The sequence below is a fragment of the Talaromyces atroroseus genome (genome assembly GCF_001907595.1).
Source record: "Talaromyces atroroseus strain IBT 11181 chromosome Unknown scaffold_6, whole genome shotgun sequence".
NCBI lineage: Eukaryota > Fungi > Ascomycota > Eurotiomycetes > Eurotiales > Trichocomaceae > Talaromyces > Talaromyces atroroseus.
This window is the reverse complement of record NW_017971438.1, coordinates 123,415-194,173: the sequence shown is the minus strand read 5'-3', so window position 1 is coordinate 194,173 and position 70,759 is coordinate 123,415. Positions and strand designations below refer to the sequence as shown.

The following is a 70,759-nucleotide window of genomic DNA, read 5'->3' as shown; positions in this document are numbered from 1 at the left end:
TCTTTATCTTCTATTAATATATTTATTTATGGCTATTATATTTTAATTATATAATTTATTTTTCTACTTAATATATTAATAATAACATTTTCTTTTTCTTTAATATATTTAATTTAAAATTTAAACCTTAATAAATACTCTAATTATCTAATTTATCTGCTAGTAAATTCTTTAGTTATTATAAAGTACTTTAGATTATAATAATTACTTTTTATAATTATTTCTTCTTTAACTTCTTATAAGTAGTATCTTTATTATTTAAATACTTTAATTATTGTAAGTAATTCTTTATTATAAATATTATAATTCCTTTTTATAATAGTAAATTGTCTAGAGTAGAAGGTAATAAATCACAATTATTTATTATCTTCTAATTATTCTAAAATAATCTCTAATATATATCCTAATATATCTAATCAAATTATATTTAATTTCTCTAAATTATAAAATATAAGAATTAATACTTCTCTAACTAATTCTTTAACTTTCTTAAATACTTATTATTATTATTCTATTTAATTAAAGTCTTAATCTTTTCATAGTAGTTCTATAATAAATTATATTATTTCTATATAGTTCTTTAAGTATCTTCTAATATATCTTATTACACCTAAGAATTACTATATTTTATTAATATTTATTAAAATAAGCCAGTTAAATATTATATTTTTTTTTTTTAGATTAAATCTTTAATTCTTTTAGCATATAAACTATTCCTAGATAATTAATAGTTATAATATTAAATTTATACTTTTTAATCTTAAGTATTAATCCTTTATTTATAAGTACTATTATAATTAGTTATATATACTCTTTATATTTTTCCAGGTTTTATAAATATATAATAATATCATTAAAATAGATTATAATAAACTTATTCAAGTATTTCTATAGAATATGTATTATATAATATATAAATTATATTAGTAGATTCTTTAAATTTATTAATATAATTACCTATTTAAACAATTCTTTATTTATAAAAAAAGCTGTTTTTTAAATATCATTTTTAGCCATTTATAGATTATAATAACCCTATTAAATATTAAAAACTATTATAATCTTTACTTCTTACAAAAGATCTCTTTTTTACTCTTAATAAAATACCTTATTTATATTATCTATTATTTTATTATTTAGTACTCTATAATTAATAATTATCTATTTAATCATATCTTTTTTATTAATAAACATTAATTGTGCTGATGCTTTTCCATATCTTAATTATATATATATTATTTTATAAAATTTATTAATAAACTTATTCTCAAGTTCTAATTCATCTCTTGATTTATAATATTACTTAATTAAAAATAGTATAAATCCTTTCTTTAGTTCAATTCATATTTCAAATTCTTTATTATATATTGATAATTATTATTCCTTTTTTATAAATAGTTTAATAAACTTGTGATATTTTTTTAATAACTTTACTAAAACTTCTATAAGTTCCTTTTTATATAATTCTTTAAACTTTGGCTTTATTTTCTATATTTTTTTAATAATTCTTATCTTATTAATTATTTATACTTATTAGATCATCTTAACTTCTTTTATATTATTATTTTTTATTCTTTTCTCTTTTTTATTACTTAAATTTCTCTGACTATTTTATAATTTTTTTATATTTTATACTTTATTTTTCTTATTATTATATTTAATATTTTTAGTGAATATTATCTTCTATTTTTATTTTTTTACCTTCTATACTATTTTTTTAGCTTTTGATAATATACTAAGGATTTTTCTTAATTTTTTATATAACTATATAATTTCTTTAATATTCTTTTTAATTATTTATATTTTTAGTACTATTTTATCAATAATCACTACTTCTTTAATCTAGTTAATTATTAGATTTTAGATTTATAACTATGCCATTCTAAATATAATATTATAGTACTCTCTTGATATTAATGTAATATTAAATATAATTATTATAATATATTGTCCTAATTTTATAATAACATTTAATGTCTATTTTTTATAGCCTTAACTAATTATTTCTCTATTAATAAAAATAATTATTGCCTATTTATTAGTCTAGATTATAAATAATCTTATTTTTTTTATAAATTCTTCTTTAATATAGTTATAGACTGTTTCTAAATCTAATAAGATTCTTGCATTTTTTCCATTAATTTTCACTAGTATTACTACTATTTAACTAACTATTTTTAATTCTATAGTTATTGCAATAAATTCTATTATAATTATATGCCTTTCTTAATACTTTTATCAATATTTAAAGTATTCCTTAATACTATAATAATATTATTTATGTGGTCCTTCTACTTCGCATTTAGTAATTATAATATTATTATAATAGGGGTGTGTGGGTTCTTAATAAATATACTAGTATTCTATTTATTCTTATAGATATTTAAATCTTAATTCTTTAATCACTTCTAAGATTCTTAAAAATCATTCTTTTTATTCTTTTTCTGCAAGATGCATTTCATATAATAAGTTATAATATATTATCTAATATATTTCCTAATATAAATTTCCTCCTAATACTAGATAGTAATAATAAGAGCAATTCCTTATATATCTAGTTATTCTATTGCAAAAGTGTCATTCTTACTCATATGATATATATTTGTACATATTTACTAGAAATATATATATTTATCTATATCATTAATATATATAATATATCCATTCCTTATAGTGTTTATATTCTTTAATATAATCTTTCTATTTCTATTAAGATCTCTCTTAATAAATTATATTTACTAATATATAACTACACTAATTATTTTTTTAAGGCTAAATAACATCTTTCTACATTTTATTTAATTCTTTCTTAATAGAATTTTTATTTAATTCTTAATATAGATTCTTATAAGTTATTATTATTAGCTTATTATCCTATAATATTAATTAAATATAAAGTAATTCTTCTAATAAAGATTTTACTTAAATATCTTTTATACTAAAATCTTCTATATTAATTTCTTCTAAATCAGCATGTGACGGGGGTTGCAAGAACGTAGCTGGGATTCGGCTTCGGCCTAGGAATAGATTCGAATATAGAACGTATATACATGTATGCTCAGCAGCTAATCGCTGCTTCATGAAGGCCTGAGGCCACCCGCTGTTATAAGGCGGTGTGTGCCAAGCCGCTAGTCTAATTAGCGGCGGGAAGCCGGGCAAGGTCACGTGCCCGCTGTACTTTGAAGCTATTCCTAACTTTATCTAGGATTCCGCCTTACAGCTATCCTTCTCTTTATAAGGGCGCGTCCCTGAGCTCAAAATTTTGCAGGCTTGTAGGGTTTGGTGCGTAGAATCAGTAGTTTAAGTTTTGTAATGAAATCCTTGTTCTTGGTGGAGAAATTGAAGGTGGATAATAGGTATTAGATAGAGGATTGAATATGTAGGAAGTAGTTAAGATTGGCGCTAGTAGTGAGCGCGCATAAATCCTTATCTTCTTTATTCTGATTTCTTTTTTCTTTCTCTTCTCTTCCTTGGCCTCATCTTCTTCCTTGATGGTAAGTGTTATCTTAACACCACGCTTTTTCATCAAAATTTTATTGAATATGGATTTAGTGCATCCTATATTATTGATTTCTTGCTTTTCCTGCATCGATTTGATGCTTGGGGTGATAGTGAGGTGGTTTTGACTATCTTATGATTGAGTGTGATAGTCAACTTGGAGTGCTTAACTCTAACAATTCAAATCTGCTCTAGCTATTTTTTTTTTTGGGAGTAGCGTTCTGATGCTTGAGAAAATATTAATGTAGTAGTAGTTCGCTGTCGTCAATCCCGATTTGTTCTTATATTTAGAGTACCTCGCAAAAATGTCGTCCACGTAGGTAAGTTGGCTATATGAGATGAGTTATAAAGTCAGGCAAATATTGATGTGGATAAATGGGTAGCCTGAACCTCCACGCATTTCTGAGGGTCCTTTGGTTGAGTCTTTTAGTGTAGTTTTTACTCCTGGTGCTGTGTCTGATAACTCCTAGCCTTCTGCGTCTCTGAAGGGTAAGGTGAGTAATGATATTCCACGTGTAGGGTTTTGATACTAATAGGGTATAGGAATGTGCGGTTGAGTTTTTATGTGAGCTTCTGTGCTTAGCCTGCTTTTGATCCTGGGCCATTTCGAATCCTTATGACTGTATTGAGTAGTGGCATGCTTGTTATGATACTGTGACTCGGTTGTGTATGTATTGTTGAATGCTTAAGTGCAAGTGTGTCCCCGTAAGTACATATTTATAACTTTAGTTTGAGCATCTATGCTATTGAATATTTCTTATTTTATAACTAATACTGATGGTTTGTAGTGTCTTGAGTCCCTGTTGGACTGCCTAAAGGCTTTAGCTGATGAGTTCTGTCAGGGTTCGGTGGCAGGGGATTTCGGTGATTGATGCTGTGTGTTAGATAAAGCACTTAAGGCTTTGAATTGTGTATCCAGAAAATGTGCCGTTGAGATAGACTCTGGTGCTGAAACTGATGATGAAAGTATAGCTTTGACTTGGCCTAGTCTGTTTAAAAAGCATTCGATTATGGCAATTTGTGCTGCCTTGTCAGAGGAGCTTTGTCCTCGCTGTTTCTGTTCCTAGTCGATATATTTGGCTGGTGACCCTGCCGACTTTGGCAGGGAAAGAGGGTCTTTTTTGCTTCCTCTTGTTGAGCCTATTTGTGGGTGGGCACCTGTGCCTGGGCCTTTGGGCTCTCAATCTCGTGATCTGTTCTCTTGGCTTTTGTAATTAATTGGCCAAGCCTTCATTGATTACATGGTGTAAGTTCCCTTTGAATCCTATAACTGACGACTCTCATTAATAGTTTATAGTATGAAATAGGTCCTGTATTTATTCTTAGCTATTATGAATTAAGTTTTTTTTTGTCTCTTCCTTCCTTGCTTCGAGTCATGAATAGTCTTGCGATTTTGAAGGTAGGTTTTGAATGTAGCATAATTATTGACATTCTCCTCAGGTTTTCATGTGCAATCTTCTTTGGGGTAGCCTGCCCACTTAATAAGGTATGTTTTATTCTTTTCGGAGCCTTTTTCCATATGAATTTCTTCAACCTCGTATTCTCTGATGTTGTTTATAACGAGATTATTAGGTGGGGTTTCGTTTCTGGCTGTGTCCTTGAATGGTTCTAGTAGCGAGATATGGAATACTGGGTGCAACTGTCGGTATCGTGGGGGCATTTTTAGCTTATATGCATTTGTTCCCTATGTGTCTAGTACTTGGAAGGGTCTGATAAACTTGGAATTGAACTTTAATTTCTTCCTGTCTGGGGGGTAGATGTTTGTGGTTTGTAATATCACCCTATTGCTGATTCGAAACTGTATTGTTATGCGTTTCTCATTGAAATATTTAGACTGATTCTCTGATGTTTTCTCTAGTAGCTTTCGAAGTTCTTCGCGTTTGACCTGTAGTTGGGTTGCTTGTTTGGTTGCCAGTATTTGATCCTTCTTTGTCTCTGAGGTTTCCTTATTGGAATCTGTATCTGGGGGGTCCTGATTAATGTTGATGCGAATATCCCTCTGAAAGCTCATTAGTGCTTTGGTAGGTGACATCCTGGTGGTGTTATGTACACTATTATTATATGTGTGTTGAGTTAGCGCTAACCACTGTGCCCAGTTGTCTTGTGATGAATTGATATATGACTGAAGGTAATGTTCTAATGTCTGATTCTGTCGTTCTGTTTGACCATTGGTTTGAGGGTGATAGGCTGTGCTAATTCTCCTTCTTGTACCGAGGTGCCAACAGAGCGTTTTCTAGAATGTGGCTGTGAATATTGTTGCCTGATTGCTTATGATATTTTTAGGTATGGTGAAGTACTTGACCACCGATTCGTATATGGTCTCCGCCAGTTCTTTTGTTGATGTAGTGGTAGACATGGGTTCATATATGACATATTTTGTCAATGGTTCCACGATGACCATGATGGTATTGTATGTTTTTCCCCTCTAATTTGAAGGTGGAAGCTCTACTATGAAATCTAAGGTGACTAACTTCTAAGGTTTTGTGGATTTTGGCAATGGCTTTATCAGCCTGTATTCTTTATGCTGTGGCACGTGATTGTGTTGGCACTTTATACATGTTGAATAATAGTATCGAACCGCGTCATAAAGCCCTTGCCAGAAATATTTCGATGATATTGTTTTGTATGTCCTTTTGACGCTGAAATGACCTCCTTGTGGGTTGTTATGATTGATTTGTAGGACTTCTTGTCTGAGTGCGTAGTTATGTGGCATATATACTGCGCCTTTGAATCTGAGTAGGTTATTGGCTCTGATGTACCAACGGGAACGATCTATTTTTGAATTTGGATCTGCTATCTGTTTTTATATGTTTCTGGTTTGTATGTCTACTTGCTGGCAATGATAAATAATAGTGGTAAGCTCTTTAGGCATGTCCGAATAGGCTGTCTTGGTTGTGGTGGTTGTTATCACTTTGGACTTTGGCACCAAGAGTTCTAGATCTTTTGTAATGCCGGCGACTGTTCCTTTTTGACTGCTGGGTGCGTTTTGATGCCTAGAGTTTGAATTATTGTTGACTTGAAGAGTTTTTGTTGCCTTTTCTGGATGCGTGAGTTCCATACTGTCGGAACTATATTTATATTTGGAGGGTTCTATTCTTGTTGAGTAAAGTCCTCGGCTCAGCTTTTCCTTTAGTGTTGGTAGTAGGGTCTGTTGGTTATCTTTGACTTTGACATAGTCTGGCCTTTGACTTGGTGTATTTGTGGGATTTCTATGCCCTGGCTGATGCTTGATGTTAAAATTGAATGCTGCGAGCTTCTTGGCCTATTGAGCCTGCCTTCGGTTCAGTTCCTTTGTGGTCATGAAATACTGAAGGTTATTGTGATCTGAAAGGACGGTCACAGGCCTGTTATTATCTTCTAGGTAGTGCCTCCAGTGTTTGAAGGCTTTGATGATGGCTAATAGCTCTCCATTGTGCGTTTTGTAGTTGAGTTTAGCTGGGGTTATCTTTTGAGAGTAGAATGCTATTGGATGCCATAATTTATTGGCTTTTAACTGACTTAGGATTGCTGCTATAGTGAAGTTTGATGCATTGGTTTCTACTCTAAGTGGGATTTCTGGTTTGAAATGCTTGAGTATAGGTGCTTGTGTGAAGTGCTTCTTAAGGGTTTCGAAGGCGTTTCGTGTCTCTTTGGTGAAAACGAACTTTGTATTAGCTTCTCGTTCTGCTTTCGACCCTTTTCGCGTCCATTTGTGACCCTTGGTCATATTCGATAATGGCGTGGTAATTGCGGAGTATCTCTCGATAAACCTGTGGTAGAAGTTGGTGAAGCCTAAGAATTGGGCCACATCCCGTATATTCTTGGGTTCGGGCCATTCCTGAATGGTGGCGACGCGTTCAGGTTCCATTTGAATGCCTTTTGTTCCGACTATGAAACCTAGGAAACGTACTTCATCGACTTCGAAAGCATATTTTGATAGCTTGGCGTACAACTTGTACTGCCGCAAGCGGTCTAACACCTTACGAACATCCTTTTTGTGGGTGGCTTTATCCTTTGAATATATGATGATATCGTCCAGATATGCCACACAGCTCACGTCTAGAAGGTCGCTCAGCGCTCGGTTCACATATGATTGAAAGGTTGCCGGGGCATTCGCCAGCCCAAATGGCATGACAGTATATTCATAATGCCCGTATCGGGTACGAAAAGCGGTTTTCCACTCATCTCCCTTCTTGATTCGGATGCGATGATACGCATCCCGGAGATCTAGCTGTGTGAATATCGATGCTCCAGAGAGCTGACTCAGGGTCTCTCCGATCAACGGCAAGGGGTATTGGTTCTTGACCGTAATGGCATTTACCCCCCGGTAGTCGATATATAGCCGTAGGCTACTGTCCTTCTTAGGTACGAATAAGATAGGTGCTCCAGCAGGACTCTTCGACTCGCGAATCTAGTCTTTGGCTAGGTTCTCTGCTAGGTACTTTCGAAGCATTTCTTGTTCTTTCGGACTTAGCTGATAAATTGAATGGTATGGTGGCTCTTTGTTAGGCTCTAAATTGATAGTATGATTGTGGGCTATATGTTTGGGTAGTACTGCTGCCTGCTCCTCTGAGAAGATGTTAAGGTATGATTCTAAGTATGCTGGCAGTTCCGAAACATTGGTAGCTGTTAGCCATGGGGGACCCTTGGTCTCCTCCTTGTCTGGGTTGGCTTTTTTCGTTATGACTCTTCTTGGGTCTGCAATGTAAGTGGTCTCTCTATTCTCTATGGCTTGGTAGAGTTCTTGGGCCGTGATCTGCTCTATGTGTGGTTTTGGCATGCGCTCTGTGGGTATGTTATTCCTGTTTTTTGTAGGGTCCCACCGCTGTATGGCCCTATGACTTGTATGGTAGAGCGCGAGCTCAGCCTTCTGTTCAATAGGCTGGTGGTAATATTACTGCCTTGTGATATAGTGGATATTAGGATTTGTGGCCAAGTGCTATGGTAATCTAAGTATGATATTGTACCTTTTTGTGTTAATGATGCTGTAGGTCTGCTGGGTGCTTCCTAGTCTGTCTTCTGAATTGGGAGCAATGACATTTAGCAAAGTCTTTCTATATGTTGGTATTAAATGCCTGTTGATCGCCTTTGTGGCTGTGGCTGGATCTACTAAGGAATACGCATTCTTTCGTGCCCATTCTCGGTCCATGAAGTTACCTTCGGCAGCTCTGTTAATTAAGGCAAGCGCTCTTATGCGGTCTTTTGGGGTTTGTATATAGATATATGTACTAACACATAATCCTTGATTCAATTGTATAGTGTGCAGCCCTAACGCTGTGGTAGTGTACTAGACTTTATTGGGGAGTCATTTCGAATCTCTCTTGGGTCTCTTACTAGGGTCCTTGGAGTAATAGTTCTCCTTTGTGTATCCTTTTTTGCCGCAGTGGGTGCATATTAGCAACTTCTGGGCCTTTGACCTGTCCCTGGAATCTTTGGTTTTAGACTTCTTCTGGGAATGGTGACTGTCATGGTGGTTGCCTCCTTGGTCGGATTTATTACTTTGGTCCAAGTTTTGATCTAAAGCCTTATTTTTTGAACCTGAATTTGGCTCTGTAGCCTACTTCTGAGTGGTTTGGAGTTTCTTCTTTCATTCTGGTATGGAATCTTCTATCTTTTGAAGGTGTACTACATAGTCATTATACTCCTCGGGTTTGTTGCCCCATTGTATGGCCTTGATGCGTACAGATTTTATGATTTGACTTTCAAGGTAATGTTTCTGATTCTTATTTGTATATGTTTGTTCCAAGAGGCGTTCTAATTCCTGGATGTAGACATTGAATTCGGATATGGTTTGGCCTTTTCGTTGCTGTGCCTGTTGGTATTGCTTGTTTGTATCCTGGTGCAATAGTTCTGGGGTGCGTATAATATCTGCCAGGAAGGATTCGAAGTCTCTTCACGTCATATGGTTGATCTTTGTCTTATCCTTCGTAAACGTATCCTATTGGTTGAATACTTTCTGGCTTAGCCCTTTGACTGCGGTCAGTATTTTCTGTTGGTTGGTACCTTCGAAGTCATAATAGTAATTATGCTTCATGAAATGGTGTTTAAGTTGGAGCTTGAAGGATTCTAGTTTTTTTGTGCTGGTGCTATTGTACTTCCTTTCGAGTACCAGCTTTGGCTGTTTTGGGGGAATGACTTCTGTGGGTGCTTGTGGTCTCTTTTGACTCAGTGGCTCTTCCTTAGTTGTTATTTTGATATTGATTACTCCTTGCTCTCTTCTTTCCTCCCTTGGATTGGGGTGGTTCGAACCTTCCTGCACATCGAAGCCCTGTATTGGTAAGCTTGTTGATGGTGAATGTAGTGGTTGTTGCTCCAGCTCCTTGAGTTTTTGAAGCATGGTTTGTACTGCAATCCTTTGGTGCTGTGCCTTTGTGGCTTTGGCCACTCTGGCTTCGAACTCGATGAGTTTATTTGTTGTCATTGCTAGGAGGTCTTCCTCTGAATACTCTGTTAATGACTTTGATGGAATTGTGGGTGCTGGGGCCTTATCCTGAGTTTCTGTGACTGCCGGTTCTGTGGCTGTGGCCTTGGTGTTTGCCTCGCCAGCCACCACTGAAGGTGCGTTGGCCTTGTTTTCCCCTTTGTTGTCTGACTTTAACTCCACGACTCTTGCTTCTCCTTTCTCTGTTAGGATCTCTTCGATGTCTGAAAGATGTTCGACCAGAGGTAATAGATCCTTAGGGGCTTGTCCCTGGGTATGTGGAGAGACGCGTTTCAGAGCTATTCTGGACAACGATTGCTGGGCCCTTGCGAAGTGAGTGATTAGACTGTGACGGGGGTTGCAAGAACGTAGCTGGGATTCGGCTTCGGCCTAGGAATAGATTCGAATATAGAATGTATATACACGTATGCTCAGCAGCTAATCGCTGCTTTATGAAGGCCTGAGGCCACCCGCTGTTATAAGGCGGTGTGTGCCAAGCCGCTAGTCTAATTAGCGGCGGGAAGCCGGGCGAGGTCATGTGCCCGCTGTACTTTGAAGCTATTCCTAACTCCATCCAGGATTCCGCCTTACACAGCATCTTTACTACATCCTTTTAATAAGTCTTTAATATTTTCAAGATAATATATAAGAAATATCTAATTAATTAATTCTTTCTCTAAATTATAAAATTAGCATCTCTTTCTTATATTAATACTAACTTATTTTACTTATTCAATACTCTTTCTAAGACTAAATCTTTTTTATTTTTATTTTTCATCTTTATTACTTAGATTATTAAATATTTTTTTTAATTATTCTAAAGCTTCCTATTCTTTAATTTATTATATCTATTCTACTTAAATTTATTTATAATTCATTATCTATTCTAATCATTATTCTTTATCTTTAATTAATTACTTTAAATCTTTATTAAAATTAATCTTATTATCAACTATTCTATTAGCTTCACTATTATTAATTATAACTAATAGAATTATTATTGTAACTTACTTTTTTAAATCTAAAATAGCTAATTTCTAGTTCTTTCTTAACTTTTAATATTAATTTATAAAATAATCTAATTTTTCATAATTAAAATAAGTTTTATTTTTTCTTAATTTATCTTTTTCTTCTCTAGATAAAGTTGTATTTAGTTATATTATTATATCTCTATTTTTATTTTTAATTTGTTTCTAGTATAAGTTTGCTTTATTTCTTTTAAATTCTTTTTTTTCTATTTATTAAGTATATATAGTTAAATCAATCTAAAATACTACTTTCATTATTATTTAAAATATTTTTAATCATAGCATTATTATTAAGATTCAATCTTTAATATTATCCTTCAGTTCTTTATAGAACTAGTCTCTAAATTCTTAATCATTCTATAAAAGTCTTCCTAATATCTATAAGAATTTCAAAATATATTCTCTAACTAAGATCTATTATTTAATATATTAGATCTTATTAACAGCTTCAATTTCCTTATTAATAGTTCCCTATAATTAATTAAATTTTTCTTTATAGTACCAGTAACTAGAAAATATTATAATTATCTTAGGATTCTTTTATTCTTTATTACTATATATATAATACTAGTTAATAATATATAAAGCAAACCACTTTATAGCTTCTTTATTAAGAAAACTTAATACTACTAATACTTTATTAAACTTATTTATAATTTATTCACTATTATATATAAAATAGAGTCATATTTAAGTAAGATACATCTTAAAAATTCTATATTTTCTCTTAAATAGAGTTACTATTCTAATCTTAATTTCTTAAGATACTTAATTTAGTCTTCCTTCATTATTAACTATAGTTCATTCTAATTTTTTAATATATTACAATAGCACTACTATATCTCTATTATTAATAGTTATAATATTCCCACTACTAATATTAATAATTTATAAGTTAAGACTTAGAATTATCAGAATTAAGATTTAAAATATTATTATTATTTATTTTTAAAACTTCTCTTTCAACTAAGAGTCTTAAATTATTAAAAACTTTAGTTTAATTACCATCAAATATAACTAAGATAGTTATTAATAGGTAAAATTAATAAGCTTTTAAAATCAAAAAGTCTCAATAGATAAAAGAAATAAAAATAAGGCTATAAATATCCTAATTAATAGAAAATTATATACTTAAGTTATCACAATTAATTTAAGACAATAGAAGAAAACTAAATATATAGTAAATAAGCATCCTTATATAGCTTTCCTCCATTATAACTTCTATATCTATGATCTAATAACTATAAGTAGGCCTTTATACCTTTAGTAATTCTAGTATATCTCCCATCATATCTATATCCTAATAAGTATAATAGTAACCTTATCCTATCTTATTCTAGCGTCTGCGGCATAGTGCATATTCCGTTCCGTGAGTATTGCCTTATCGATTGGCTGTGACGTTCTGATTCTCTGACAATAATATAGGATCTAAGAATCTTATTAACAATCCCTTTAAATTATCAAAAAATAATCTTAAAATTTTAGATCTATCCTTAGATAGTGAATTATCTAGTATATTACTAAGTAATAAGTCAGATAATAAGATAAATCTTAAGAAGAAGCCTACAGAAAAAGTAGTAATAATTTAGAAAAATATTATTTATAAGTTTTTATTATCTCTAGATTTAACTTTCTACTAATATAAAAAATAATAAAAAAAATTCTTAAGAATTTAAATAAGAACATTTTAATCCTATAATAATATCTTAAGCTTATATCTAATAAAGAGTAAAAAATCTAATTATAAAGTCTAAATTTTCTTCCTTATTAGAAAGAATTATGAAATTGCTAGCTCTCTAAGTAAAAAAAGTAATATTATAATTTTAATATTAAGTAGATTCTTTTAGTTATGTATATTAAAATAAAAGATTTTAATAAAAAATATATTAACAAAGATAGCTAGAATGATATTTATTATTACATGTATTTTATGTATTAAATCCTATAAAGGAATTTTAATTATATAGATAAGCTTTTTAGATTTTATCTTATAGATTTTAATAAGATTAAATACTATCTTTAGACTATTATAAAATATATTTAATATAAGTTTATACTATCCTAGTAATATAAATTTTTAAGTAGCTATGTATTATTATATAGAGAAATTTATAAAAGAAAAAGTTATTTTATTAAATCTACTCCTTATAAGTTAAAGAAGTAGTTTAAAAAAGATTTTATATAAAATCTTATTTTAGACAACCTTGCTTTTAATCTCTCTAATCTAAATATTATTTTTATTAATAGTATAAACTTTTCTTTAGGGCTTAGTATAAATACTAGCTCTAATAATAACAAAATTAATTTACTTTTTATAGATATTAAAGAAATTATAGCTTTAATTAATATTATTTTGACTAATTCTTAGAAAAAAATAATCTAATCTTATACTTAAAAGAAGTATCTAGTAAAATAATTTAAAGAGTTTAATCATAATAACTTATATTAGCATTTAATATTCACTTAGATAGCTCTATATTGTGTAGAACTAAATAATAGAGATAAAATCTAAATTTTATTATCTTTTAAAATTAAAAATAATAATATTAATCAATTAAATAATAAATCTACTAGATTAGACCTAAGTAAAGTTATATAGTATGATATAATAATAAATACTTTAATTTTTAAACTTATAAATCTAAATTCTAAAAAGAATTATAGTAAAATTATTTATATCTTTAATTCTTTTAATTATCTAAAGTTTGAGGATATAGTCATAAAATAAAAAGACTATAGAAAGGAAGATATTTTTTTAAATTATCTTCTTAATATTTTAAAGTAATCTTTTGCTAATTATTAAAAGGAGTTTATATAATTAAATAATTCTAGTTTTTAGTCTCTTAATTTTAATAAAGTATATAGAGCCCTTTATTTTATAGTAGTTGAGAAGAATAATAATATTTTTATTTAGACTTATTATAAATATATATATTTTAATCTAAATTTAGAGATTTAGTAAATGCTTAGTATAATTTATTTAATTAAGATAATAGAAAAGATTTATTCTAATAGGTTTTTATTATTCTATAGTAGGTTCTTTAATAATGTTATAAAACTTAAGAAGATTTTTTAAGTAATAATCTTTATATTAGAGATAAGCTTTATATTTGTTAAAAAAGGGTTTTAAAACTTTTTTTTAGTTCTCTTTTATAATAATTTTATAAATTTTAAAATCCTTTTCTAAGTGATTCCCTCTAATTTCTTATTAGCTATTATATTGATTGAAAGTTCAGCAAATTGTGTAAGAATCTCTAAAAAAAATAAACTTGGGTGAATATGGTCTTAAGTTAATTTATTGATTATTTTTTCTTATTATTTCTTCTATTATTCTTACCTAGTGGATTAGTAAGATAGATATTATTATGAAGTATCTCTAGGTATATATATTGTATAGAAATCTTAAAGCTATTAAGATTAGGACTTTTAAAAATATAAAGCTTATTAAGGATTTATTGACTTCTTTTTATAAATTTTTTAATAATTTATTTTCTTGATTAAATCATGTTATTATAATAAGTTATGATATATTCTAAAGCTATTATGATCCTTCAGTTTATAAGAAATAGAAAAACCAGAAGAAAGTATATTATAAGAAGAAAAGTGATTTATTTATTGCAAGGCTATAGCCAGGCAATCTCAATAGGCTTTTTTATTATATTATTCTTGATAAGACTCACATATTGTACAATACTGATAGTGGCTTATCTATAGCTATCTAATAGCTTAAAACTGGTTTTTATCTTTTCTTATTAGCTATTATTTTCTATAATGATATCCTAGACTTCTAGGGCTACATATTTCTTATTATACCTAAATAATCTAATATAATTTAGAAAGATATATAAACTTTATAGAGCCTTAATATTATAAATATTACTAATCCTTTCTTATTACCTAAGAAGCATCCAGTGAGTTTTTTAAGATTTATAATATATACACTTAAGAAATATATTTTTATAGATAATATTATTATCTAGATTATAAGTATTTATCTAAAAGATATTTTAAAGTATTTGAATATTAGATAAATCTTTTCTTTATCTATCTAAATTAGATTTAATTATTTAATTATTAGCTTTTATATTCCTTTATCCTAGACATATATAATTTATATTAAGTTTTTATATAATAAGAAGGTAATATATAATTAGGTAGTTATTCTTTATTATAAAAACTTAATAATGAAAAAGAATAGTAAAGTTATAGTAAATATAGTAAAATATTAAATATTAATACTACTAATTTTCTAGCTTAGTATAGAGTTTGCTAAGAAGCTTCTTATAATAAGAATATTTAAGAATATTCTATATTTATTTTATCTTAAAACTGTATATTAGAACCTTACTTAGATAGTTTATTCTAAAAAACTCTCTATATCTTCTTCAAAATGGTTTCAGAGAACTTGTTGTCTAAAAAAAGTCATTTAATTATTAGTTAATATACTTAAAACTCTTTTATAAGGCTTTCTAAAAATAAGGGTTATACTGCCTATTATTATACATAATTTCCTTATTTATTAGGAGAAATAAATTATTTGATGTTTCTTTCTAGCCATTTAAATATATATTGTAGTTGTCTTGAAAGAGTATAGTATTAATATAAGAATATTCTATTTTAAACTTGATTAGTTATAGTGCCAGGTATTAATTATAGAATTTATTATTATAGATAAATACTCTATTTTAGTTATGTCCTTAGCTATTAATATCTTAGGATTAAACTTGCACTCTTAATATAGTATTATATACTTTTTTAATTTATCTCTTATTAAATTTATTATAAATCAAGCTATTAAGCGCCTTTAATATTTTAATCAGAATTATATGATTATTGCCTATATTTACTTAATAATTAATAATTAGAATAATATTTAGCAGTCTAAATCTAACAAGAAAATAGTTATAAATATATTCTATAACTTAAATCTAGTAATATTTAAACTTATAATTAAAAGTTCTAATAAAATTTCTATTAGTAATCTTATTATATAAAATAACACTTTTTACCAGCTAAGATCTAATAAAACTCCTTTATTTTCTAATAATACTAATAATAAAGATATTATTACTATTATTTAGAAATTATTTATTAAGGAGATAAATATAATAAATATCTCTAAAACTTGAACTATACTTTAATATTTTCTATTTTTTATTTATATTACTTAATTTATTGCTTAATTTATTACTTAGTTTAACTAAAATAGATATTTTTTAATATATTATAACTTTCTCTAGATAAAAAGTAATAATTTCTATATTTTTAATAAATATTTTTATAAAAAATATCAAGAAATAAGATTTATATATTTAGAACTTTTTTTCTAATTATCCTATTATTAATATATACTCTTATATCTAGTAATAAATTTAACAACTATAAGCTTCTAATTATAAGATATTATAGTATCTATAAGAGAATTTATATAATTATTAAAATAAATAGTAAAGATTATCTATATATAATTAAGTAGTTAACTTATTATAATAGTTATATATAATTGTCTAATTAATATTAAGCTATTTATAGCTAAGTGGAATGATCTAGTTATATTTCTAACTAGCTTAATATCTTTTTATCAATTTTTTCCTTTATAACCCTATGTATTCTAGCATTATGTTAGATTATCTAGAGATTAATCTTCTTCCTTATAAGGAATAAATCATTAATCTATATAAAGATAGCTACTTTATAAAATTAATATTAAAATTTCTTACAAGTCATTATAAGATCTCTATTAAGAATTGCACTCTTTATTACTAATTATAAAAATAAAGTATTTATTATTTAAAATATATATATAAAGATTCTCTTTACTTATATATTTAGATTGCTATTTTATTTTTCTAAGCATATTTAATAAATAAGAAAATAATTATTATATTAAAGAATAAAGACTTTTAAGTAAATTAATAAGTAATATAGTAAATTTATCTTAGAATAAGTATACATTATTTATTTAATGTATATATATATATATAGAGATAGATAATAAACTATATCTTATTATATAAACTAAACTTAATAGTAGAAATATTAATAGATTTAGCTATAAAATATTATATATATATTTTTACTCTAAGATATATATTATCTCTAAATATTATTTCTTTAAGCTCTTTAATATCTTATAATTAATTTAGTATACAGAGATTATTTATTTTCTTTTATTAGAAAGATTAATCCTATTAATGTTTAGAGAAAATAAAATAATCTATAATAAATTTATTAAATATTTGTTATACTAGATCTAAACTATATTTAATTAATTAATAGTTATAATAAATTATAATTATAAGATATTAAGATCTATACTATAATTAATGCTTATTTATATTATATTATTTAGATATATATTAGTATCAGTAATTATATAGTTATTAGTATTTTTTACTAATTCTTTAATATAATTAAAGATATAGGTATTTAACCTATAAAGATTAAATTAGATTAGAAGATAAAGACTTTACTTTTTATAAATATATATTTTATCTTATAAAAGTAATAAGACTATAATCTTTCTTTTAATAACTATTATTAATTTAGGATAAGTATATTAAATTAACATATTAAAAGTTGGTAGAGATAGCTATTAAAAGGTCTTTTATTTTTATAGTAAATAAGTAATTAGATTTTTAGATTATATAATAGCACTAATACTTATTTAAAATAGGAATTTTTTGCTGAAATTTAGGAATAAGGCTTATATATTAAAAGTTAGATTATAGACTATATTATGCTTTTTACTATTTATATTTCTATACTTAGATAGGAAGTTTATTATTTTATTTAAAAGTAGAATATTTATAAAATATATTTATAGAAAGATTAAGAATATCTATTAATAGAAAAGCCTTATATAATATATTATTATTATTTATATGCTATAAATGATTTTAGAATAATACTAAATCTAGACCTCTTAAAGGAGTTATAGTAGAGAATAAATAATTAAAATATAATAATTTTTAAAGATTATTTAACATAAGCTAATCTTAATTATAGATATTAATAAATATTTACTAACTAAGATTATTAATCTTTATAATTTAATATTATAAAGTAATAAATACTCTTTAAATATATTATAAAAAGATTATCTATTAGATAGTAGTTATATATATTATTAAGTATACGTTGTGCCGGTTAGCGGGGCGCAGCTTTCGGCCCCCGACCAACCAGCGGGCGGAACGGAAAATGTGATTGCCCGATCCAGTATTTTGCGGGGCCGTGGCAGTAACAGGATTACCAATTTCAGTCTAGTTGCCTCTCTCGCCGCTTTAACGGGAGGCGCCCCACAGCAGGAGGCCTATATAAACTACAAGTGCGTCCTCGAAGGATGACCGTCACTTCCACGTCCGCTTTTTCCTTCGACCGGTGCAGCAATCTGGCAACGCCCTTGCCCTTGTGTTTGCCTGGTGAGACATGAGCGATCGCCGATCTCAGACCACTCCTCCCCCCCTTTCTTTTTCCAACAGATCCACTTTGTGCCTGAAGCGCCAGCCGTTTCTGACACGATGGAATGATTTGATTACCTGCTGTTCAGGTGAAGATGGATTACGGACTTGGAAAGTACTATCACGACGGCATTATCCATGATATCTCACTGAAAGTTATCTCCAGAGCCAGGTTCTTGTGACTGTCGATTCCAATCTTGAGACTTGGTCATGCTTTTTTCCTTCCTTTTTCCGGCTTCATTAGGCGGAACATTTTGCCCGCAGCTGCTGCATTAGCTGAAGTTGATAGAATGATGGAGCCTGTTGATCTGGACTCGACTATTACGGTAGCGTGACTCCCCAATCCGAGTCGTGTCAAACCTGGTTCCCTTTCGATGCGTCGTCACGCTGTCCACCCGTGTGATAGCACATGGTCCACTGTTACAATTGACGCTCATGCGGAGTAGAGGCCAATGGCAAAAATACCGCATGGTCTATTTCCAAGGTCAGTAACAACCCAATTGAGAAAATTTTCGCGATTCTATGCGTTATTGGCCTGCCTGGCTCTCTATCTCCAAGGCGACGGCTTGATTCATGCGTCACAGTGGGTGATTTGAAGGATAGTCCATCCACAAATGGGGCCAATATTGCCTCGATTGTGGAACAAAAAGGGCTCTGCTGGAAAGTGGATCAAACCTTCGTGGACCATAGAGAAATACGAGGATATTCAGCCACTCTGACTCTCACAGTCTATGGATCTCCAATGGGACGACTAGATATCATGTCCGGCAACAGCTGAAAGCTGAATCATAGATAATCCATGCCTAGATGCGGATAGCACTGCCTCAATCGTGGGATACATGTCACGCCGAGCACGGAGATGGACGGTGTTGGGCGTGCTGCGGAGCAAGGTCTCATTTTTGAGCTGCGGTGTGCATTCGTTGATTGGAGGGCAATCGACTATTGATGACGACGACTCCATTCACAGTGCTACGGTCTCATTTTGACGGAGTACGACAAATAAAGCGGCAAGGGCGGTTCGTCGAAATCGAGAAGAATTCGCAATGATCATTGCCAAGCCAACCGTTGCGCCGCCAGATGGATATATAAACGGTCACAGCACGCAGTCTGAAGCACAAAATCGATCAAGAAGCTGATCTGTTCTGCTACAAACCCCTTATGAAATACAACCATGGCTGTCACTTTGAAAAATATCAAATTCTACAATCCCCATTCTCTCCCTACACGGCCTTCAAAACGCACGTCTCCCAATCACAATCACACTTCAATCCCTCGTCCTACATCAAAGAGCACTGATCCTACTCCGAACCATTCAACAGTCCCCTTCTCTCCGTTCTCACAACCAGCATTACCTCACCCCTTACCTCCCCGACCACCAGCAATCTTTCCCCCCAGTCATCACACAGCATCTGCGACTCCCTATGTACCCTCTAGCATATCGCATACACCTGATCCTCACCCAGTGTACAAGAATGATTTCGATCAAGCGTTGGATGAGTTCTTGTGTGCTAAAAATGGCGAGAAAGAGGATGGGAATTCCTCCAGTCTTCTTCCTACACAAGGTAAATCTTACAGTCAGGAGGATGAAATGTTCTTAACTTACGTGAGATAGATCATGGAAATGGGAATCATTCTCATACCGCTTTGCCTGATCCAGAGATCTTGGCCCAAACTACAGCCAGCTTGCAATCATCCAGCTGGTCTCTGCCAAAACCCGTGGAATCGCCAGCAGAAGCGAAGCCTACGCATCCAAAGCCACGTGATGAGTCGCAGCCACGGGAACAGCCCAACGATCTCACTTGCACAATCTCTATAGAGACATCGCCAACATTCTGTATCTCTGAACCGCATACATCGGCGCCTCACGAACCCAACCATGATTTGATGCATACGACTATACAAGCCTCCGCACGGGATTCATTCGTACCCAATCACGAACACTCGGAGACTTCTGGAACAAGTTCAGTCCTAATTCATAGCCCCGAATTTGGCGGAGCCACCTTAGGAAATGAAAGTATGGACTCTTAGGAAAGCTCTGGAGAATCAGAGTGTGCTAGTTCGTGCCCATTAGGAGATTTTACAAAATGAAAGAGAAGTCTATCAGCATACTTGTCTTGTCCGCCCACTCTTGTAGTTGTCATCCCAGATCTATCTTGTTCTGCTTTATTGTGCAAAACGTCTAGTCGGCAGAAGCCCAGCCGTTCGTAGTACTTAGAACAGATGGTCGAAGACCCTCACAATTCGGAATCAGCTCCTTCTGACGACGAGAACGACGTAGACTACGTCGATCACTCCGAGACGGAAACCGCCAGCGAAAGCTTGCACCCATCTAAGCGTCGTCGTAGAAGTGCAAGCGATGCTTCATCAGCTTCTTGAGGAGAACTTAAAAAATCATCCTTGGAGTCCCTGCTCGCGGATCAAACTGATTCACTACCAGAAAATTTGAGTCCAGAAAGTGAATCAATTCCTATCTAGGGTTTTCTCTGATTACGAACTAAGAGAACCGAGGTCGTCTACTCTCTGGAGTTCTCACAGACACATCTTTCCTCATTATTCATAGGCGAGCAGATGGAATCTCCTCGATCACATCCATGGATAGTCTATTCCAGGACGAAGACCCCATATTCGCCTGAGGAAGATGCATTTATTATTGACTTGAAGGCCTAAAAGCTGAGTTAGGATGAGATTGAAGATCAATTTGCAGAATAATTCTTATATTGGAAAAAGTCATCGCTACAGGTGCGTTATTGTAATAAACTGAAGCACTTGACGAAAGAAGGGAGAAAAAGATGAGTTAAGAGCTATAAGCAGCCATAGTTCCACCTAAATCTAGAAATATTATGATATGATCAATTAGACTAGAAGCATCAAATCAATACTTCTATCTGTATCTCTGTCTGACAAAAGAACGCCTTGGTTTCTAGGAGTTTTTTAATAAGATAAAGCTCATTCTGCTGATATGTATTATTTACTCTAATAAGTCTGCTTATAACTAATTAAGATGCAATTCTTTAGGTAGAAGATTGGTTGTTTTTATTGTCTATTACTTTTAAACTTTGAAGATTGTTCTTAACTTCAAACATATAGGAATAAGTCCCGTCTCAGCATTTTGTGATAATATTGTGGAATAGAAGATTTTTCATATTAGGATATTCTCTAATAGCAAAGCGTTGTTCAGCTGCTCTTAATGCTTTGAATATCTTCATTGTTTTATGGAACTGATAGAAAGGTATGTTGCTGGACTTAATCTTAAATAATATTAATCCAAATGCAAATATATCTGTTTTCTTAGTGGTTGTAGAGTCACCGTGAGAGGTATATCATTTATAATAAACTAATAGAGGCTTGCCATCCATACTAGAGCTAGTAAAGTCAATGAACCTTATATAACCAAACTGATCTAAGATAAGGTTATGACAATCAATGTCTGCATATATAATGTGGTTTTTATGGATGTAGAACAGACCTTCTGAAGCCTTCTGGGCCCAATGGAGTCTAGTACGCATTGTGATTTTTTCTAATTCTAACCTGTGGATTATTTTGTAAAGGCATTCATTATGTTCTAGAATAATGCCTTCATTTATCACATGACTAAGCACAGTGATTCAATAATAGTTACCTAACCGCTTGTATGTGCTGACTTTAATGTTGAATGCCTGCTGAGCAAATTTATCTGATGAAGGGCGCTTAATAATATAATCACTACTGAAAGTGTGGATTAAGCTGAATGATCCTGCGGCGACAAATTGAGGAGGCACGATTTCTGATATTGATGACATAGAGTAAGTAGGTCATAAGAAGGTCATAAGATGAGAGGGTTATTTACTGTAGATTTGTTTCAGACGATTGACCTATATATGTACCTTACTACAAGGCGACAACAGACAGAATTGGCTTAGCGCAAACAGTGAGAAAATTTGCGGTCCCTTACTTTAACCGCGAAATAACCCGACAGCGACTAAATGAGCCACGAAAAATTAGAGCCAACCATCTTATCCAACCCACAAACACAAGGCCCACTTGGGCGTGCGCCACACTTGGACAGTATTCCCAGCTACCTCAAATGTAAACCTTATTCTATTAGTAAGATAGAATCTAAATAGAATAAGAAAGTAGACTACCCTTTTGTATACTGTGCTTAGCGATACACTAGAGTCATGGCAGCACGGGTATTAGCCTGCTTGGGTGGTAATATCAAAAATACTAAGAGCTAGGTCAGGTGTGGTGGGATTATAATTAGTGCCCAAACTGATTGCTTTATTATATTTCTTAATGTACTGCTTTACCAGCGTGTAATTCTTGGGATAATTGCGCTAAATTATTGCAGTGTCAGCATGTTTATATATGCTAGGAAGAGTGAAATGGGGAAAGACTAATGTCTTGTGATGATAATATAGTAGATAGTGAAGCTTATATTAAAATTCTCTATAAAGTGTTTCTGGTAGTTAGAGATATAGTAATAGTAAATACTTGATGGGTTTAAGCTATATTTATGGATAACTTAAAAGGCTTGAGCGTTGTAGTGTTTTTTATTTAAAGTTGAAAAGAATTCAGAAAGTTAAAGAAAGAGGCTGTGGTATAACTTGGATCCTATTTAAGCTATAGTTTTTTAGTCGCTGCTGAACTAATCCTAGATGCTTTGAATATGTTATAACTTTATAGGACTAAGCTAAATGATTAGTTTTATTATATAATATAATCTCTCATGCCTGAGTGGCATCAAATGCTGATTTATTAAATTTTATATCTGTTGGCCAATCAGCGTTACTTAGTAGTTATGGGTATTGTGCTATCTGGCTGGTTCCTTACTGTGATGGGGCTAATATAAATCTGTAAGTTAATGAGATTGAGAGGCTGCTATTCTTGTGAAATGATTAATCCTATTTAATCTTCCTGATTTCTCTGATCTCTCAAATTTCCTTGATGTCCTTTAGGATTATTAATCTATTAATTATCTGAATCTTCCTAATTTCTTTTTTCTTTTAATCTGAGTCTGGAATGTCTATTCTATCCTGGTTTGATAAAATCTTTGGGGAATTAATTTGACTTTATATAATCCTTATTAATGATAGACTAAAGCTTGAAGAATGCTTAGTTATTATCTGTAAAACTTTTGATTGTTTATTATTTAGTGGTACTTTTTACTCTAAAAATGAAATTAATTGTTGTCACTTGTAGAAGAAAGCTTAGAGGATCTACTCTGAAATCTTGATTAATGAACTATACTTTTACATTCTATTCATTCTTACTATCTTGCCTAAAGCTTACTTATTTATAGATGTTAGAAAGATTTATTAATATTTTTGTACTTTAAATCGACTTACTTGGAATCCTGATATAAAATTGATATTTAAAGATATAGCTGTGAAGCATGGCATTGATCAGAATGATTTCTATAAGAGAGTTATTTTGGTACTTTTTGGAGGTTTGTTTTTGAGTTTCAATGTTCTGTTTTGAAGATTTTGTAATTATTGTGTTTTGTTTTATCTAATATAAACAGTATTAATGACTTATATAGCTGGCATTAATTTCTGGTCCTTCTATATAACCAAGTCATCCTCCCTATAGATATTTGGATGCATATCCACATCCACTAATATCATTTCTTTTTTGGTTGAAGATATCAAGAAACAAATCGATATGTGGGTTTTAAAAATTGGTACTAAAGATGCTATCATCTTCTTAAAAATTGAATTTGACCCAAGTTTGATCTGCACCCTTTTCCCACTAGCATATAATCTGTTGAATGAATGGATAAGAAGACCTTCTTAAGAATCAAGAATAGTACTGTCTAAGATCTGTAAGTAGGTATTATCTAAGTAGGATTATGTCTGCTGATTGGATAAATAGATGACAATGAATGGCGAATTTTACAAGGAGTGCCTCTCTTAGCCCTCTTATTGATTTTTGCGCCCTAGGTTTGTTAGGCTGTTGCGAATAGTGAACTAGGGATTTAGGAGAAGAGTCTTTCCCTTTTAGTAACTGATTGTATTGTATTGGAAATTTGTTGAAGATAATCTTATTAGTATATTTTCTGTCTGCGTATTGCTTTTTATATATGTACTTGGCTTGTAAATATTATTTAATCTTAAATAACCTTTGATTTGCCCTTAAAAATCAATGTACTGATATCTTTTGGGAGTTTCTTTATTTATTTATTTCTAGTTGTTGACCAGACTGTTATTCCTTGTTCATCCTTGAACTTAATCTGGTTGTAATTAAAATAGTATAGCATTCTCTCTGATTTCTTGGGTAGAAAGTATTGTATTTTGTGGTGGTTACAATTATTGAAGAAGGTTGTAGGTATAGTGAGGGGTTTTTAATGACTTTTCTGTCTACTATTAGGGTATACTTAATCAGTCTGAAAATCTTGCTTACTAAAAGTTTTGTAATGTCTTTAGTTATATTGATTAAAATGAGCTGTTATTGGGTGTGATGATCTAAGGATATATACTATATGCCTTTTTGTGTGAATCAATATGTTCTGGAACTTTTGTCCAAGGTCTTGAATTTTTTTTTTCCTTAGGAGGGGTAAGAGTGGCAAGATTCTGAGGGATAAGAAACTCTGCCTAATTCTTACCCAACGAACTAAGCCATTTTCCATTTGATTCTTACCCAATCCACCATTCAGCCTAATCTCCCTAATCTCCCTAATCTCCCTAATCTCCCTAGTCTCCCTAATCTACTTAATCTACTTAATCTACTTAATCTACTTAATCTACTTAATCTACTTAATTTACTTAATCTACTTAATTTACTTAATCTCCTTAATCTCTACTTAGCCCCTACTTGATCTCCTCAATCTTCTTAATCTCCTTGATTTACTAAATCCTTCTAATTTATATAATCTACTTGATCTATTAGTTATATCAGATCCATTAATGGTAATGTGTAATAGGACTTTTGAGACTCTCTTTATATGCAGAGTAGCTGGTAGAATGGTGTATCTGCTAGTCTGTCAAGATATAATAATTCTCTCTTGATCCTTGCCACTGCTGTCTGAGAGATTCATGAACCTTTTTTAACTCTATAAAGATGCCAGCCCTGTCCTAGATTCACTGCAATTTGATATAGACCGCCTCAAGTCACTGGTTTTATGCGCTGTTGACAGGATGAGCTCTGACTCTAAGCCTGTACGCAATAGAGGAGCATATGATACTATTGGTGTTAAGAAGCCTGGCCAGCCGAAGCCCCTGAGATAGTGTATTTATATTGACCTTGCAACATTTCAAACTGGACCGCATAGGCAGCTTTAGACCCTGGACTCGTTTCAATATGGACCACCAATATGTGCTGCTTTCCATGGTTATCAGCCTTATTTGATTGTCTAGGATGGCGTCTATCCGACGTCTCTTCTCTACCTCTGTCGCAGGAACTACAGGTGAGATGACTAGCCCTGTGTCTGGGATTCGACTGCTGACAGATGAGGACTAGGGCGGAAATCTTACTGGCGACGACAAGGGGTACCAAGCAATCGAATTGATGCCAGAGCGACCCGCAGTTGCTATAATACGAAACAATAATGGTTCGACTGGATGGAAATCTTATCTAGTTCCAATCAAGCGCCCATCCAAGCTCACGTATCAACAATTACAATCAGTGCAGAGCTTGCCGCAGGTATTGTAGTATTTACTCACCTGACAAAAATTCTATTCTAATCGGAATGTCTAGTCCACACATGAATGAGGAAAGCACTGAGTCTATGTGACCCTCTTCAGACGTCAAGGTGGAGATCCATCTTTTGCTTGCGCAACAGCGGTGATGGAAGTCTGGCAGAATGGAGAGCGCGTGGTTTGGAAAAATGTATCTGTTGAGCAGTTGTTCCTTATCCCAGAAGGGAAAGAAGCACTGGAGTCGTGTCTTGGTAGAGAACTGGATGAAGGCAAGATTAAGCAGGTCTATAAAAGCATACTGGTGCAAGCACAGCCAGACTAGATATCTTGAGGCGATAAGTCGTTGAATGACCTATGAAGGTCAATCAGTATATAGCAGAGCCAAGGTAAACTAGATGGATTGATTAATAGAGTAGTCTAAATATAGACATGATAATAGAATTCAGTTTTTTGTTGATGAGTAAATGTAGCTGTGTTAGATTGGCCTCAGAGAATCCAAACTTCATCAATAGAAATTGAGTTCAGTCTCCTGCAGGTTTCATCTTCTAATATGAAATTTAGCATAATCAGCGTTAGTTATATGTGTTATTGCGTCTGATTAGTGCTACTAATCGATTTAACAATCTTAAGTGCATTATAAAAAGTAATCTTATCTAAGTAATACCATTTTAGCGTTATCAAGCTAGATAATAGATGGAATTGCATCTTCTCATCACTTTATACTCTTGCAGATTTGAGTTTAGCCTTGGCTTGCATCTAGGTCTGCAGCAGATGATGAGTCAATGACTTTAGATAGCCCCTTGAGCTGAGCATAATAGATCAACATAAATGACTAACTACTTACTGTAACAGGGATCTTGATAGTTGGCACATACACTCATCTTCCTTGGTTCAGTTAGGTTGGCAATAGGCCCTGAAGCTAGACAAGAACGCATGATCAATGAGTTGTTCTGAACTATTCTCTGTATATAATTGCAATGGGCAAGTCTAAAGTGCGCATGAATGTGATCACGACTTGTATTAATGCTTGAAAAAGTAAAGTATTAAAGGTGCTCTTTCCTGTAGCTGTATAGTGGGTACTTTAATTATTAGTATTGTCCTTGTACATGAATATTAAGCCTAGCTAGTCTTTAAAAATATAAATAGATATCCATCATAGGTAGCTGATGATATTAAATAACTTATTCCAATTTATCTCACATCAGTCGCTTAACTATATCACAATATTCAGCACTAATATTTTCACAACATTAATCAAAGCCTCTTCTAAAAAATGCCTATTGAAATCTTAGGACAGCTTAAGTATTACCTAATTAAATGGGCAGATTAGTTCTCAGTTGATTTGCAAGAATACCAGCTGATCCCTCTAAATATCTAATGATCTTCTGTGATGGTATTTGACTGAGCTAAATCTTATGCCATCGCTTGCTGATTCCCTGCCTCTAGATATGTGGCTTTGATGGGCTCCTCTAGACCCAATCATATCCAACCAAGGAGGTGCAAAATGTTGCAGGTCACTTCCTGTATGGTGGTCAGGTACATAAATGGATCATGCTGGGTCATAGTTTGACACCAAGTGTTGGAAACATGCCGGCAGACCAGAGCGTACCAGGAGGAAGAAAAATATCTGGGGAGATCTAAGAATATGGCTGGTTGTTGTCGGCTTTAATGGAAATCTAGCAGGAAGTTCTTAATCAAATGAGTTCTGAAATTTAGAGCCCTACTGTGCAATACCCTGTCGCTATTACCGTCTAGCAGATAGTGTGTTGTATTCTTCATTGTTTATCACGAGCTTAGCCTATATGATAAGTAGTATGCTTCAAATTACAGTCTTTATTGTTGCTTACTGCAATTATGATATAGACACATGGCTAGAATAAGAACGCGATGTAGCCCCTAATGTGGATGAATGTATCTGTCTTAGAATTTGACACTAATGCAAAGCTATTACATCTGATGATACTGAAGTGACGATTAAACCAAGTTCATCTGGTCCTCTGTAAGCAATAATAATATAAATTTGAACTAGACAACCCATCAAATATATAGATAGTGGGCTATTTATCTTCTCATCTTCTATTAAATATTGGTTGATATACCACTCTCATTATGCAATTAACTCAGTTCAGTATTTTTGACGGCCCTTTCCTGTTGAAATACCTTATTGCTCCTCGAGACCCTCAGATTCAAGAGCAAATCGAATATAATGAAATGGAGTACATTGGATATGTTATTATAGGGTGGCAATTGGGTATCAAACATAAAGAAGTCATGATCGATATTATAGATTTTCTCTAGCTTTGGCTGCCATATTCCTTGGTTTTTACTGCCAATATCCTATATCTAGAGAATCTAAGAACTCAATGGTTTGTTTTCTATCATAAAAATCATGATAACAATGTGGTGGATTTCTTTTGATGGAAACTTAGAGGTTACAGGTATTTAATTGAATTGGACCTTGGAAATGTATTTTTCTAGGGTGAAAATACTAAATAAATGATACGAATTATTTGCAGTAGGGCGTATGCTAGGAGTATTTGTTATAAGAAGTATTAGCCATTATATCCGCGACTTGTCTACCTCCTGTATCTGATGAGCAAAAGGATCAACCAAGGAGATGCTGATAGTACCAGCGGCGAAAGTGGCGATGATGAATCCTGACAGTTGTTGATCGGTCCAAATTGGGACATGGAAGCACTAGAAATACCATGTGAAATTAGTGACGTATGAAAGATTTTCATCGTAACTGCTGATGCGGTTACTCTCCATCTTCAATATATCGCAACTGCAGCATACCTATATTGTAGAATCAACCAAACATTCTAAGCCTAGCCATTGTCGAAACGCTATTTGCGCACTACTGCGGTATGCATATGCAGCCCAATTTTAGCGTTAGATGGAATTGCTCGCTTAGGCCTCTCCCTATACTTAGTTACTAGTGAATACAAGTAACCTATGCATGTACACCTTCATCCATCATTCTAGGCGAGCTTAAAACATACCTACAATGATACATGAACATGCATGTTTGCAAAGCAACCCACCTTGAATGATCTGAAATCTATGTTTGATTGGACAGAAGTTAAGGTCGCAAAGCAGTAAGATTGTCAGAATCAGGAGGTAGAATAAGCAAAAGGGAAAAGTTATCAAGTGGACCTAGCTTCCATCTCATATTATGCCTTAGGTGGGCCCGAGTCCGCGGCCTTTTCTGACTCGCATTTGTCAATGCATCTGGCAATGACTTGTATTTCATTCATTAGCATCTGAAGATTACAGGAGATGGGTGTCTTACGGTCAAGAATCTCCTCTTCCCAAACACCCATCTCATAATCCACTAGCCCGCGAGGTTCTATATCATCACAGACCTTAATGAGGAACTGTCCCATTGCCTCCATTTCGGCTACATTCAGTCGAGGATCGTTTCGAGTAGATTCTATTTGTCGTTGGAATACCGCCAGCCAACATATGTTCAGAAGACACCATAAGATGCGGTTTTCTTGCTGTATGTGTTCTGACATGTCAAAGAAAAGACCTGCTAGGTAAGAGACTGACCACCATATATATCTCCGCACAACTTACTTAACGGTTTCGAGTTCTCGACCAGGAAGGTTGTCATTTCTTCTAATGCGCGAATGGCGTCGTGTAATTCAGGTTTTGGGGTCTTCAACAAATTGATCGCGCGTATTTTGAATGCTTCCGTTGCCTCTTCGCGGCTAACGTTCTCATTCTCTGGCACGTTTGTTGCATAGTTAATTTGCTGATGTGCGGTGACGAAGTTGCTCACAAGCATTGATTGCTCTGGAATCTGCGAGGAGCCAGGTACAAAGGCTTGCTGAACGATGGCATAATTGGAATCAAGGAGAAACAAACTCCTCTCATCATAGAAAGTCTCCCAATTCATACCTCAAAAGTAAACAAATAAGTCCAGTCTGATATTTCAATTGTTGATTCAACGAAATGTTTGACCTCAGCGGTCAGACGGGCATGGCGAAAGTTAAATTATAAAGGGCTATGGCCTGTTCTCATGCTATGTACAAAATTAGAACTCGAAGATCTATGATATTCGAATCGGCTTCACTGATGCATGAGACACTACTGCCTCAACCGTACTACTGGTATATATGAACTACCCGGGCACCACCTATGGATGATTGGACAACAGGATGCTGGAAGATGAACCTAGATTTTTAGCCGAGTCATCTTCGACAGTCTCACTCAGCTAGGGTGGAATCTAATATGTTGTTGGTTAGAGAAATCAAAAGACAAAAGTTTGAGAATTTTTGGGGCTCACTAGTAAGATGCAACCTTTGATTAGTGCAACTGTTTGTATTAAAACATTCCAAAATTGCTTTTTTTCAGAATAAAATAAAAAGGCCGCAGTGCAGTTCTATTCGAGCATCAATCAGATCGCGTCTGTGTAGCAACTACCTGACCCACCCTTTTAGCAGAATGGCATGATTATTTTGGAAAGTCTGGTTCTTGTATGCATGAGCCTGGCCCATTGTCCGAATTGCTTACTTGATAGCGTGGGTCAAGGAGCATGCAGGGTGGGCGTCGTCTCTGCTGTAGTTGCTTGTTGTCGGATGGGATCCCACTTGATTGAGAGTGTGAGTCGGGTTGAGTACTACTTCATTGAACGCCATCTCAGCCTGGACTCATCAAGCTGCAGCTAGGAATGTCTCTGATAGATGATCTGCACACCGGTGAACTCGATCGAGGTTTCCAGTTGAGGGTGAAAAGGTAATAGTGTGGGCTGCTTGGTATCAAAACCACAGCTTGAATAAGCCCATCAAATTGTACCACTACTCCTCCTGTTCGTGATTGCAGAGCAGCTTGAATGACTGGGTACTACCTTCAGGATTGTTTCTTTGCCACGTACCTCCCCGTTGACAGAACTGACATTGAGAAGCGATGATGCAGGATGTTTTTTGGGATCGTTTTGAAAAATCAGATCTCCTGGGCCAGAGTTTAACACTGTTCGTAAGCCCACCGCACCAGGCTTAGTCTGTACTAAAGGATTGCAGTAAGATATGTGTCAGGGAAATCATAATGACAAGTGCTTGATACCTTTGGTGGTCTTCCTTGGAACCTTGATTCGTGCGAGAATATGTTGATTGCTTTTTTTAACGTGCACTTCTCTGCTTCGTCATTCAGCTGAGTAACACACCAAACAGGTCCACATTTTTGATTCACTATTACGAGCCGGGAAAAGCAGAACCTCATATCCGTAAGCCTTGCCTGTCACCCAACGCTCAGACGGTGAAGTGGATCGTAATAGCCTGCTCGAAAAGCGAGACTTCTGCTGTAATCGTTGCTTGCCATATTAGGATCCCCACTTGATTCGAAGATTGACGTATCGTGAGACAGGGCACTTGCTCATCTGCCCGCTAGCTCCAATGATAGAGCCCTGAGCTGACTCTCGTGGCCTGACCGGAGATTCTTAAAACAGGAGTAGCCCAGATCCTGGCTGAAAATTGGCTTGCATGAAGGAGGGTCGCACTAAATGAACTCGATTTCGTCTGCTCGTACTAGCTCATTTGGATCCACAGGATGTGCTACTGCCATGTCAGCCTACTCGACAGCGGCATAAAACATAACACCTTTACACACATGAACTCAGGATTCTGGCCCTTCTGTCGAGCAAAACTTCAATCTTTTTACACATACTTTCAAAATCCGATTGACCATCCTGTTCATGCACAGTATTCCAAAGGCTTTTAGCATTGCCAAGACCATGAATCAACCAGTACGTTCGACCGGGATCGAAGCCATCGATGCTCGCGTGAAAGAAATAATGCAGTTACCGAAGAGAGCGCACATCTTATACGCCCCATTTGACGTGAATTTCCCTGGGGAAACCATCACAATGGACGACAAATCAGAAATCACTGTTGTTGGCGCAGGTTGGGAATTTACCTTGCACGCGACTGCTTTTATAGCGGCCGGTGCGAGGATTACCGCCTACGAGATGGCCCATGACAAGTTCGGTGCCGGCCAGATTGGATTAAACATGAAAGACGAAATTTTGGACTTCCATCAGGCATGTCGACTGGCTCACCTGATGCCGGACTTTACCCTTGAACATCTTGAAAGGCTACCAAGCGAGGTCAAAGATATTATGAACCTTCCTTGCCACCAAACATTGAGTAAAAAACGTCGGTCGATCAAATCCATGGGGAAGCGGGCGTACGAAGATCTTCCCGATGCTGAAAAGATGTCGAAGAAGGAAGTGGTTGAGACGAAGAGAAGCATTCTGGAGTATATGGTTGCCGTTGGAGTGCTCAAGGTGATACCTCAAGAAGTAACGGTCGACATGGTAGCATCGTGGCTCGAGAAAAACAAGCCTGTCTTCTTGCTGACTGGCAGTCAACTCAATCTGGAAAAATCAGGCTTGAATCACCTCATCGGTAATCCCCGATTTTTAAAAGAATTCTTGATGGTTTCCGAAGAAACAAAGAAATTTACCGAAGCTATCTCTGATTTACAGCAAGCACACGCCGCTTCAGGATGTCAAGGTGCTGTGCCACGCGTCGGAATCGTTGGTGGTGGTTCGATCGCTCTGAGCTGCGAGTTGGATCTAGGCAAGATATTACAGCCAAACCTTGAGATCATTTCGATTTCTCCGGAAAAGAGGCTCAGACTTCCGGACTCCCTTCTTCCGATCCAGGAACACATGACACATCGGTTTATTCCAGGATATGTATCCGATATGGTACTGAGCGAAGACGAGAATGCTATCGAATCTGTGAAAATCATCAGTTTCCCTGGACGCGAGATTCAAACTATCAACACTAGCCTTTTCGTTCATATTTTCAATGTATACCACCCACCCGGAAAATGGGAGATCCCTTCTCACCACGCAATGGAGTCGATAACGAAGTTTCTCGACGAGAGAGATCCTGAGAATGCATTGATAAGGGATTACGCCATTGGGCCACACCGCAATTACTATGATATAGTGTTTCGAATAGATAGACCTTGGTTTCTGAGTCTTAAAGACGATGAAGTACTGGTTGAAAGAATCAAATCTCTCATCGAAAAGGACCCGGATCAGGCTACCATCGTCGCAAATGGAAGCGGTCCCATGGTCAATCGCCTGATATGGCTCGCAGATTTTCTAGGGTATCGTGGTCAGTTCTGTCAAGTTGCGTTACCACTCCAAGATGGTCGAGTAGCACAGCTCAGCGAACAGCTCGAATCAGAGGGACATTTTAGACGTCAACCAATACAAGGCCGCTTGAAAACGGCCATGATAAATGGTGAAAAAACTACCCTTGCGGTCCATGATTCAGATGGCGAGCCTTTAAACAATGTTCCCGACGTTGACTTCCTCATAAACGCAATAGGCAAATCGAAGAAGACGCCGCTCATCAATGCGTTAAAAGAGAAGGGATGCATACAGGACAATGATGTTGCCCAAGGTGGTCCTAGTATACGCCCAGGTCATCCGATGTTGTCGGGTGACTCCACCATTTTTCAACCAGAGCTTGGTGAGGACATTGTAGATTCTGCCGGTATGTGGTGGAATCCCGAGATCACAACTCCGAAAACCGAGCCTGATGGGTGGGAGAAGGCATTCAAAGTTGCCTGCAAGTTGCTAGGAAAATGTGCCTGAGTGATAGACTCTCGAATAGTGTGAAAGACGAAGGATGACTATTCAATGAAGCTCGAATAGTACTGTACATCATTTAATATGTAAAAGCCGTCGCATTTGCGGATCAATAGGAGGATTCGACATCTAATCAGCGTAAATCTTGTAGAGGGACATACTACTGTCAAGACTCTGTTGCATGGTTATCGAACATCAAACTGTGTTTGGGTCGGCGCTAGCCAGGGCCCATTTTCAATCACAATTGCGAGCTTGAATAGCAGAGTCTCGCATGCATTAGTCTGACTTACCGCTCAGATGGTAGTGTGGGTCGTAATAGTCTGCAGAGTGGGTGAGGTCTCTGCTATAATGATTTGCTGTCGGATGGGATCTCGCTTGATCCGAGAGAGCAAGCCGAAATTGAACGCCATCTCGGTTGCACTCACCAAGCCGCAGCTATTCAAATCCCTGATAGACGATCTGCACTTCACCGCTGAGGTTGGAACGTGAGGTGACGTTCATATGTGAAGTCACCGTCGGGCATAAAAGGACACAGATTTCCCGGGTCTTTCCCCCATTTGATGCCCAAGATCCTCAGACTGCATTATAAATAGTGGAAAATCAAGTGCATCCAAGAATTCCTTGTTACCAATCTCCCAACATGGCCTCGAACTTTCAGAAGCGACAAGACCACCCTCATGCTCAAGTGACCACACCATCCCACCGTGCAACTCATGGCTGTTCGCCAAAGCATGCTGAAAAACACAGGAGAAAACCACGCTTTTCGGGCCCGCTTTCAGTCTGGGCTGTCAATATCTCGACTCGGACGGTGAGAAAGTTGGATTTGCTTCCATCGACCTCAAAATTTCCAGGTTCGCTGGCGTGAAGCGCATCGCATCATTGATTTGCTTCCCTCTGCAGTACCACCCTCAAAAAGGGCAGGTGGCGGCTGAGTTAATTGCGTGCGGTAAGAAGTTTTACAGCTTGCGTGGATCTCATCACTGCTATTGCAAAGGCAAAGCCTTTGTAGTGCAGGACGACGTGAAAGTGAAGCGCAACATCGACAGCCGTGTGATGATAGATGCGGCTTTTTTTCGCCGGATGAAACCGAATTATCAGCAGCCGATAATTGACGCGACTCGGAATACCAGGGCATTAGATTCATCTGCTCATATGATGCAAGGGTTCGAGAAAGTTTCATTTCTGGACCTATTTCCTGACATCAACCCTCGAGATCACGGGCGGGATCGTGAACATAGACCTGTCTTTAATACATCAGAGGCAATAGCAACCTCCATTAGTGGTTCTTCTGGTGCCCATCCTGGAGAACATTGCGATCACCTGCCCACACAGACGGTTACTGTGTCGAATGAAGTTTTGGCGGATGACGAGTATCTGATCTGTTCACCGACTGTCCCTGGTTTCTGCTTGACCGATAAATCCTGGGGTGAGAGCAGAAGATGAGAACGGCTGGTTGCAGATTGCTGACACAATCCTATAGGTGAATTTGCCGTCATGGATGTCAAAGATATAGCGTGGTCCAGTTCGCTTTTCGACCGGCTCGATATTCAGTCGGAATATAAAGAGCTCATCATGGCATCGGCAATGACTCGCCTCGGCATCATAAAGGGTCCGCGATTCGACGATTTGGTCCCTGGAAAGGGAAGGGGGTTGTCCGTGATGCTTCAGTACGTATGACTCACGAGTGATCAAACTTTGTACTCACCAATCGTCCTCAGTGGAGCCCCCGGCCTCGGAAAAACACTGACCGCCCAAGCTGTTGCGGAACAGCTCTAACGGCCTCTATGTTCTGTAGGTTTTCTAACCCGTGAACGCCTTGAAAATTTCATTCTCATCGTGATAGGTATCCGCGGGGGAATTGCTACATAATGCCAGTGTGCTGGAGGAACAATTGCAGAGAATCTTCGCAACCGCCAAACACTGGAATGCTCTCCTCTTGCTTGACGAAGCGGATGTGTTTCTCGAAACTCGGACCGAGAAGAACCATTTTATGAACGACATCGTCGCTGTCTTCCTTCGCATGTTAGAATGGTTTGAAGGGGTGATGTTCCTCACCACCAATAGAGCCTCAAACTTTGACCCTGCGATTCTGAGTCGTATTCATATCGTTGTTGAGTATCCAGGGTTGAAGCAAGATCAGCGGATAGGGACCTGGAAAAGCTCACTTGATCGAGCTCGAACCGCCCAAGGTCCATCACGCCTGAGCGATGACGAGGTGGCTGAGCTAGCCAAATTAGAATTTAATGGTCGACAGGTATGTTTGCGCACAATTTGCGGTGGTCATGGCTCATTGTTCGTCTTAGATCAACAATATTGTAGCCGCGGGTCATGCGCTAGCAGCGGTCAAAGCAGACCAGCTGCAATACCACCACGTTCGGAGGGCAGTGCAAATGAGTCAGAAATTCATAAATCAGGTCAATGGGACAGAACAAGTCAATAGCTATTTCAATTGAGTTTGAACGTGGTCAGCGGAGCGAGACAGTCAACTAGTCACGATATTTAGTGATAGCAGCAGTCAAACGGATATACTTACGCCTATCAATATGCTTCATATTTGAGAGGTGTCTCAATAATGAATATGTCGTAGACCTTACATCGGTCATTCCTGTGACGCGAAGATGTTAGATATAGCTTTGAATGTAAACATTTGCCGGTGTTATAGTCTAAGGGTGTGATCGAGACAGGTTCACTCCTTTTCTCATGTGCATTATTATCAACATCGTGGAGTCAGACTGTTCCTATAAATCATTCATCGATGAGGAATGCGGGAGAAGCATTGTTGTGCGGCATTGACGAACCAGCAAGTTTGCCATAAACTCTCGGTCGATCATGGGATACTTCAAGACGATGACTCTCGGCCACGCGTAGTTGTAACGGACGAAAGGATAGACATGAGAGTAAGTCTCGAGATTTCTCTCAATGGCCGATGAGACGAGAGCGATACGCCATTGAAGACGCGGGGTACTTTCGAGCACGCCGCTTTCGGACTCGTGATGTGACCTAAAGTAGTCACAAGTACCTTTTCTGACGAAACGAAGAGCTTGGACAGAAGTGTCTAGTGCACTATCAATCAGTTCGCATTCTCAATGAACAAGGTATGGACCGATGTTTAAGGCTCCTCCCATGTTCTACTTTTGAAAAGGGGAGATAGCTTTCGATAGTAGCCTTAGGCAGGAGATTCTGCTTCGGTACAAGCTGCTCGAGCCAGCCTAGACAGTTGCATATTTAGTAAGTGCTGCATTCCGCGAGGGCCCCATTTGCCACAGATAGATACTTTGGGGAAGAAACCTGCTCGGTTTTCGGCTATAGAAATCGTAGGAGCCCTGAAATGAGGTGAGGAAGAACACGCGCATAAAACAAGAGATTTCAGATGGCGACCGACACGGACGTGATCTTGAAAACTCCAGTGTCCTGATTAGTCGAGTAAAATGGAGGTGGCATACCACGAAAGAAATTGAAACCGCCCGCATCTTACTCATTATGCATTTATGACCCGGTCACTGAAGACTTAAAGATCACACTAGCCTTTGGATGTTATGCAAGTTGTGCCATCCTGCGTCCCACGATCAAAAGTGCCTGAAACTGATTTGCCTTAGATATGTATGGGGCTGTCACAGCCAGAAGATCATCATCTGTATAGTTACGTTGCTTTAGAAAGCAGCAAAGGAGAACACTTCGTCAAGGATAACCAAAAGATCAATGACCAAGAAGCAGTGGATCAACCCTGAGCTGAGAGAAATAAGACCTTGCTGGCTCAATAGGAATGGATAAAGATGGCTGTTCTCAGTTGAGGTAGTGCTAATTACTATCCCGCCAGATGATGCGTATGAGAGTAGCTTCGAGAAAATGCGGAAGATAAATTGAGATGGCGCTGCTAGGAGAGAAGCCAGGTATATATAGCCAACGGTGCCCTCATGTTTGAGATTCAAACACACTGTTTATATCTGTCTGTTTCAGATGAATCTACCCGAATGTGACTCACAGATAGAAACTTCATTCTGTTTTCGAACCTTCAAAGAAACTGCGTGGCTCCACGGGACCGCTCACCACCTTACCGCTTTGAGTCAATCCCAGTGAAAACTCAGACATGACGTCATGGTGTTTTCTTTCACTGTTTCGGCATGACTGTTGCCTAGCCATGCGAGTATCGACCGAGCCAGTCGAATCTCTGAACCGGCGTTCAATCTCAATATCAGATTGCAGACTCAGTAACAACTAAATCTCTCGCTGCTTTCTTCTAAAAGAGTGCCGAGAAGAGCCTACACTGTACAGTAATAGATGCAGAATATTCTAGAGTCAAGATTGATGCGAGGAGGATATGTACCGTATGTCTTATGTCTCGAAATCGTGGTTTACAATACATCTATGCTGGTACATTATATACTCGTTTCATATATAAGAACAACAAGCCAACAACTAGTGCATTCAACTAAGCAAGGCTAACCAAAGTACTAGACAAAAAGAATACAGCAAGTCAATCTTCAAATCTAATTTATAGATACCTTGCTATTCCTTCGAGTCTTCCCCAGAGTGCTATACCAGAAATCGCATATCTCTGGCTCAACTGCAATGTGACACAATTGGATACTACTCTGTTAAGCACAGAGTCAAGCCAGCACGAATGATTAAATCACGAAATTTTATGCCAGTCCAATGATTCTGTTCTCGAGGACGATAATAGTGGAAGAGAGGCCATCAGGTGTGATCTATTAACCAATTATTATTAGTACGTACAGCAGAAGGATCCTAACATATGCTGAAGTCAACTTACAGAATAGCTGCCGTCGGCAAGAATACGGTGGATCTTTCCAGAAACTTCAACTCCACTGCCTAGTATAAATTTGAGTAAGTAATTCTATCTGAACTGGAGCTTGATATAGGAGCGTACTGTTATAGTAACGGACACAATCTCCTGTGGTATACTGAGCCATGACGAATTTTGCTTGCGGTCAATGAAGAATTCTTGGGGTTTTGTTTGGAAAGGTTGACTGAAGACATTAATCTTCCCGGATGAACATGGCTATTTATCATCCAGAAACCCAGCGTGTCTAGAGACGCACTGACCTAAATATGTATGGTGGTCAGACCATCCATAGACCACTTCTTGGTTGGGACCACGCAAGTCTCAAGCTGCTGTGTAACACACCATGCCAGCTGGGCTGGGCTGCCCATATCACAAATGGATGCCCGCCTTGAATTTCCTGGTCTCCAAGGCTATGATACCTGCAGGTGTGGAAGATGTTGCCTAGCCACGAATCAGCATTGCCTCCCTAGACACACAGAGAGAATCGAAATACTGCAAGTATGAGTTGTTCTGCTAGGAATTCGACATGTCAGATGCACACAAAAAAGTGGCCCCATTTAGCCAAGGCCCAGGCGAGGTGAAGCACCAACAGACTTGGAGCGAACTCCTAATACGACCCTGCCAACTTGTGCGGAAAATGCGAGGAGTATCGCACTAGGCAAATCCTGGGCTTGTAATAGATACGACGACAATATAGGCCAGTTATGCAACTATCGTGTAAAGTCTGAGCCCCGCGTTGTAACTCTAGTAAGCCATGAATGGGTACTCAGCTACATGTGGACCATTTCTATAATCTGATTGTTGTCGAACATGATGTTATCATCGGCATCAAGTGAGGAGTGTCGAGGATGGATTATGGGTTCGGGGAAGTCCATGAAGTAGTTGATATGGGTAGAAAGTAATTTGCAATATGTGAACGTCAACATGCCCAAAATTTCCTATCCGTCCAAAAGTTGAGTTGCTTCACTGCACATAGTTGATATTTGGCTCTGTCATTACAACTTTTCATGTGTAAAGCAGACGACGACGTTTAGAGTGCCCAGTATCATGGATATCACGTGACCTTTTTGAAGAATGGACGCGTTCTCCGATCAGTTGGCGCCGGATTTCAGATCGATGGAAATCTATGATCATGACCCGACCGAGTTCATCATTCCATAAGATGTTTTGAAGTCGCAAATCGCCATGCAATACCCCGAGTTTACGGATAAGTGCCGTCGACCTTGAGATCTCAGTCAATCTCTCGCCCGTCCCCATTTCCCTTCCCCCCCACGCCATCAGTAGCATATGCCGGATTTCTCCAGCTCCATGGAGGAAGTAGGTCATTTTCAGATCAATAGCTCCCAGGAACACCGGGACTGCAAGCCCCTGTACCTTCCGAAGAACCTGGTATACTTCTGCTTCACGAGAAACTTCCTTCCAGAGTTTGTCCGTGGTCCCCTTTCCAACTAGTGTGTAGCCATATGCAGCGCATGTAATCTTGAACGGGGCGCCATACGATCCACAATCTCCGAACGGTGTACAGTTGTGGTCAAGATCCTGATCGAGCTGGTCCTTTAGCATTTGAACCAGTGTGTTAGTGTCGATACGGTGCCGGTTGCCCTGATGGCCATGGCGATGAAGATGAACATTCGGACAGGAATCATCGAGTGCGCCCTTTTGTTGGAGACCCAGCAGACATCGCTGTGTACAGAAACGTGATGTGTGCTGTTGGCGTTGGTCACTAGGGGGAGTCGAGTCAGCTGGACGTGTTGCTGAACGTTGACTTGACGGAGAGGACATAATTTGACTGAAGCCTCGCTTTCGGCCATGAGCTGCTGGGTTTGTATCGGAATCAGACGAGTCCATCGATTCCGTCTGAGAAACTTCAAGGTCCACGCATGTGCCTCGAGATCGGGAAGAGATTCGACGGGTTTGCACAGAAGTCGACTCTAATGGGGAGGATGGCAAGTATTCGGAGCCGGTGAATTCTGAGCTCGGATACTCTGAATCCGGCGGGGCTTCCTGCAATTCGTCATCAGGTATCTGTGAGCGCGTATGGTCGAAGCTGGTCTTCCATATATGTAGCTGGGATCGAGCCGCATTACGCCACGTCTGATCTCGGATTTGAGATTGGAAACTCATCAAACAGAGACATAACACCCTGCCAATTGTCGTTGTAGGCTGCTGGAAACTAGCAGAATCGTCCACATTTACCTCCATGTTCGGCTCGCATGGGAAATAATAGAGAGTACTGGGATCGTCATATGGAACGTGGAGAAGAACTAAGGCCAGGCCATTAGTTATATAGGAGTATTCAAGTCCTTCCTGGATCATCACATGATATTCTTGAGCCAAGACCGAATTCGCTAGCTGTTCCGCGTTGTATATTAGCTTTGCATTCTTCTCCACGGGGATCTCATTCCGGTTGACGACTTCTTCCCAAAATTCCATCGGCCGTAGACCCTTTCGGAGGTTCTCAACAGATAGCTTGTGCGGTGGTTTGTACTCCACCGTCGTGAGCAAGATGTTGGTGGTGCCGTCAACTCGATGGATACAGAATTGATCAGCCCTCGGATGTCGTGAGTTTGATCTATCCAACACTTCTTCATCAGCATCTTCAGAATCGTCCAGAGTATGCGCGTGGTTGTCAAATTCAACCCCGTTGCCGAGCCGGAATCTCTCTTGGGCAGCTGGTATTTTGCACAGCTCTGCTATGATATCATGGACGTGGTCTTCCACGGCAAAACGCTCGTAGCTCTCTAGGTCCTTTTCACTTCTGAGCACTCGGCGAGAGAAACGTCGACTCAGGCCATGTAATTCGGTAAGGGATGCAAACAATCGAGCAGGTTCCCTTCCCGCCGGCTGTAGGTAATCACAGACAGTATTGTAGATCTCTCGCTGCTGAGATGGACATTCTGACCAAAGGCGAAGTCGCGTTGGGCAGTACTTTCCAGATGGAGCCGGAATATGTCCCTTTGTCGATTTAGTTGGCGTGCCAACTTCTATTTGTTGGGAAAACAGCTCATGACAAGCTTGGACAAACTCTCGAAAAGTTGTTGGTTGGGTTTGTGTTTCTGCCTTCCTACGTAGTTCTGCTTCCCGTTGTTCTCGGTCTTCCGCTTGCTTGCGTAACTCTGCTTCCTGCCTTCGTAGCTCTGCTTCCCGTTGCCCTCGATCTTCTGCTTGCCTGCGTAGCTCTGCTTCTCGTTGTTCTCGGTCTTCCGCTTGCTTGCGTAACTCTGCTTCCTGCCTGCGTAGTTCTGTTTCCCGTTGTTCTCGGTCTTCCGCTTGCCGAAGTAACTCCTGTGCTCGCTGCAGAAGGCTCTTGTAATCCGGTGAGCTATGGTCAGCCATTAATGTGCAGAATGGTTCGACTCAGTTTATGACAGACGCGTTGTGAAGATCAGCCAGACGTTTTGGTTCAGTTGCGGATCGCGGATTAACTTAGATGCCGTTACAACCAATAGCCATCGATATGTGGGTCTTACAAACAGTACTAAGTAACGATGCCCACAACAAATGAACGTGAAGGACCATTACCCACCCTATCATCTCAGAACTCGATGGAATCGATTAACCCATTGTGCATCTTATGTGCATACGACTACTAGGTAGGACTTGTGAAGTGTGGCCACAACCTAGTAAGCCTCCTGTCTCGAAACACAGAGATGACTAACTAACCAATTTCCGGTGGTAGATCTTGTCACTAGCTGTATCGTACTACTGTATTAGTCGTCTGGCCCTTCTTTGTTAAATGCCCGAATATGGCGGAGCTAATTTCCATGCTATGAATATAACTAATCCTCGCTTTCAGACAAAAAGTCGAGTTTCCCAATCGATTTTCCTTCCGGTTCTACTCGCTTTAGTATACCGGTACTACAGAGTACGTATGACTAGCCGATCACTCTCACCTCGGTTCAGCCATTGACGTTCTGAAACATTTCGTCACTGTGTTTCTGGAACATTCTAAGCAATGTGAGTCATACTTCATGAGCCAGTTTTGCCGACTGGCATCATTAGGTTGCGTTTAATCAATGGCTCATCATTGCGCACGCTGTGCATGGTCGTCTTGCCGTTAATGTATCGACAGATCGGCGGTTGAGCCTCGTGGTGTCTAATATCTGAAATCATCCAATGAAAGACATGATAAATATACCTCGATTTTATCACCGGTGATAAAGGCCCACACACAGCACAAGCGAAGAAAAGCCTTACTTACCGATAAATTTACTCAAATAGTTCCCCCTTGAGCAACTTCACCACCCTAACAAATTTCACATCGTCATGGTGGAAGCATTGAGGGGTTCAGTGTAGATTGAGATATGTAATGAACAGCTAAACTCAATCATACTGTACTGTACAGGAGTCTCCTTCTTAGCTTGTGATCAAAATACGTCTTGAAAACTTAAGACGACATTCTTAAGGGCAGAGAGTGTAATGTATTCACAGGATAGACCCGGACATTTTTAAGAATGATGTGCCAAGTTTTAGGAATGCTCCGGTTGTAGGAATCAGCCATGAGTTCGTGAGAATGGTACGTACTGTAAGTATTTTTACTCCCGCAGCCCGCGACATCACAATATGAAATTTCCTCATTCTCCAGAACAGGCCAGATTCTGAGTGCACATCTTCATCCGCAGAGAATTGTCGAAAAGAATTTGATTTTCTACAGTACATTAAAGCTGGATCAAAAACAATATCTATTACTCAGACTGGTCATCTGCATGAAGACTCCCTCATCTTCCGTATCTACTGAAACAGATGAAAGTGACCTGATCATACTAGGACCCGACTTTTTGGGACAGGCCTCCATTCCCAAGAACAGGTCAGATCCTTCCTTTCACCATTCACCTGCAAGTAACCCTGGTTGGAGGTGATTATACATAGTATATGCGCGATCATGAGGCTCTTGAGAAGTATTATGAATCATCGCAATTGAGCTTTTATGAAAATAAATGATTTCATCAGTTACCCTGCATAGCAAACCCTTGATACTATGCTGTACCTTTCACCGTCGTGAAGAAAGAAAAGAGGGAGAGTTGGCTGGTGCTCTTCATGACTATGCACAATTAAATGGCCCATGGTGGTGCATCGATAGTTTCATCGGAGATTTCGATCGCTTTGGTTCATGAATACTGTATAGGAAGGCCAATCCATTTCAGATGGTCAAAATTGGATGAACCTGACTTGGCCATACCAAAATTCATCATTTCACGACTGGTCTCATACGAACATCTCGACATCATACATGTAGCTGGAATTCCATCGTACTATCATATTGATTCATGGGGTTCACAATATGACTTATGCATCACCATCACCTTCCTTCAGTTACTGACGGTTTAAAATACTTCGCCACTGTGTTTCTGGAACATTCTTAGCAATGTGAGTCACAATTTATGAGTCATCCTTGTCGACCAAAGTAACTAGCATTAGTAGATTGCGATTAATCAGTTGCTCATCTATTGAGCAAGCTCACTTATTTTCTTTTATGTTACTATATGCTAAATGTGAAATGTGAGATAGTTAAATAACCGAGTTCGTCTTGATTGTTTATGTCCTGCTCTGCAAGATCACATATATGTCGTTGTACGTTCTCAAAATCAGGTCGACTGCCTCTTAGCTTGTCGGTACCTGAACGAGGACGATTAGTCCTATCCCTCTCAATATCGGTAATGTTCCTACCGTAACAGAACCAAACAGATCGTTACCGAAACCGTATGGGATCAAGACAGCACCAAACGAATTGTTACCGACCCACACTTTGATGGGGTTCTTGGCCCTGTAAGGCTCTACTATGTACACTGCTTGAAGAGTACGGTATCGAGACTTCTAAAACTGTGGGAGATGACGTCGGTCCACTAACCACACTAGGAAAACACTCGCTACTGGTATTCTAATTTCAACGCTTGTACGGTCTTGCTTTGTACCTGCTGAGGATCACAGAGTAGGACCCTGATCGACCGCACTTGAACTGATCTCTTTGTTTCACATTCGATTCGATGTGGTTCCATACCCCACTCATGCACTGAGGGCGTATCTGTCTGGTGCCTGGCAGGATTACCTTGATTCGCACGTGGGGCGATTCCCTTTCGCGTCTGCGGGCTGCGCCGAGAACGAACTCATAGTAATCGATCCAACACTGCATTCTGTCTCTATTTTGGTTTGTGATAGGCACGATCTCAGTTCTCCTTATGAATTCTCTTCCGATTCTACTCCTCGCCTTTAAACTGATAATTATCTTGCAAACTTATCACGATTCAAAATGACTTTAATTCGAGAGTTGGTCGCTTTCAGTCTATGTCCACGGTTTTCGATGCAAGCTCGATTACGCGCACGCTGCCACCGGCTTACGCTTTTCACCACGCTTTTCACCACTTTTCACATTACCTTTCACCATTTTTCACCGTCTCCCTGGCCCTCATTTTGTTAAGGAGCCAAATATGGCTATCACCTTTAAAAACCTTTGCTCCCCCACCTACGATCAATCTCTTTTCCTTCTCATATCACCACTGGATTTTTCTCCCCGCTGTCCCCCCAACCATGACCTTGACAAGGATTCTCATAGACTCGGCATCAGTAGGTTCATACTCTCGCTTCGTTTATTGACTTCTAATCTAGAAAGAAAGTATCGCCTGATAACTTGAAAAGCATCAACTGGTACAGGATGAGGTTTATTACAGCCTATTTACGCATGCAAGGGATATTCAGGTAAGGTCATGGCTTTCTCCATAGTTGACTGTGACTCACGACTGGACAGTTCGATGAAATGTTAGCATTTAACTTGAATGCGCTTCTGACACTAGAGCCTCCTCTATTGCAAGAGAAGCTCGCCTCCGTCCAAAGACTTGTTCCCAAAAATACAACGATCAATTGTGACTTTGGACTAAAAACTCAGCCTTCCGGCATTCAATTTCAGTCCACGACACCGTTCTCCTCGCGACATCAAGGTATTTCTTTTAGGACATAGTATTCGTGAGAAACCTGGTTAAACTCATGTTTCTTCTGCAGATACTATTCGTGATGGGACACTGTCAAATGATATTCACTCCGCCCAGAACATCCCCTCCGTCGAAGCAGATCCGAACACGAACAACACCGATTATCATATGGAGCAGGTTGATGCCCAGGACTCTGAAAATAGTCCTTGGTCCACGGTAGATACCATGCCTGACTTGGCACACATGGGCGACGATCAAACCCTTGACAGCTACCTAGATTTTCAAGGCTTTGATTGCTCCACTGCCATAGGGAACACTGATCACGACAGACAATCTTGCTCCAGCTTGGCAGCATCAACTTTGATCGGCCAGTCATCACTTACCGTCTCATCTAGGGAATCCTACTCGCCTAGCCATAACATGGGAGAGTGCATGCCGGCTGATAACCATCTGAGGGATGCCCCTGGGATGGAGTCCTATCCTACTCCTGTGTCAAACCCCTCATATACCCCAAAGTCAGCGAATCGTGCACTGACAAAGCCCCGCAAAACTACACGAGCAGGTGGAAACCGGCCAGCGTCAACACTCGCCGTCTCGACAGGGGTTGATCTTTCACCCCTCAGTGAAGCTGACTCCGTGCGTTTAGGTCTACTCAGGTCTCTGATACTTAAGTCTCACGAAGTGGATCCTAAACGCGGGACCCGTCGATCCTTCAATGATGAGGATTTGCGTGAGATTTATAGACTAGGTGACAGGATAATCAACGAGACGGCTCGTGTTTTGAATGACTGGAGTGAGTGGTCGTCACGAGAGTTCCAACCACCTAACGCTGTGCTTTCTCCATGCCACGATCTTTCGCCAGTGGAGATATGTGCAGTTGCCTTCCGATTTTTGATGGAGACACACAATGGCATTCATCGCAAATCAATACATCGTCGTCTAGCACAAATTCTCCTTGACAACTTTGTTGCGGAAGTGGAACAAGAGATCACTACGAGAGAAGGCCAAGGTGTCTTCATCCGTTATGACGGTGGCACAGGCCGTAAATCAGTAACCGTTGCCCATGATCTGACCATAGCAAAGGTGGGCATCTCCGAAAAGAATGGCAAAAAATGTAACCGAGAGGAAATCGGGAAAGAAAAAAGTCCCGGCAGGCGATGGTGGAGACTAGGAAGTGGTATTGGAGTCGTTACTGTCCTCACCTGTCCATCCGACTTTAATACTCTCATGTGAGCCAGCTCTCATCGTATCGGTTGTCGGGTGCTTACATTGTGCTAGGGATAATAGATCATTCTCGGATGATTCTTTAAAGCTCTTGGTCAGTTACGTGAGACACGCGTATCCCAACGCTGTAGCTCATTTCCAGTCACTTGACCCCGTTATTCAAGCCCTTTTCGCTAATACGTCGCTGATCATAAATGCTTCTGCCGGCCTCGATCCTTTGTATTCACGATTTAATCCTATTTCTGAAGAAGTTCGGTGGTTTGATACCATTGAAGCAATGGCCGCCTCAACGAGACAGCTCCTGCGCATCTTCAGGCAGAACTAATATAACGGCTGTCTGTCTTTTCACTTTGATTTTCCTAACTCATGCTATAGCTGTTCGTACTTTGTTCAGTATTCTGGAGAGATTATATCTAATATAGATGCTTTCATTCATTTATGCTAAATAGACTCGACGTAAGCACTTGAAAGTGATGTGGCTGAGCTCACCATTGTTCCTACATACAGTAGTACAGGCAAACAGTAATTACCAACCGGCTGGTTGAACTTAACTCACATCTAACTAATCATTTACCTGACAAATTAGCTAACGCTGAGGCCTGTCTGGAAAGGCGTCTTCATATGGCGTAGAAAGCGATCAATGGAAGGACGATCCCTGTGACTTATACCAGGATACTTTTCCATAGCGTTTATCGAATGAGAACATATGATTGCCTTTCGATTTGGACAATAAGAAACCTCCCATTCCAAATTCTTGACCACAAGATTGGAAGCAATGACCATTAGTGTCGTTATGGCTTTAGCTGCTTTCATGAAGGCGTCGCTTTGCTTCATCATCCGCGCTTTGACTGATGAAGTTCTTTGAAGTTGTCTTTAGTGGCCTGGGCCAATGGCGTTCCTGCTATTTTTAGTCCAGGGGAAACCATTCGACGAGGGGAGGTACGCACGAGATCTCGGAGAGACGGACAGAAAGCTTCGGTAGAGTCGGACTGAAAAGTGAAGATTCGACCAGTGCCTCTTAGCCGGATCACCATATAAACATCAGCATCGCACTCAACACTGTAGGTGTAGCCCTTTTTGAAAAGAGTCTTCCTGAGCCTGCCTCTTTGTTGACTCCGAGCTCGCGGAGTATCCAGCTGACGTTTTCTGGGATTTGGATCTGCAGTCATTTTATACAGTTATTCAACTCGGCCTGACTTGATTCACTGCATCTTTCGAATGGGGGATCGTTCTTATTTATAGAGTTAGTAACCATCGACTCTTGAGTGTTTGAAACAGGATGGCACCATGTTTTCTGTTGAAACCAAACTGGATGCTGATGTCATCTCTGCCTCTGAAGACTATATAAGATCATCAGCCCCTCGTCTACGACATTGTCCACTTCATTGTTTAGAATTCGCTTCTCTGATTTATTCATGGATACCGTTAACATCTATGGAACTGCCTTTGGTGGCATCCTTTTACTTCTCATTGTGGCCCGTTTCAGACCCGCTCTCTGTGATTTGGCTCGTATGCTCTCTATTTTGGTGTCAAAATATCTCGTTTATCCATATATGCTGAATCGTCATCGATGGTTCGGGCCGTGGACGTGGGCAGGCATCATCAAATGTCTAGGATACGGTGCTCTAAACTGCGTTGTCATTTTGTACAATGTCCACTCCTACGAGGAGGCTAGTGTTCGGGCAGGCAGACTTGCTCTTGTCAACATGACAGTCCTATTCATGGCTCCTCACCCGAGTATCCTAGCGGACATCCTTGGAATGTCCCTAGCGGCCTCCCAATGGATACACCGTGCGGCTGGGTGGATGACTTGTGCTTTAGTGACGACTCATGTATTGACAATTCAGCAGGACGTCGACCCGAAACAAGGGGAGATCCTCTTCGCAATTATTGTAGGCAGGTTCACTTGCTATCAAGATGTCAGAGCTAACTACTATCTAGGGCGCCGTCTCACTAGCGACGATTATCATATCTACCTTTCCGGTCATCCACAAGCGGATCTATGAAATATTCTTGCGAACCCATCAAGCCTTTGCAGTCCTATTCTGCTATTCTATTTGGCGCCACTTGTCCTCGGGTTCCGTCTTCCCACGACTGTATCTCTACGTCCCGTTGTCTATCCTCTGCTTGATCACTGTCTACCAGGTTGGAAAGTTTCTATACCAGAACAACTTCCTCTCATCCCGGCCAAAGCCGCGTGCAACAATTACCTGCAGACCAATTCAGCCACCAATCTCTGGGAACAAGGGAGGCTCTGGAAAGGAACTGGAAAACGATACCGGGAGCATCATAAAGATTCGTGTTACTCTGGGTCGGCCTCTTGGCATTGGTGCCGGTCAGTGTATTCACTTGTGGATGCCCTCAGTGAGCCTCGGCTCTTGGATGCAATCACACCCTTTCGTAGTTACCTCTTGGTCACCAGAGAAGCAGACTACGCTGGAATTATTTGTCCAGGTGCGTCGAGGATTCACCGCAACTTTGCACCAACGAGCCTCTGCCAGTGGATCCGCTTCGTTCTGTGCGTTCGTGATGGGTCCGTTTGGGATCAGCCACTCCTTAAGTCAGTATGAGACCGTCGTTGCTGTGGCCAGCAATGCTGGTATTGCTGGTGTGGTTCCCTATCTTAAACAGCTTCTCTATAGCTACAACACATTGACAGGTCAAATCCGCCGTCTGCATCTCGTGTGGGAAGTTGACACCCTAGGTAAGCAATGACCATTTATACATACGCCCCGAGCTAATCGATATAGATATGGTTGTTGAAGCGCAGCCTCTACTTAATGATCTTCTCAAAGACGACAGTCTTACCAACGGCTATGTAAGTCATACCAGGTCCTTTGGGGGTCGCGCCTAACGACTGGAAGATATTTGAAGTATCGATCTATACTGAATCCGCCCACGATAACGGAGAATCCTTCGGAGAACACGGTCGTGCTTTCCGATATCATGGGAAGCCTGATTACAACAAAATCGTATCCACCGAAGTGGCAGATGACTATATAGAGAGAATCCCTAGCACTCCAGAACGGACTGGGGAGACTCTGATACTGAGTACGTCTTTCATAAAGTCGATAACTGATTGGAATACTAACATCGTTATAAAGCTTCCGTCTCAAACCGATTGAGAGATCATTTGAAGTCTGTTGTTCGTCGATACCTTGGTAAGAAAGTTACTATGCAGGAAGTGGACTATCGGCCGTCTGAGGTTATCGCACAGTGATTGTGAGGAATGTTTCTCAACCTAAAGTGTTCTTTAGTTTACCAGATAGACAATGCCATGACGTCATTATGTTCCTGTTTCAAAACACGATCGACCGTGCAGGTTCTAGCGCAACTGTTAGACCCACATGTTCCTGTTTTAAAAACACGACCGTGCAAGTTCTAGCGCAAGCGGCTAGACCCACATCGGGAACAAGTTGATGACGTCGTCGCCCAGTCCGAGCTTATGCCTTTGGAACTGAGTGCTTAGTTAACTACTAGACAAAGTTAATATACCGGATAACGTAGCTACCATATAGAGGAAAGATAGAATGACTTATGACGAGTAGAGGTATGGTACATCCTTTAGATACAGTAGAGGTTGCGACCGTTCATACAATAGAAAAATACGACACGCAGTATTCGCGAAGCCTAAAATCAGCTATTCAATGGGAACTAATAGAGTAGAAAGTGCGTGCAGAAACCAGTGCAAATCGAGCCAATCCCGCCAAATAATCTTTTGAGAATTTTGCGGTCTTGAGTATATACTGTACAAACGTTAGATACTCCCTTGTCTGTCAATGGTTTGATCTGAACATACATCTTTCAATTCATCGACAGATTCAGCTGTATCCGTCTTTAGGAGGAATTGAAAAGCCAGGGAGTCCATAGACCAGCGATCTACATTATCGATTCCCTTAGCGCCGTTTGACTTGGTATATTTTTGCATGAGCAATGTGGCTATTGATGCGACGGCATCGATTGACTTGGCCTGGTCCGGAGGTCCCTTCACACAGCAATCCAATGCCGCTGAGAAGTTGGTTAGCTCTTTCTTCCCGCACATTGAGGTGCTCTTACCGATCTGGATCGTGCCATCCATCCCCAGCAGGATGTTGGAGCAAATGAGAGCCTGGTGGTGATACCCACATGTGTGGAGAAAGGATAGGCCGCTGAGAATCTTCGGATATGTTTAGTGGTCCATATCCATGATCAGGGCTCGTGGTGTTACCTGTGCCAGCGCGGATAAGACTTGAGTGTCACGAGGGTAATAATCACAAGCCACCAAGTGGTCCAGAGTCACCGGGAGATCGTCAAACACCATATATACGGAATCTTCATGTGTGAAGTATTCTCGAACGAGTAGGATATTCTCATGTCGAATTGTATGGAACTTCTCCAATATATCTTCGGAATCTCCTTTCTTAATTGTCCGTATGGACCTTACCTCCGACGGATGGGTACGGACGGTAGCTATAGAAACGTCACCGGCGAGGTCACAGTTGAATATATGGTTGTAGTGTTTCCAGGGCGAATCTTTCCAGCCACGCAACTGATGTTCGGCTTTAGCTTGAAGCACGGCCATGGGCAGTCCCAATCTCCTAGGACCACCAGTTATCTTAGTAGAAGATTTTTTTCCTGTGGTCTTTCCGCTGTCCGCTCCTGTTTCCGCAAGCCTGTTAAGGGGTTGATGCGAGGATTTTACTGAGGCATTGTCAGATGCACCAACAGTAAGACCCTGAGATACGTTGTTCGACATTATAGACACAAAACCAACTGCCACGGAAAGACCTTCATTACGCTGGGTGGCTCGGACAGGGGAGAAGGGGAATTTATGTGAAACCTTACAATAAACGAGAAAGCAAACGAAAACTGGGGGTTTCAAAACAGGGAGGCGTGGAAACGGTGTCCTGACGCATCTGCTTGTTTCTCATCTGTCGCTGTCAACGAAATCATAGACATGAACCCAATAACCACGGAAAGTCCTTCGTTATGTACGCTGAACCGGACAGGAAAGACGTAACATTTATACCCGAAACCTTATAGTAGACAGGAAGGGAGACGGAAGGGCTTCAAAACAGGAAGGGGTGGAAACGGTGTCCTGACTCATCCGCTTGTTTCGCATCCGCCGCTGTCAACGAAATTATAAATACCCCCGACGTGCCAACCCAACCATCGTCTCTCACAATTTCTCGATCGTATATTGATTGAGTGCCATACGTCAACCACCCCTGCTCCGACATGGATCGTTCCATGTTCAGCAGTACGGAGCTACGATTAGCTCGAGAAAGACGCCTAAAATTCCAGGGCACAGCAAAGATCAATATCAGCCAAATATCCCTACCTTCCGAGTACAAACCGGACAATGTGGAGAGGCTGCGCCGTATCTTTGACAGTGAAGATTGCGACCGATTATCATTGCCAAATCATGTCGTGGCGACCATCTCGAGGGAACACCTCATGAGTGCCCTGAGTGGCAACGAGGTAAACGCCAACGCTTTGATGAGTCAGTCGCCAGATAGCTACGTCGCCCTTGAGTTTCCGATTGGACAGGTGACGTGCCTGCACGGACAGCACCGTTTGAGAGCGGGAAGGGAGTTCTTGGCACCTTATGACCGGTGGTGGACAGTCGATCTATATTTAGACGGTAGGTCTAGATTCCTCGTTCATTGTTACTGGGGTCTGACTCTCGACGAGACATCAGTCGGGAGCTTGAGACGGAATTAACGGATGAATATGCTAATGAAGCGACACCGACCGATGGCGAAGTGTATCGCAAAGTCCGTCAGTATCAGTACGAAGCCAGTGCTCGCTTCGAAGAGCGATGGCTGTCCCGGCTAACAGAAAACAAACAAAAGCGGATGCGACAACTGTCACAGCGGGAAAATAGTTCGATCCGCTCGGCTTTTGACTCGTTGCTGCCAATTACGGGTCTCTGGAATGGGATGAGTATTGGCAACCTTCCTCGGGTCATTGCCGTGAAGTGTGATGAGGTTCGTATTCCCTCGGCGCCATGAGACTGTTGCTGATGCAATCAGGAAATTATTCACTACCTCTGTTTTATCAAGGACTTCTGGTCATCACTAGTTGAACATGACCGATCTCGGATGGAGAAGATTGATTGTATGACTGTGGAAAAGCTCCAGCTTCTGGTTCCAGGAGGGTTGGACCGGACCAAAGTTAAAGGCCTCGTGCTCAGTGGTGAAGCATTCCCAAAATTCAGCCAGGCAGAACGCAAGTCTATCTGGAGGGTTTTGCGCCGTCGCGGTGAGATTGTCCCATCGCTTCACACTTTTTTCAAGGACCTTTCTTACCTCGAGGTCACATCGAGCTGCCTTGGACGATTAGTCGACCTCGCGGCCATGCGCAAGCGCACTATGCGGTCCGCCATGAAGCAGATCTACAACCCCACGAGACATGGTCGCGGTCGCTATCAAATGCAAGTGTCCGAGACGGAATTCCGATCATGTTCCGGGACGGTGGAAGAAGGCAGAGAGAGTGGATATCGACAACTCTGGCTCTTTGCCTTTCGACACTACCTCCAGATGCCGAGAGCGCGTCAGAAAAAGAAGCGACATTCCAAAACCAAGTTTCGAGAAGCCAACGATGGAGTCGTGCACCGAATGGCATCCCTAGCCCTTCAACTAGGATTCGACTCACCGCAGATCCGACGTCTCATAGACGACTCGCCAGATCGCCGGCTTGCGCTGGAAGCGCTTCTGAAGGCGCGTGACCGTGATCAGTATCGATATGATTCTATCGATACGCTTGTCAATCGGATCGTGGCATGTTTTAACGAGGCCGTCCCGGTCGAGATTCGAGACCGACGCGCCTCAGCTCCTTTTTCCACCATCCCCAGACAGGGTCGATGTGGGAAACCAAGCCTTGAGACTCACGAACAAGAGCAGAACTTTCTCTTCCTTGATCAGATGGAGAGCCAACCATCGGATGAATCCGTTTCCGCACTCTATGTGAGAAGATGTGTATATTTCGCTTTCTTTGGTCGACCGTCCGAGACTCCACCAACCCCCGTGGACGAAGACCATTCAACGCGCCATAGCTCCCCTCATCCGCCTCCGTCGCCGCTGTTCGTCCCTGAAGAACACAATCCGTCGAACGACCACCAGATGACGGAGATCTCGGATCATGTGACTGACAGACCTGATACGCAGCATCGGAATAGTAGACGCGAGGAGCGGCGGGAACGGCGACAGCGGCGGCGGCAAGAGCGGGAGACTCGGCGGCGGCAGAGAGAGTCTCGCCGTCAACGAATGTCTAATGGTGGACAGGAAGGCGGACCGGCCGCCAGGCGCCCTTCTGTAGACCAAAGCCACCGAGAATCAAGTCGCGGGTCTTCCGGAAGTATCACTGAGGTGGAAATCGACGCTAGGAATGAACCTGAATCTACACAGCTGGAAGATACTACAATAGAGGAACCAAGAGGTAACACATTCACCGCTGACCATACACCAGTTGATCCACTGATAGTGGAACCGATTGAAACCAAAGCCACACTCGGGGAAGATGTCCACGGGGTGGACACTCTTGATGAGATGATGGCGCCAGAGATCGTTATCGATGATGTTGAGGACAACGCTAGACTGCACGGCTCCACAGAAGCAAATCCACTAGGAGAGATAGACGAAAACGAGTCTCTAACTCGACACGAACCTGACCACCTTGGAGAACTGCCGTCAGGTCATCTTACAGAGGATCGTCAAGCCGTTCTCAGTGCCTTCAAAAAGGATGCGGCTGTTCGACGACGAACCCGACGCTCAGTACTCAAGCGGACGGTCAAATCCAGACGACAGGCTGCGGCGCAGACCCGTCTCCGCGGGAAGAAATATCGTCTGACGCAAGTAGATATAAAACAGGGGCATAAGTTCACCTCCGATACAGATCTCCCAATCCGAAGTCCACTCGATGACGTTGTAGCGGAAGAGAGGGCCCAAACGCTTGCGCAGTTAGAAGAGCGTCCAGTCATCTCCGAATCTGCTGTTGCAGATCATGCTGATCTTCCCCAAACGTCACCCCTCCCTTCTGTGCCAGAGTTCCTTGATAGAGTGCGCGAGCCCGAAAGTGCAGTGGAGGAGAGTCATGAGACCACCAACAGTGGGGAAGACCTGCACGAGACAGCAATAGAGGACCGTATTATGACGCCAGAGATTATCATCGACGAGCCGTCTCCTGAGTTGAACACCCCCACAGAAGCAAATCCACCACCGCGAGAAGTGGCTAACGGTGAGGCTCTAATTCGACAAGAAGAAGACGACCGTCTTACAGAGCTTCCCTCCACACTCCGCTTATCAATACAGGACAGGGCTGCTCGACTGCGATTAGCCAAAGCCAGACGACAGGCTGCTCGACGTTCCCGACACTTAGGACTCAGGCGATCTGCCAAAGCCAGACGACAGGCTGCAGCACAAACACGTCTTGGTGGAAAAAACCATCGTCTCACGCAAGTCGATGTGACGCAAGGGCCTCAGTTCACCCCCGGTGCAGACCTTGGAGTCGAGAATCTGCCTCCAACGGAGGATCTCACCGGGCAGAGCCCACTTGAAGCGGTGGTGGCGGACGAGAGGGCGCAAACACTCGCCCAATTAGAACAGCCTCCAGCCGTCTCTGGACGACCCGTTGCGGATCCTGCCAATTCACCTCTGCCTTCGATGCCAGAATTGATTGCTCGGTTGCGTGAGTCTGAAAGCCCGATCGAAGGTAATGACGGAGATGCAATTGGGAATTCTCCACAGCAGCATCCTCAGGAAGACCTGCGGCAGGAGCGCAGTGAATCGCCGAGCCGAGAAGCTGCCAGACCGGAAGTACTGACTGACGACAGAGAATCCCGTCGCAAAGTCCCGAAAGACAAAAGAATCGCCGAGGAAGCACGACGTCGACTGGAAGCCAAGCACCGGGCCGAAAATACCCCACGAGCAGCCCTGGAATTCGAAGATGACTTCACTCAGACCCAGAGTGGCGACGATCTCTTCAATGACGGCGACCGTAGTGAGCCCGCGCCACTTGATCCTGCTGCTGCTGGAGAAAGTCAGAGGCGTCCATCAGCCAGCTCTCCCAGCCAACCTCTTAAGGCTGGGCGAAAACAATTTGCTCGGCATGCTCGCCAGCGTCCATATGGGCGTCCGATCGAGAACGGCCAGGGCGACCGAGATCGACCACTCACGCAGATCAACATGCAGCTGACGGGTTCCGATCAGCCCATTGCCCACGGAGATCCGCCACTACCGCCCATTCCTCCGGTTGACCAACGGCTGACTGAGAACCCTCCCAACACGCTTCCCGTTCCCGAGCCCAGTGATGGTAGTGTCGACCGCAGGAGGAAAGCAGCCGACCGGATTCGACAACAGCGGCCACCTGCTGTCGCGAGTTCTCCTCCGATCATCTTCTGGACTTGGACGGGGCTGCGGTGGATGGAGGAGACCAGAGTTGTCGCTGATCGATCCGACCCACTTCGCGTCGAGCGCGAAGCCAAGCGCTTTGTGGAAGCTCATCACAACCAACTACGAGACGCGCGTATGCGCATACTGATGCCCTCACAATGCCTTCCGTCGGCTCGAGAGGATGGGAGTCATTCCGTGTTTCTGACCCTCGAGAATCAGACCATTACGGACACCATGGAAAAGGCGGCGATGGAAAAGGTGGCATCGTTGTCCATGCACTCCAGACACCACCGCCCTTGATTCGCTGGTTTGCCTCCAATGTGACTCAATGACGCGAGGCCGTAAGGATGGCTGAGCCAGGAGACCGCATCTTGGCGGCTCGTTCGGCTCAATGGTTACTGGGGAGGCACATCGGCAGCCAGTTGGCAGGTTGGGCTTGTTGGCCCCGGCCATATGGCCCGGTGCGCGATCAGGACAGCTCCAAGTGTAGTTGTCCACTTATCTATGGCCTTGATGCCCCCGCCTACCGTCCAGTGCTCTACCTCTATATCCCTTCGGCCATCTGATAGACGTGGACTTCTCTTTACCGCTGCACGGAATATGAGGCTCTCGACCAATGTCCTAGTACGATGGACGTCTAACGCGACCATATGGTGGCCGCACCACGGAACCCTTCGTATGGCCCCCTCAAAATCAAAAGATGAACTATCTAGAACGTATACCGTCTTGGGATGCGTTGACCAGGTTTCATAGGCGTCTATGATTGATATGATCCCAGGAAAGGTTTCCTGAGACGCAAAATGGACTATTAAATCTATGTATGTATGTATGTATTCCAGCCGCTCTAGCTGCTATGCAGCGCTCAGCTGTAAATGGTCACTGTGTGTATGGTAGCCTATAGATCACGACAGCACAAAGCTTAATCACTTCCCTGTGGGAGCTATAGTTACTTGATCAGACTCGTCCTTGTGTCATCGATGCGTTGCAATTAAGCTTGAATCTCCCAAATCCAGATAGCTGAGTCATTTATCTGTCCCAGAATGCGAAACATGAAGCTTATTAATCTGCCTGAAGACCGAGCTCCACAGCTACGTCGGTTCTTTGATGGCTTGCTCACTAACCAGAGAACGGCGATCAGGATCTGGCCATTCATACATTGATGCGAACGGAGTCGTCAGCCAGGGCCGAATCCAAAGAGACCGTTGATTATTCAAGGAGTTATATATGGGCAATGCGAAAATGAGTATGGTTAAGTGGAACTCTGCCTTGTTCTAGCTTGAGCACTGCTCTGTGGTGAACTGACTGTTTTTTTTCTAAAAGTATCCTTATTCCACTCTTCACCTGGCGCATTTCTCAATCTTGGAAGTGTATTTGGCAGTGGGTAGAGTCCGGGCTGCATTCGTGTAACATCTTCCAACTCCTTGCGGCTATGTATTTCCAGAGATGTTGTGGATTGCTCAGTCTTATCAATGTGAAGTCGTGACCATTGTAGATCCCGTCCTGTAGGCGAACAGGAGATTTGAAAAATAGCATTCCATCATCTGTAATAAGAGCAATAGGAAGACGCCGGAGGTTCCTTTCTCGCTTATGAATGTATTTTTTAAACCGAAAAGCTAATTTTGGGGGGAAATTTGTTTCTGTGCTCTGACTGATATCGAACATGACGGACTCGAGCGGCGTGAACGTTGGGGGAAGTCTCCTATATTCCTCCCGCTGATGAAAGACTCCGAAAGTTCTTACTCCAGACAAGCTAAATGGCGGTTGTCCGTGCGCTATTTGTTGAACAAAGTCAATTGCACTTTGCCGGTGATCGTTCAACCCTAAAGACCAAGCCAACTTTATTCCGACAGGGATCAGTAGCTCTTCAAGTCCTTTGCCAAGTAAGAAAGCCCAAGCGTTCCGGAACATCTGTAAGACCATCTCCCTCCGTATGCAGTGCTTTTTGACTGCAAAGATTAATTGCTGGATCATTAGACATGAACCCCGGTTCGGAAAAGGCTTTGCTTGGAGGTCAAGTTGAATGGCACGTTGCTGGATGTTTGAAACAATGGAAGTGATAATGCACAGGTCATTATTTTTGAAACATTGGTACAGATGCTGGCAGGTTCGGATGATAGAAAAGAGGCTCTCAAGGTCTGGTAGATCTTTGAAGACCATAATGACCAGTTCCACAGGGATTTCCGTGAGATGAAGGGTTAAGTTTTGTTTTTATATCATTGCCCAAGTCGGAAGCACGGTCACAAGGAACGATTATCGGAGAGAGATGAAGGTCAGCTACTCACTGAGAAGTTTCTATACTGGAGGGGTATCGAGAGGCGAAAAGCATGCATTCTGATGAATATTGAGGCTGCTGGTAGATGAAGAGGAAATGGAACGTTTAAGTAGCATGGGAAAGCAAATGAAGAAGACGAATATGCCTGGTCCAACGCTTGGGAAACCACGATGTGCCTGGAGGGAGAGCCCCACCAGCTAATTCAGTTCTTGAATAGCACCCCTTCGACATAAGTTAATTTATATGTAACTTCTCTTTCCTCCAAGAGGGACGATGAGCTCCATGCCATCCATACATTGACCAATACCGTAAGGCAGATGTCAATTAAGCTTCATTTCTCATCCTGCAAGTAGAAGACACTGATAGCATAGAGTGAGTATCTTCGTGAACCTTTGCTTCACTGCCAAACCACATCCTCAAATATCCCCGGCACTTCCAGTTGGTGTCGCCTCCAGTTGGTGTCACTTCCATTTGATTGACGCGGTACCGTTTCTGTCGACGAACCTAACCGGTTTTGTTCTTTGGCATTTGGCGTCGAGGTGTCCGTTGAGACGTGAGATTTTGTCTCAAAGCGAAACATGTTTCGATAGTGGACATGGATGTATCGAGACCGCATCGTACCGATTGGTACAGTGCCTTACCGGTACGAATTATTTCCAAATGCAGTAGATACCTCTCCGATGAGTGCAATGAGTCACACTTCCGCTGCAGATTTCCAATGGGCGAATCTTCAAGTATATAAACCGTACATCCCACCACGAGGACACTGTATCATTTCTAGTTCTACAGGCTGAGACAGTATACGTTAATCTTAGTTTAAAATGAGTCGACGACGGATCGCCAGATTGTCTCTCAATAAGACTGTCAATGGTCCCCCAGTCCTTGTTCGTGATGGTGAAGACCAAATCATTGCAGACACGGAGGCTAGCCACCTTCCCTTCAGCTGTGCGGAAAGCGTTCAAGACTCCCGGATGGACAGCATCTTCGTTGTATTCCCCCGCACGTACGGAGATGGATATTCTGGAATGAAGATAGGCGATCTTTCTTGTCGGCCAACGTTGGTCAAGAAAATTGCCATTGGTGACACCTTTGAAAAGAAAGATCTTGTGCGGCGAACAAGTCATCCAAATTTGGTGAATCTCACAGACGTGTCAGTCAACAAGGACGCAATCTACTTCAGTTATGAGAGAACGGGAGCTTCCTTGACAGAATTGCTCCCGTTTATAAGGGGGGATGAAATCGCAGTGGCCAGTATCTGCAAGAAGGTCTCAAAGGACAAACATCACTATTGGTAATGTAACTACTGACTAATGGATAGATCTTGCACGGTTTGATGTATATCCATGACGTTCTTAACACCAGTCACGGAGATTTAAAATGCGACAATGTACATATCAGTGAAGATGGCGAAGTCAAAATTGGTAATTCATCGCGCAAAAGAATACGCACGATCAAATTCGCTAATGCATCGGTAGGAAATATTGGGGAAAGCCTAATTCGGCTTGGAAACAATGGGGATTCTGCCCGCGATGTGGAAGCCGTGTACAAAATTGCGGCGACTCTGCTTGGTACCTCAAGCAGCTTGAGTATTGCTCACGTATCAGGACTAATGGCCGATCATTTCACTAACTTGCCGAACCATATTTCTCCACGGGATGTTCTCAAGGTACGGAGACATGCAACTACATTATGGCTCCATGGATCTAACGATTGGATAGCACCCCTTTTTCCGAATCAGCCAAGATTCTTGGTATCTATCACACCTTGGCGTGACACACTCACTCCTTGCCCATACCTACGCACAGACGAAGCCGGGCAGCCATGAGGATGCCGACGAAGAGGACGGAGAAGAATGTGTATAAGCATCAAATATGGTCGTTGCTCGTAGCGGTTCGTCTGCGCAGCCATTCAATCGTACCTTTGAGAATTTTATTTTCGATCTACGTTTTGCTACTCTCCTTGTGTTCTTTGAGTTTATAATCCTTTGAGAATGAGTATTTCCTAAAACCAGATAGCTTGAACCATTTATCTGTCCTCGGAATGTGAAACACAAAGCTTACTCATGTGCCTGAAAGCCCCACGAGCGCCACTAAGCGATGGGGACGGCTCTGTCTTCGAATGAAATTTCCAATGACCAATGACAGTATTATTTGGATCGATTCAGCGCAAGACTCATGTACAGGACTAGCTCAGGCACCAGCCTTGGCTGTGGTTCAACAGAAAGAAAGTGTAGGTAAAAAGATGGAGGTACGTTTTGGCGGGTATAATCAATGGCATAAAATATAACGATAGGCAAGATTGCAAAAATGACGACACAGTAGGCTGCCTGCAGCCACGATCTAAGCCTGCCTCAGGCAGCGCAAAAAGGACGGTGTCGCAGCTAACATTACATCGTCGGTCTTCACCCACTGGATGCTCTTGGGAGGGCTATTGAAATGCAAGTGTGAGTGGTGTGGAGGCTCACTGAATGCAACAGAATCATCTGTGGCCAATGAGGAATTGGCAACAAGGGCTTGAAGGGCGGAATCGAGCGATTGGAAATACGCGATGGCATCTGGATATGCGTTTCTCAGGTAGTTGACCAAGAGTTCCAGGGAAGCATCATTGAAGCCACGGTCCTCACAGCCACGGTTATCACTGGCACAATGTAAGCTCAAGTGATGACACGGTCGAGCGGTGACTTACAAAAATTTGGCCATGTGCGGCGCACAGGCGAAGACATGGATGATTCCGATCCCACTTCCAAGTCTCCACCACCGTTTACCAAGATTCCGATTGTCACTGAGATACTTCCGGGTGCACTCCTTGCCATTGACCTGAAACCCACGAAGCATGGCGACAATGGAGTCATGGGCGATGGTGATGGATTTCCGACTCTGAGGATTGAGGGATGTATTGTCTAGCTCTTTGTCGTATTCGCTAAGGCAAATGTAAAGAAGTATTCGTGCGAGTCGTCGATGGATGGATTTCCGTTGCATGTCATTATTAGTCTTCATCAAAAATTGAGACATAGAGGTACAGATTGCCTTTAGCGAAAGGCTGTGGCAGGGTGGAAGCAAAAGTCCGTCAGATGGGAAATTTCGGAGCAACCAGCCATTCCAATCATCCAAGACAGCAGCCGTGTGATGAATGATACTATCCCCTAATTGATAGATCTCCCGCAAGGTCTGAATGTTCTTGGATAATCCAGCGTGGCCCATCAGAGACCGAAGAAGATCCAAGCGTATGTCCTGAGTTTCACTCAACACGTAAAGATCGCTCACTACCATTGGATCCTCGTTGTGCGAGATGTCTGATACATCTGGTTCTCGAAAGCCGATGGGCGGTGATTCCAAGAGATCTTCCATCGCTGGTGGGGAACGTTCATCTAGTGACCCACGAGTCCTAGTTTCCGTCGTATAGTTGGCAGGGCTGGGGGTATACGAATCGCTAGGGGTTGGATACGCCGCAGCCGCAGCGGCATCGTCGGAGACTTGGTCACACCTAGCGTGATCTTCCATCTCCTACTCAGACATGTAATGGTCGCAGATCGGGTCGTCCTGAGTCCATGCTGAGAGGCCAATCAACGGTAATGTTGCAGGGTAGGTAGTGGAATCGGAAACCATGGTGTTATTGAGAGCAGTGGATGCTGTTATTGGTATGTTGTCTCCATATGATTGATAAGGATCCCGCTCTAGGGATATTGGCGTAGATGTAGAGCCTGCCATAGGGTAACTACCGGGTACTAGCTCCGGGAAACCGTCCATTTGCAGTTCATCACTGGCCATCGTTGTAGGTTGAAGCCATTGCATACCGATCGTATCCGTGTTTAGAGAGGGGACCGTGTCACTTGAATATGGTCTCTTCTCGCTTTCGGCTTCTGTAGGATTTGTCCAATTTAGCAACAGCACCGTAACACCGTCTTTGTTAAAAAAAATACCTTTCCCGGGGAGGTTCGACGGGTTGGATCCGAGATTGAAACAGATGGATATATTTGGTGAGAGATACAGGGTGAGAATGGCAAGCTTCTCCTCCAATAGTGGAGATTCAAGGGTGGACAACGCCTTCAAAGTCAAGGCGAAAAGTCCAAGTTCATCACACTGGCATGTTCTTAGCATCGGAAAGATCATAGTGTGTGATGCTCTTACCTGGAGGTTGCTCGCATAGTCGTAGAGAGCGTGGTCTGACCGTGGCTCCTGCTATCTCACAATAAGGACGAGAAAGGAAGGAAGGGGAAATAGAAACGAAGTGCATATCTACCGGTGGCTCGATAAGAATCCCCGTTACGGCCATTGTCACCGACAAATTTGTCGTTAAAGCAAGGATAGGCTAACGGGTCGTCACCCGTTAGCATATCCTAAGCGTGGATAGGTGTGGAATCCCAGAGGCTATCTTCACAGAAACAACGAAACGGGTCAAGGATAACGACCAGCAAATCATTTGACAAAAGTAAGGACAGTGGGGGAGGAAAAATGAGTTGACTTTGTCGTGATGAAGGGGGAAGAGAGCAAGCGACTGCCGCTCGCGGGCAGCAACGGTTTTTAAAGGCGGCCATTTTCAGCACCTCAGAAAGGTGTATCCCTGTGCAAACATGGTGAAAATGTGAGCAAACAGTGATCAAGAAGGTGGACAAAAGCGTTACTGACTGCAACGAGTTTGTCGTAGATGGAACTGATCCCGCCACCAAACTTCCTGGCAACCTAGAATGACAGAACACGGCAAGATTGTAAGTAATTTGGTTCTGTGAAGGCATTCAGAACCATGATATCTGAGAAAGCACTGGATTTCCGTCTTCTGAGAAGAGCAGAGAAGATGGTTACATATACATGTACGGTACTGCGGTGCGCAGGATCCACACAGCCAAATGAATTAAGGTAGAACCAAAGCGAGATCGATTCAGAATGAACCCCAGACGTGGGACTTGGCTTGACCTGGTATGCTCAGCATGTGCTCAGCATGTGCTCAGCATGGCTAAGCAACAATTCAGGAGAAAGTGCGGAATGAAACTGAATGACATCATGTCTGAGTTTGCCCATATATTTTGACTACTTTTTGGGTTCCAGACCATAGGGCTTTGAGAGTTAAGCCAGGCACCTTCTTCATACAGATCAGCAAAGAAGGGAGCAGGCATGGAAGGTTCTAGAAGTGAATGGGAAGTATCCATTTATGATGGCTTAATATAGTTAGCATAAACTTCAACATAATAAAGCAAGGAGGGGGGAGTAAGTCAATTAAAAATTGACTCTGAGTTTTAGCTAGGTGGCAGTAATCTGTAACAGACTAAATAATGAGGCATCCTATTTAGATTTATGTGCTTGGTTAGATTTTAAATATAAGGATAGTGTTAATTATATATATCTGGCCTTGCTTCTGATAGTACTATCTCTATTTATTTTCTATGTTTTTTTTATAATTAGTCTTCTGTGTATTATAGGGAGATATTATGTTTATTGTTCTAGTGAATTATGATATTTTTAAGATTAATTTTATGCTAAGCAATAATTCTTCTTAGTTCTTACTTTTTGGACTTTAATTATAAGTAGATATTGCTTCTGCTTCTTGGTCATTGATTTCTATACTGTCTTGGATAGTGAGATCCTTTTCTTTGAGGTTGCTTATGGGACTTCTTGATTGTTCTTTTTTGATGGGAATTTATATAAACCAGTTATAAGGACTGTATTTGTTTAGGGTATAGGATGATATAACCCCCATCAAAGATTTTGCTTTATGTTTGATATTGTGCTGTCTGTTTGCTTATGGTTTTTGGTGATGATTAATGCATAATGATTGAGATAGATGGAGGTGGGTTCTAGATGCTTCTATAGTATCTGTACTGATTTTGTATTGCTTAACAGGGTGAGTACTCTGGCTTCAATTAGCAACTCCCATGCCATGTGGACTGTTTAGAATCACTCCCAACCAGTGATGCAACATCATCACTTTGTGGCTCTTCTCTGACCAGCGTCTTGAACCCTTCCCAGTCTCCTTCTAGAGCTCTGCGGTTATCCCAAAGCAAGATGATAGAAGCCACAGTAATGGACTGGGAAATGTGAAAATGAACAAGTGAGAGTGAGTGCAATTTTTTGTGTTAGTTATAATTGCTACTACAAGCTGTGTTATTAATAGTCTTCTATATTTGAGGCTATATTAGAAGTTCTTTTATTAAATAGTTTTTAAGGTTAATTATTAAATAGATACTAATAATATAAATAAAGTATTATATATAATTTATTAATACACTTGAGACTTTTTTTAGGTATAAAATCTATCTATTGGTGTATTTTTAATAGAAGTTTATTATAGATATATTACCTTGATTTGCTATTATAACTAAAACATCAATTATTATAATAATTTAGTTATTCTGTTTTATTAGCTGTACCTATAAATCTTAAGTTGGGTAAATAAGCACTATTTGCAATATTATCTCCACCAGACACTCGTTATGTACCATATGTTAAATTAGAAGTGATAATTTTTCAGTGCTTGCCAATTCAACTACATTCATCCGCTAGTGGTTCCAAGTGAGCTCTGGGTTGACAGTGCCTGCTGTGATACTTATGATCATCCAACGGCGATAGCCACCTCATACTCGCTAATATCAAAAAAAAAAAAAAAAGGGAAAAAAATGACGCAACACTAAAACTATGTCCATAACGAGTTTGTCGATGCTCTCAACTTTACGTTCAAGGCATAATCACGGCGAATCCTGATAAAAGCCTAGTCTTGAAGGCATGTTGTATAACCTTTCGTTGAGCTGAACAAGCTTCAACTGGCATTTGTCTTATCAGGCACACTGGTGGTAATTGGGAATGAAGACACATCAGCTCAACACAACAACAGTCTTACCCCAGACATACGGAAGAGCTGGGACATTTGGCTTCTCCGCATTCGCACCAAGACCTGACAACGAGACAAGACGAACACGACTGCAAGAAACAGCGACATACAGAGTAGGGCGCTCATGATGATGCATACTCCACTCTAGTAACCATTATATGTGTTCCATCAGTAAGGCAATGAGAGCTTGCAACATGGCAGAGAAGGACGACAAGCCTTGATCCGTTTCATTCGACGCTATCTTTCAAACTCATTTCTTGAGTTTCGTCTGACTCGCGAATGTTTTGTCTCGTCCAGTCTTACCCAAGGGTCATGGTATCTGTCGCATCTTGAGTTATTACACGCCGAATCCTCATACGCAAATATTGACCAACTCGCAGATCTAAACAAAAATGTCACATAGTCATGAACCATGCATATCGACCAATTAAACCGCGAAATACCGCAATTTTCAGCGCTTGCCACCTCATTATGGACTATCAATCCAACGCCTCGACAGCACCCATTTCCCGAATCAGCTAGGATTCGCAGTGTTTGTTTCACCTCGGTTCCTTACGTTCATTCGACCTCAAACCTAAGCTACAACCACGGGAACAGAGTGGCTGCACATGATGTGCTCATCATAAGAACAATGAGGCATTTAAGAGACGTACATGTTCTTCGCTAGCCATGGATTGTCTTCGCGATTTTGAATCCGTGGTATGTCTGTTTCTCACGTGAGAACATCGTGCTGCCGATCTAATAACAACTGCTTTTCCCCAACGGTGACTACAAATCTGATGTGTATACTTTCCAGATCAATAACAGCGACCCACCAGATGACTGACTTAGGTTTTATCCCGGCTCTCAAAATCAGCCTTGCGCACAGCCTTCCTGCAGTATCTTTCAAGCAACCCCGCTCGATGTACTAGTGTCCAGTGTGATGAATGACACTAAATACCCCCGCCCCTCCAAAAGCGATCAAGAATGTGAAAGATACACTGACAGAATATCTTGGAATTTTCATTCTTATATGACAAAGTGCTTAACTATCATGGCCCGTTTAGCCCTTTCGCCTAAGGACTACACCGTAGCATGGATCTGTGCGCTGTCGATTGAGTTAGCTGCAGCACAGAACATGTTAGAGCTACACTCTGGGTCGCGTAAACGACCATAATGTGGTGATTGCTAACTTGCCGTTGGGTACCTCCGGGACCACAGCGGCAACCACGGTGCTGGTACAAATGCGAGCCACGTTTCCGTTCCTGGAATATGGCCTACTGGTCGGAATTGGAGGTGGAGTACCTACGGATGTTGATATTCGGCTTGGGGATGTGGTGATCAGCACGCCAACTAAGAATGGAAGTGGTGTGATACAATATGATTTTGGGAAGAAAACTCACGCCGGGCTCCAGCCTACAGGAAACCTCAACAAACCATCCAAAATACTGTTGAAGGCAGCAAGCCAGTTGAACTGCTGATGATGCACAGCCCGCGCCAAACTTTGACACACGGTAGAAAAGCATGCACAGTCTAACATTCAAGTAAATTCAAGTAGACAGTTAAGATGTTGTTGTCAGAAGTTCTACCTACTATGTCGAATTCTTCTATAGAAATATTCTATGTCCATTCTTTCCACCGTATCAACAGTCTCCTCTCCCCCGTCAATATGTACTCTATGTCAAATATTCACACCAAAACCCTCCGAAATAATCCACGACCGAAAGTAATGATACCCGATTCTGTCGCAGAGAGGATCGTAATGTCTTTACATCTCCACCCCATGTTCACCCCATGCATTCTTTCACACAAGCGGACTCATCACTCAGAGTCATTCAACGTCTCCGTCACACGCCCATCATCACTCATCAACCTAATCGGCCTCCTAGGTTCATGAACCGTCACCGGAGTAGGCACAGCCGGCATCATCGGCTGCAGAGACAGTGTTTCATCTGCACTCGAATTAGCAGCAGCCGCGACTCCAGCGTCTTCGAGTTGCTGTTGCACCTGTTGATCTTCTCGCCGTTCTTCCTGTCGCTGCTGAGAGCCAGCGATCTGAAATGTGATCCGGGGAGGCTCCCGAGGACTCGGCGCTTTGCCTCGCTTTCGGTAAAATCGTAGGCCACGGTGTGACTCTGCTGTTGCTTTGCTGTGAGTATTCAGACTGCTGGGAAGCCGGATCGCTTCTTGATCTGCCGAAGCAGAGCTAAGTGCCGTGGAGATTGTGCGAGGTATATAATAACCTGCTTTGCCGAGGGGGACGCTGAGGCCATGCACGAACTGTTCACGTTAGTTTCGAAGTCGCTCAATTGATAGAAGTAGAGACTTACGATGCTGCAAATGACCAAGAACCAGACCACGATATATGTCACCTCCGCCGTCCTGGCGGCATCAGCCCGTACCTCTCCATCAACAATCATCTCCTCCAGCAGAAACTGACGGCAAACCGACAGATAGAAAATAGCACCGACACCAATAGGACCGAAGAATCCTACAAAGAGTGCTTGAGATACTTGCTCGATTTGATGGATGTATTTGTGCATTGCAAACACGGCCGGTAGACGACGAAATAACAGTATCAAAATGCCCAAGACAATCAATCGATAGATAGGGACGATATCATTGTGCGCGAATAGCACCCAGGGACAAACGGTTCCGAACCAGACGAAAATGGCCAAATTGAGTAGCATATCGATTGTTGGTTGGAGCGAGTCATCCATTGTTTCGAGTCGGAACCAATCACTATTTTGTTAGTATACCGTATGCTGGATCAGACGCGACAGGACTTACTCGTGGGTAAATGCGTTTCCGGCTATGAAACATGCAAGCAAATCGTCGGTGCCAATCAGACCACAGGTGCCCATGATGAATAGCTAGAACAGTAAGCAAGTAGAACCAGTCAAAGGGTATGATAGACTTACACCAAGCGAAATGGCAAAAACTAGAAAACTCTCCCTGTCAACATAACGCTTCTCTTCTGCCCAATGAAGTAGCTTCATGGACAACCACCCAACTGCAGCACCATACACGACACTCAACACAATCTCATAAAGTAGCGTCTCGTACACCCACAGGGCAATCGCCTTGCCGCCTCCACCACTAAATCCCGGACCCTGGGTATACTTCATGATATAAAGCGCCAAAAACAAAAACGGATACCCCAGTCCATCATTAGCACCAGACTCAGCAATGATGATACGCTGCAAAGGACGCGGAATATTTTTATCCGCAAACTTGCCCTTTACAATAGAATTGGACAACACAGGATCAGTCGGTGTAACGCATGCGCCAACCGCCAGGGCCTCGATGAACGACATATTAGGCACAAGACCCCAGATCAGTAAACCACTAGACAGCCACATAGCGGCCATCCCAGGACCGAGGAGTAGAGCCAGACTTTTCCATTCTGTCTGCAAGTACCGTCCCGGTAACTGGACACCGGCAATGACTAGCTGGACACCTAAAACGAGGCGGGTGAAGTACATTGTGATAGCGTCTAGGTTGGTCTGGAAGCCCATTGCATATTCCAACGGTCTGATGAAGTTGGTCGCATGGGGCGAGAACGCTACGCCTGCCAATGTAGCTATCACTATCGTCTTTGTTAGCCCCAAAAAAAAAAAACATGTCAGATCGCGGAGAGCGGAAAAGGACGTACAGGCTTCCGATAAATAAAATCGTTCTTTGAACAAATACGACACCAGCCCAAAGAGGGTTATAAACCCTCCTAGAACGGAGCAGACAATATTGAAATTGTTGATTTCGAGCGTCGGCATCTTGACGGCTGGTCGTAAAATTCTTCCTTCCTTTGATGAAACCTTTTGCAAATACGTAGTCGAACTAACCAATCCCAAAACTCTTCCAGATCGTCGACAAAATGATTCTTCCACAAAAAGAATCGATTTTCAGCAAACGTTATTTAATCATAATTTTGAGGATAGCGCAAGATAAGAATGATGGACGGAGTTGCTCGCCGAGCATTGAATATTGATGGGTTGCGACGTTGGAGTATGCCAGTTTGACAATGCGATGCTTGAACCTTTTGCGCTGGTTCTGTATGCTTGAGCAGGTGCTTTCTTGAGATTGATCTGTAATGAGTTGTAATCAGTCAAGATCAAGAGGCGGGGGAGGATTCTTTCTTTTTCTTTCGTCGTAGCATGGATAACGAGATTGCGTCATGTGATTGGCTGATTAGATAAATTCAAAGCTCGAGTGCTTCGTTGTAAGTGAGCCAAGAACTCCGATCATCCGAGTCCCTTCGTATTAAGCGGTCTGTACTCTGAATCTTTTGTTTTTCGTCTTGATTGATGACTGCATTCGTATGATACGTGGTGAGGAGTGCATGCCATGTGTGACTTTTGTTTATCGCCGCATGCAGGAATTATACATATGTCCGACGGCAAGGGAGACATCCACGTGGTATGCTGTATGATCTTATTGATCCATGCCATTAGTGCTCATGATGTTCACCTATCAACTAGAGCCCGCAATGACATTTACATTATTTATCATAAAGTAGATACGACTCGCTCGCGTCGTTATACATGTATGCTTCATCAAAAGTCATCATCAGCAAGTTCGTCAGGAATATCATCATCAGCTGCCCTGAGCCCAGGTGCAGCCGACGACACCTTTTCTCCAACTCCCCTTCTGGCACCGTTGACGGCTAACCGATCTGCTTATTCGTTCCCCGCGTCACGGTTTTGCCCCTTGACCCATTCGAAGGTGGTAGTCACTTTTAGTGAATCTCGTTCATTGATCTTCACCAGAATAGACTGAATAAGATCTTTGTTTTCAACGGGCTTTCCATCTGATGTTTGCCAGTTGTTGCGAATCCATTTGCGGAACCAGTTAGGAACGCAGTCAATGGAGTACTGACTATCTGTCACAATCGTCACAGGACGATGCCGGGGTGCTATTTCAAGCGCTCTAATGATTGCTGTCAACTCGGCACGTTGATTTGTCTGGCGGTGGCCTTTCAATGGCTCGGAAACGTTTCTGCTAACAACGGAATTGCTATTTAGTAAAAGGCTCCAGATTCAAGACACCACGTCGGACCTTGGAAGCCTACCTTGTATCATTGGGTCCGAAATAAACCCCAATACCAGCTTGTGCAATTTTTTTTACCATTGCCAAGCGAACTGCCATCGGTATATATTCGAAGCATTCCAGGGGGTCCTGTGGGCTTTGCCTTGGTTGCTAGTTTCTGCTCTGGTTCCTTGTACACTACTTTGCCGGTTTTGAAATCGAAAGGGGTTGATTGCAAAGCCGCGGCCATAACCGTGTCGCCTCCTTTATGAGAATAGCATATTATCGTAATCGCATCGACAAAGGATCTTTTGATCGAGTGTGTCATCGGTAGTGTAGATAGAGCTGGTAAAGCGGCAGCCACGGACTGGATCGAGAACACTGAGAAGAACTAGGGATTCGTAAAATCGACGTTCGAGACGTTGATATCGATGTAAAACTTTTTCGGCCGTGAGCGTAGAGTGGCTGTTCGGAGTTGACGGTCTGATTGCCTTTGATGGGGAACAAGGAACAATTGCGGCCAAACTTGAGTTTCCAATTTCATTCTTAGCCTGTGCCTGGATTATCGATCGACATGGTTTCTTTCGTTTTGGCATATTTGGTATTTCTCATCTCTTCAGTGGTATTTGGTGGCATTTGGAAGTTCCAACAAGAGCTATAGCCTCTCGAAATCATCCACGTGCAAGACGGTCAGATGCGCAACGTCGCGTTCAAAAGCTCAATAGTCGGTTGTG

The 70,759-nt window shown here is 40.7% G+C and overlaps 13 protein-coding genes across 13 annotated transcripts, besides 6 other annotated features; 7 read left to right on the top strand and 6 right to left on the bottom strand.

Moving 5' to 3' along the window:
• Positions 1-2,975: part of a repeat region (Identified by RepeatMasker using a combination of RepBase library and repeat library created with RepeatScout) that runs on past the window's edge.
• Positions 2,975-10,490: a repeat region (Identified by RepeatMasker using a combination of RepBase library and repeat library created with RepeatScout).
• Position 10,491: 1 nt separating this feature from the next.
• Positions 10,492-12,193: a repeat region (Identified by RepeatMasker using a combination of RepBase library and repeat library created with RepeatScout).
• Positions 12,194-12,279: 86 nt separating this feature from the next.
• Positions 12,280-12,346: a repeat region (Identified by RepeatMasker using a combination of RepBase library and repeat library created with RepeatScout).
• Positions 12,342-18,064: a repeat region (Identified by RepeatMasker using a combination of RepBase library and repeat library created with RepeatScout).
• A 1,493-nt stretch (positions 18,065-19,557) lies between these two features.
• Positions 19,558-20,414, top strand: UA08_05012 (hypothetical protein; the record flags this gene model as incomplete). The annotated part of the gene is made up of 2 exons (XM_020267557.1): positions 19,558-19,948; positions 19,999-20,414. The coding sequence occupies 2 exons, from the start codon at positions 19,558-19,560 to the stop codon at positions 20,412-20,414; spliced, it is 807 nt and encodes a 268-aa protein (XP_020119676.1).
• Positions 20,415-29,172: 8,758 nt separating this feature from the next.
• Positions 29,173-29,900, bottom strand: UA08_05011 (hypothetical protein; the record flags this gene model as incomplete). Its single annotated transcript, XM_020267546.1, has 3 exons — positions 29,173-29,240; positions 29,292-29,432; positions 29,579-29,900. The coding sequence occupies 3 exons, from the start codon at positions 29,898-29,900 to the stop codon at positions 29,173-29,175; spliced, it is 531 nt and encodes a 176-aa protein (XP_020119677.1).
• A 1,965-nt stretch (positions 29,901-31,865) lies between these two features.
• On the top strand, positions 31,866-33,614 carry UA08_05010 (hypothetical protein; the record flags this gene model as incomplete). Its single annotated transcript, XM_020267535.1, has 1 exon — positions 31,866-33,614. One exon carries the CDS (start codon positions 31,866-31,868, stop codon positions 33,612-33,614), a length of 1,749 nt encoding a protein of 582 aa, XP_020119682.1.
• Positions 33,615-34,248: 634 nt separating this feature from the next.
• UA08_05009 (hypothetical protein) lies at positions 34,249-36,061 on the top strand (the record flags this gene model as incomplete). The annotated part of the gene is made up of 5 exons (XM_020267524.1): positions 34,249-34,416; positions 34,509-35,034; positions 35,089-35,275; positions 35,484-35,862; positions 35,912-36,061. The coding sequence occupies 5 exons, from the start codon at positions 34,249-34,251 to the stop codon at positions 36,059-36,061; spliced, it is 1,410 nt and encodes a 469-aa protein (XP_020119683.1).
• A 2,187-nt stretch (positions 36,062-38,248) lies between these two features.
• UA08_05008 (hypothetical protein) lies at positions 38,249-38,539 on the bottom strand (the record flags this gene model as incomplete). Its single annotated transcript, XM_020267513.1, has 3 exons — positions 38,249-38,314; positions 38,380-38,438; positions 38,497-38,539. The coding sequence occupies 3 exons, from the start codon at positions 38,537-38,539 to the stop codon at positions 38,249-38,251; spliced, it is 168 nt and encodes a 55-aa protein (XP_020119680.1).
• Positions 38,540-39,417: 878 nt separating this feature from the next.
• UA08_05007 (hypothetical protein) lies at positions 39,418-41,748 on the bottom strand (the record flags this gene model as incomplete). Its single annotated transcript, XM_020267502.1, has 1 exon — positions 39,418-41,748. The coding sequence occupies one exon, from the start codon at positions 41,746-41,748 to the stop codon at positions 39,418-39,420; it is 2,331 nt and encodes a 776-aa protein (XP_020119681.1).
• A 3,189-nt stretch (positions 41,749-44,937) lies between these two features.
• UA08_05006 (hypothetical protein) lies at positions 44,938-46,884 on the top strand (the record flags this gene model as incomplete). The annotated part of the gene is made up of 5 exons (XM_020267491.1): positions 44,938-44,973; positions 45,046-45,105; positions 45,155-45,344; positions 45,406-46,564; positions 46,623-46,884. The coding sequence occupies 5 exons, from the start codon at positions 44,938-44,940 to the stop codon at positions 46,882-46,884; spliced, it is 1,707 nt and encodes a 568-aa protein (XP_020119449.1).
• Positions 46,885-47,974: 1,090 nt separating this feature from the next.
• On the top strand, positions 47,975-49,779 carry UA08_05005 (hypothetical protein; the record flags this gene model as incomplete). The annotated part of the gene is made up of 5 exons (XM_020267479.1): positions 47,975-48,451; positions 48,501-49,263; positions 49,310-49,377; positions 49,424-49,610; positions 49,664-49,779. 5 exons carry the CDS (start codon positions 47,975-47,977, stop codon positions 49,777-49,779), a joined length of 1,611 nt encoding a protein of 536 aa, XP_020119448.1.
• A 424-nt stretch (positions 49,780-50,203) lies between these two features.
• On the bottom strand, positions 50,204-51,294 carry UA08_05004 (hypothetical protein; the record flags this gene model as incomplete). The annotated part of the gene is made up of 3 exons (XM_020267468.1): positions 50,204-50,305; positions 50,359-50,715; positions 50,983-51,294. 3 exons carry the CDS (start codon positions 51,292-51,294, stop codon positions 50,204-50,206), a joined length of 771 nt encoding a protein of 256 aa, XP_020119441.1.
• Positions 51,295-51,776: 482 nt separating this feature from the next.
• UA08_05003 (hypothetical protein) lies at positions 51,777-56,230 on the top strand (the record flags this gene model as incomplete). Its single annotated transcript, XM_020267457.1, has 3 exons — positions 51,777-52,182; positions 52,284-52,528; positions 52,574-56,230. 3 exons carry the CDS (start codon positions 51,777-51,779, stop codon positions 56,228-56,230), a joined length of 4,308 nt encoding a protein of 1,435 aa, XP_020119440.1.
• A 2,793-nt stretch (positions 56,231-59,023) lies between these two features.
• UA08_05002 (hypothetical protein) lies at positions 59,024-60,064 on the top strand (the record flags this gene model as incomplete). Its single annotated transcript, XM_020267446.1, has 3 exons — positions 59,024-59,467; positions 59,521-59,868; positions 59,921-60,064. The coding sequence occupies 3 exons, from the start codon at positions 59,024-59,026 to the stop codon at positions 60,062-60,064; spliced, it is 936 nt and encodes a 311-aa protein (XP_020119443.1).
• A 477-nt stretch (positions 60,065-60,541) lies between these two features.
• Positions 60,542-62,474, bottom strand: UA08_05001 (hypothetical protein; the record flags this gene model as incomplete). Its single annotated transcript, XM_020267435.1, has 6 exons — positions 60,542-60,839; positions 60,888-61,586; positions 61,710-62,061; positions 62,122-62,281; positions 62,330-62,377; positions 62,442-62,474. The coding sequence occupies 6 exons, from the start codon at positions 62,472-62,474 to the stop codon at positions 60,542-60,544; spliced, it is 1,590 nt and encodes a 529-aa protein (XP_020119442.1).
• Positions 62,475-66,147: 3,673 nt separating this feature from the next.
• Positions 66,148-66,395: a repeat region (Identified by RepeatMasker using a combination of RepBase library and repeat library created with RepeatScout).
• Positions 66,396-66,821: 426 nt separating this feature from the next.
• On the bottom strand, positions 66,822-68,773 carry UA08_05000 (hypothetical protein; the record flags this gene model as incomplete). The annotated part of the gene is made up of 5 exons (XM_020267424.1): positions 66,822-67,280; positions 67,331-67,742; positions 67,791-67,873; positions 67,922-68,583; positions 68,656-68,773. 5 exons carry the CDS (start codon positions 68,771-68,773, stop codon positions 66,822-66,824), a joined length of 1,734 nt encoding a protein of 577 aa, XP_020119445.1.
• Between the last annotated feature and the right edge of the window lie 1,986 nt (positions 68,774-70,759).